A 72089-nucleotide genomic window follows, 5' to 3' on the forward strand; every position below is an offset into this window, starting at 1 on the left:
TGTTTGTTTGATTATTTTTTTCTTCAAAATAATTTCAAATGTTAATATCAAATTTCTCTTCAGTAATATAACACAAGACGTTAATATACAATGTACATGTTTTGAAGAATGTAAATGAATAGAATAAACATAAGCTAATATACAAAATTCCTATTACCTGCTATGTACCAAACTGTGATCATAGCAGCTCTCTTAAAAAACGGGGCCCTGGCCAACTTAGTCTTGAAAACGAGTTTAATTGTGAGTGGCTTTCCTCGTACAGGCTGGCTGTAGCACAAACAGATAAACCAGGAAACATTGTGTCGTGATCTTCGCATTGTGTTTTATCATTCCTAAATGATTATATGTACAAAAAACTTCCAGACTGGTCCCGAGCATTTTCTGCGCTGGGAAGGTCATGCATCAGTTGTATCTGCTTTGTGATGTTTATGTGTTCATTGTTTGATTTGATTTTATTTGAATTATTGGTTCCTGCATGATGTTCATGTATGCATGCATTCTTGGTGTTTTACATACACATAAACCAGTGGCGAACCCAGAGGGGCCTACCGGGTGCGCCCCATCCTTTTTATTCTTTTATTAAAACAAAAGAAATAAAAAGAAAAAATGGGGGAGGGCACGAGAGCCCTCTTTAATTTTGTAAACGCGTATCCCTTATACAGAATTCCTGGATCCGCCACTGTAAACATAAATTGTCAACAAAGTTGTTTTTTCTTCATTGCTTTTACGATATACAGCAAAATCAAGGATATAATAAGTAGTACAGAAAAGTTACTGCTGGTTCATACTGTCTTTTTGATTGTCCGTCTCCCCCCCCCCCCCCCACCATGCCGTTTACTTCTGCGTTTTCATGAATGTGGCAAATCCAGAAGTGAGCAGCAAGCTTGGTTACATTTATGTGTGTGCGTGTTTTTTTTTTATATTCATGTTTGTGTGTGTGTGTGTGTGCGTGTGTGTGTGTTTGCGGGGGAATACAATACATAAGCTAAGCTTTTCAGCAGTCTCCTCTATTTCAAACAACCTTCATAGTTCCCAATTGTTCAATTCTGTACGACTTTATTTAAAGTTTGGTACCTTATCACATAACCATTCAAGTGCTCATGTAAATCTGAAATGAAATGAAATGAAATGAAATGAAATGAAATGAAATGAAATGAAATTGATTCTCAGCGATATATTGTGTCCATACCGATCCTGATATCGCATGACATTATGTAATGATTGATATTAATGTTATTGATATCAAACAAATTCTCGAGATATGTCGAAATGACAACATTTAGGCCCATATACCTAAGAGCATATTCCAATATATTCTGTAATTATTTGCCACCTCAATCAAGTTACAGATATGAAACGAAACGATTTCTCATACTGCTGTGCGGGATGCTCTTTATGATTTAGTACCTTTATAGGTATAAATAGGCATTAATTACCCTAATAAAGTGTAATTACCTTCTATCCATGTAAAGAGATGAACTTAAAAAGAAATACCGAATTCTAAGAAATTAAGTTATTGTTTTTTCCAGTAAAGTATAACTGCTGTAAGGCTATTTCGGTTTGCGCTACCCTGCCCTGAGCGCCATCATCTGATAACGTTGTGTTCGAAACACCAAAGATTTGCAAAGTAGATTAATTCCTCTGGCAGATTGTCTGGCCTATACTGATGCCTTGCAGGCACCTAAACAAATGTGAATACTATACGAAAAAAAAATAGAAATCAAATGGAGACCGTCATTGTGGCATTACGAGTTTTCTCTAAACATTTGCGTGGGTGATATACTCCAAACATCAGACTTCATAGAAGATATGTATTCATGTCAAAGAAATATTGAATTTCCCAGACGTTAGGTATTTCTTGAGTGATCGATTGATGACTGACTTTGCTATATACCCTTCATCGCAGCGGAGAATCATCATCATTAATCAAACAGTGTAGTTAAACCTGCATGAAATTCGTCAATTGAAAACAATATGTCAATTGAGATGTGAATTTTCTTCAATTTGTCTCCCTCTAGAAATGAAATTTGTGAGATCGCAACTGCTAATCTGTAATTTCAAAAACATGTAGAGGGAGGCAAACTGAAGAAAATTCACATCTCAACCTCCACCCCTCTAATTGATATTCTCTCGATTTCAATAAGTCTAATCATTACAATGTAGTAACATGTTTTACGAAAAGACGCTAGAATTTTTTTATTTCAAATTGAACTTAAGGTAACTCTTTATAGATGAATCCTTCTGTACTTTTCTTTTATTAAAGGGATAAGGTAAAATTGCATATACTATCAAAACAATAACAGTTTACATAGTCATGCTTATATATGAAGAGAATGCACAAAATGCATGTTGGCAGTTTGCTTCAGCTGGCGCACAAGTATCTATTTCATAATAACATTCGATTTAAAACTAAGCGTTGTCATTATAGGCAGAATCTCAACATGAATATATATATATATATATATATATATATATATATATATATATATATATAAGGCTGAGTTTCTTATCTTAATCAGTGGAATCCCAACTTGCTGGATACTCGTTGAATTCGGATAAAGGCAAGGTGCAAAGAGTAACTTGAGTGAATCATCGCATATCTTATGCGGCTGAGGTTTTGTACGTCTGTTGGGCTTCTTCATTTCCGAGCAAAAAACTGACGGAGGCATACAAGATACAGGATACCATACAGACGGTCAGAATACTACCACATGCCATATCAAACGCATGGGCTATGTGCCTCCACAGGAATCGATTCAGGTCTTGTCTCTGCGTCTCTTTTATCGAGACTAATGTCAAACCCCAGACAGCTTCGCTCTTGACTGACGTTGGTGGCACCCTTTCCAAATCTTTGTAGCACGTCATCTTCGTTGGTTCATGTGAATCTGTGTTTGCAGTGGGGGCATCATATGGGGCTGTTTCGCTTTTGTCATCATTGGGACCATAGAACTTTCTGTGAAACAAAGAGAAAGTAGTTCATTATACGGCACAAGCACTTCAGTCTGGCAAATTAAGAGTCACAAAGGACTAGTTTCTAAATTAACAAGTGTGTGAATCCATTGCAGTAGCGATCAAATGGCTCGCCTGTCGGAGAGATGACTCTTTGCAGAATATTAACAATATTTAATTTGTCTGCCTTTCGGCATGACAAGAAGAATAGATAATTATTGTTCTTTCTTTCACCCTCTCTTTCTCCATTCATTCATCTGGAGTTTGTGGTCGTCTGATTTTACAATTTACTATGAATAGCATCACGTCAAGCCTTCTTCCGTGTTCTGACCTGAGATGGCAACGCGCAAGGTCAAGAAAAGGTCAAGGAGTTAACCATCTTCTGTGACTGGTGAAAAGGATGTCAGGGAAAAGTCTCTTTTGTCCTTCCGTTGCTTCTCATCTTAAAAATGAGTTTTAAGAATGAGTTTTGTTCGACGTATGAGAGGAGAACTGTGTGCATGGAAGTCACAAGTCGTACATTTTGGACCTAATCGTGGTACGTATAATAACTTATTGATGTTCACATGCACAAGAATAGTGCAGGTGATGAAAGCAATAATCAAAAGTTGTATGTTGACAATGTGCTATATCCTTCACTAACGTCTATCAGAATCAAAGCATTTTGCGTTCGACATTCAAAGTCGGCTTTGGGTGTAGATTTCTGATTCGATATAGATTCGTTTAACCCCTTCTTTGCCAATGAGTCAAATGTGCACAAATTTCATACATACACCTATGGACAGGTAATAAACGGGAAACGCAAAGGGTTCAGAAACTTATGCTGACTTTGATTAAGGCCCTGCCACACCTTTCCAGGTAAGCTACGCGGGCTTGTTTGCGAGTATGGATTTTCCAGCACGCAGGAGAAATTTCTGCGGGCGAACAAGGCTGTTGGTTAGTTCCGTGCTTGCGTCTTACTACTAGCGGCATGCTATTTACCTGCTACTTGCGTGTATTCCGTGTAACCTGCATGAGAGCTTTGAAACCGATCCATTTTCAGCTACGAGCGACATACGGGGACTGCGAAGTGCCTGCGTTACAGCTGCAAAGTACCTGCGTGGGAGTTGCCTGCGAGATGCTGCCGCTAAGGGCCTCCTACTGGTGTTCTGCGTGTACCTCTGCGGGTAAAACCCCCGCGACTCACCCGGAACGAGTTTTTAACATGCTCAAGACCTTGTCACAACGTTTCTGGGGAAGTCTTGTGGGTTGACTTGCTGAGAAAATTTTTGCTACCCGGACCTCCCAGCAGTTGGTCCGCACCTGACAGTACCTAGAGCGTATCTCACCCGTAGTTGCCAGGAGGTGCGCACGCAAGTCCGTTTTACCCGTAGCCAAGTTTGGAGTGTGACCAAAACTTTTTCCGGGTGAGTCGTGGGAATTGCCAGGAGAGGTCCACGCCCAACGCCAGTAGGAGACCCTTGCAGCGGGAGCACCTCGCAGGCAACTCCCACGCAGGTACTTCGCAGGTGTAATGCAGGCACTTCGCAGTCCCCGTATGCGGCCAAGATAATGACACTCTGTGGGACTTCTGCCATTCATTCAGAGGAATTCCTTCACTGAGTTGTCAGCCCCCATAGACACGCCTGGCACGCAGGTCACACAGAATATATGCAAGTAGAACTTATTAACAGTAGAACGCGTCCAACACGTAAGACACATGCAAAACTCGCCCAAATCCTTGTCCGCCCTCAGAAGTTGTCAGGTATTCTGGAACATCCCCACATGCAACAAGCCCGCGTAGCTTGCCCTGAAAGGTGTGACAGGGCCTAAACATGGCTGCGGGTAAAAAGGATTTGCGTGCGTACCTCCGGGCGACTACGGGTGAGATACGTGCTAGGTACTGTCATGTACGGGTCATCAGCGGGGACCTCCGGGTAGTAATAAATTAATTTTTCTTCGCACGTCGCACGCAAGGCTTGCCCGGAAAGGTGTGAAACGGCCTTAGGATGTTTGACATTCTGCCGTTATGTATCATTGCGTTTATTGTTTGTAGGAATGATATGGAGTGGAGGGGCTGATTCCTTGGCATATAGAAAATAAACTAATGTTATCAATTTCATTTGATTTTGTTTGATCCAATTAGATTTCTTTTTTTTATCATACAACCACTAATGAAGAACTGAATGCTAATGAGGAAGCGACCATGGGAATGAAGAGTTAATAATTATGTACCCTTTAAAGGACAGGGCAACGACGAAAAAAAAAACCTTGCCTAGGGACTTCATTATTTCACAACAATTGCGAATATCATTACCCTTGATGTGTTTTGCTGCCATAGTCCGCAACCAGCAATACTAGATGAAGTTATTTCATTTCATTTTCATTTCATTTTATTTCATTTCCAACAAAAGCATACAATAGAATGTGACATTTGCAGATACAAAATTCGCCGGTGTTGAGATATTACTCCTTGTTTATAGAGCATGAAGAGTTGAAACCACTTCTAGATCAGCTCATATTCTAAAGAGCGCATCTTGGGTATAACCATGGACCTAATACAACATGGACTATTCACGGCAGTCTTTCTTTGATGTAATGATCGTCACCGACACATGATTATGTGCATCTTAATGAGTACATTCAGGTGTCTTGACAATAACGATTGTGTAATCATGTATTGTCACTAACAAAAGAATCGTTTCCCTCATTTCAGTCTTGTTTCGCTGATGTGCCTTTTTTCAGACGGAAATGTCTTTGAATAAATACAGATGATGAGGAGCAGCAAACCTGAGATCATTACAAATTTTGTGTCAAAAGATGGGTAATTGCACATTTTCTCACACCCACAAGACCTTGCCTAATGGCAAGATATATCTGTTCTCTACCATTACCGTCCCTTTTTGCTCTGGAATAAGCTGGAGAAAAGTGAAATATTGAGATCACAAATGACAATCATTCTGCCAAAATGTTAGCTTTCTTTCAAAAACTGCCTGCTTCTCCTAAGCAAAATTGTTCGATGTATGATTTCCTAACATGCAGCACAACTGCACATTCACTTTACTTGATTTTTGTGCGTTATTTTTGTGCGTTATTTTTTGTGCGTTATTTTCTTCTGCGCATATAGTTTTAGATTTCTCGAATCTCCGTCTTGTTCTTCTCCCGGCTTGCTGGCGGTGGCTGGGTACGCGTTATTTTTTGATTATTTTCTATTTTTGTGCGTTTATTTTTGTGCGTTAATCTATGTGCGTTATTTTCTTCTGCGCATATAGTTTTAGATTTCTCGAATCTCCGTCTTGTTCTTCTCCCGGCTTGCTGGCGCTGGCTGGGTACGCGTTATTTTTGATTATTTTTGATTTTTGTGCGTTTATTTTTGTGCGTTAATTCATGTGCGTTATTTTCTTCTGCGCATATAGTTTTAGATTTCTCGAATCTCTGTCTTGTTCTTCTCCCGGCTTGCTGGCGGTGGCGATCATGGGATCAAAACAGTGAAGCATGCTAAAAATGTCTTTGTGGCGATTTTGTTATGTGCGGGTGCATGAATTAATTAACGATACGATGAATGTCCATGTGTATTAGGTCCATGGTATAACAATCGTGTGAGTTCTTCGTTTTCCTCAACTTGCCTCATTGTACTCGAGGCCTCCCGCGCCACGAAAACACGGAGCAGCTGAAAGGACCACTTTGGCGGGTGTGACACGGCCTCGTGATTGTACACGTGAAGAACCATTACTGTGAGCATCACACTGCACACACTCAGGGCAATTAGTACAGAGAAGCAGGTCACTGCGGGAAGGAACGTCATACAGAAGCAGCTATCAAGTCGGGTACTTTTAATCGACTTCACAACAAACGTAATGTTTGTAAGTATCAGTAGAGCACAAGGACAGCATGCTAAAAGTGATGTCTTTTGCCTTCGATGGTTATGTTATTCATGTACCTTCGAAGTATGAATCGAAGTATGGCTTGAGGAAAAGGGAGGGGCAATGCGGAAAAGGTGAAACGTCGATAAAGAAATATTACAAGACTAAGAATAGTTTTCTGCAATTTTGATTTGCCAGAACTTTGTAAGTAATAATAACTGTCGGACACACTTTTTTTTAAACAGAAAACCATTTTTGTTTTAGAAAATAGGTCTTCCTTGTAACCATCACCTACTGATTATATTCACTTACTCTCATCATCTTTCTTTTTTCATGTTTGTTCATGATCTACATTCCGGGTAAATGAATTTCATTACATTTCCGCTCTAGAAAGAACAAAAGGGGGTAACAAAGCTGTGTTGGTAGTGATTCGCATTATTGGCATTTTTACAATATCAGTGTGATACTAACCCAAGATGGATCGAGGCTCCCCTATGGGCGGCATGTTGTCGGCTACGAGCTGCTGGAAGAGAATTAGGGCCAGGAGATTGCTCATGGCAAAGGTCACCTTCTCCCCGGACTCCGGATGGAGCCAGAAGCCGACGAGCATGAGGGCGATGAGGAAGAGGGACGGCACCACGATGTTGATGGTGTAGAAGGACGACTCGCGCCGAAACGTCAGGGTGTAGACTACGTGGTCGTTGGGCGCCGGACAGCAGGGGTACTTTATGCTGATGTTATTGACTCGGGTATCCTGGAGATTCCAGATCCCATTCTGCACGTACCTCTCTTGGCTGGCATCTTCGTCGGCCATGGCGTAGAAGTGCATCTGTGGAATAGGATTTAGAGTAGTGAGGTTAATGATTTGCATTTGCTTAGTTTTGAAGAAGAGAAACGAAAACATGCAAAACAAAATGACCGTATAATATATCATATCCTGATTATCAATTGGGTGCTTCCATTACTAGAGCTATATACCCATTTATACATAGAATCTAATTAGTTTTTGGCACCAACTAACTCCACTCTAAACAAACTCCAGACGCAAGCGCCACTATTGACAAGATTTAAGTGCTTTGACAATGATTTATCTCATGTGAAAAGTAGATTAAAAGAATGGTATAAGAAGTCTCTGATTATAGAGCTCGTCGCCTTCATTAGGTAGATGACTCCACATGCTCTTCCTAAACCATCCAAAGCACGGTAAGCGAGAATCTGCCATCCAGCCAATTAAGGCATCATTTGATTCATGACACCACCACTGTTTCGCGAACAGGAAGTACCCGTGTTCAATAAAAGACACGCATATAAGGTCTCTCTACTTCAGGTCTGCATATGTTTTTCTCATTGAATTATGGTTGTCAGTCTACTCGGTTGGACAGCTGTATTAACGGAATGAAAGTGTGCATCAATTCGTAATTTCTCTATGATGAGTAGCATGTGTGAAGTTTCAGACAGAAAAACCTAACACATTATCTCACATAATGATTCATTAGAATGTAATTTATGGTATTGGCCGTGACATGACTCACAACCCTTTCTTTTCCTTTTGATTCTTCATCAATTTAAAATCGATTCTTGTTTATCTAAAGTGACCTGTATTATGTACTATGGAGATGGCATAATACATTTTGGATCATTAATTGACATGATTCAAATCTAAAATTGATTAGACCTTTTGATCATCCAGAGTCCACGGGTAAAACGTCAAATTGCAGCGCTGTACGTCGTAGGGAAAGAACTCCACGTCGATCTTGCAGGCCGAGGTCGTAATGGCAGGAAACAGCCAGTCCACCCGGCCAGTGTACCGTACCGTCACGTAATTCTCTGCGATGCTAATGAAGTTTTTGTCGATACTGGAAGGTAGTCCGGAAATTACATTTCCATTAACCCTCTGTTTGCCAAATTAATTACTTGTCTGTGGGTTTGTGCGTAAAATTTGTGCTCATTTGACTCATTGGCAAAGAATGGATTAAGTGAGGAAAGTAGAAACGTGAATGTGTTGAATATGCAATGTGTCTTAAGAATGCACACGATTTCAAATTAAAAAAAAAAGAAAGGTAAATAAAGTTAATGCAAGAAAAGCCGCACGGGAGTGATATAGGAATGGCTGAAGAAATCTACCTTTCTCCCTTTTTTTTATATAGAAATAGTTTTTCTTTTCAAAATTCCATGACACCAAAGCATATAGTTTCATCGTGTCTTTGCTAATATAACATAAGATATGAACAAAATGTCCCTGTAACGTACAATGAAGTTCACTTAATCGTTAGGGCCCTGGGCACACATAAACGGAGCCGGTCATCGACCATTCTACGACCTCTGAAATCGCTGGGTGGCAGTTGGTTATCACAGGTCGTAAAAAAGGTTGTTTCTTTCTTTCTTTCTTTCTTTCTTTCTTTCTTTCTTTCTTTCTTTCTTTTTTTTTTTTCTGGGGGGGGGGGGGGGGGGTCGCAAACGGTTGTCAGCGGTCTGAGACCGGTCGCCGCGACCGCTTTTGGTCGGCTAGAAGTTTTCAGTGGTGTATCGAAAAAATTTTGCCAACGAACTGGTCGGGGAATTTTTTTATCTTGTGTTTCTTTTGGTTTGTAGTTGTTGGTTTCTCTCTCTCTCTCTCTCTCTCTCTCTCTCTCTCTCTCTCTTTGGTCGTGAAAAGGTTGGCAACTAGTCGCCGAACCGTTGCCAATATCTTTCGGATTGGTCTTCAGTGATTTCTGGTATTTGACATGAAGATTATTGGACTGATAGGCCACCATTTGCCAAGTGGCCGCCGACCAGACCACATGTATAAAAGTTACTATCACGTTTTTCTAGAGCGTCTGCGTCCACGTGCCGCGTCCTCATGTCAGCTACTGTACTACTTATCAGGGCAGAACCATGTTGCTTGGTTTCTCATTGGCGGGTAGTAGATTCTGCTCACTTCTCAGCAATTTCACACGTTTGTAAATCTGTAGCAATTGTTGCCGAGCCCCAAACCAATCGGCAACCCTGGCCCCAAAACAATCGGCGGTCAGTTGTTAGTGGTCCTCATGAAGTAGCCGACCAGTTGCCCACCATTTGCAAACCTTTCCGCGAGCAATGGTTGTCACAATGAAAATGACAATTTTGAAATCCACACTGCTCTGTTTTGCCTATCTTTAATAAATTGATAAGATTAGTATGTCAAACACATGTTTATTGGATTACAACCAGGAGTAAACACCTGTATTGTGTATGAGTATAGTGCCATTGATGGTGAACATGCTCAAGTGCCATTGATGGTGAGACTAATTAACATGATAATGATTGTCGTTGTTGTTGTTCGCAAACCGTTCTCAGAGCACTCGCCAACCGATCGTCGAATAGTTTGTAAACGGTCAGCAACTGGGCAACCGGTCAAAAAACGGTCAAATCGATTCAATTCAATTCAATTCTTATTTTATATCATTTTCCGCCAAGCATAAGTACATTTCACTCTGTTTGGCAACAAAAATATTATGGGGTTTGGTAGCCGATTGGTTGTTGATAGTTGCCATAAACTTTTTTTTATTGCTTGAGGTCGACAACCAGTCTGCGCGTATGCGTGAAAAGGCCATAAAACATGTCATCTACTATTCTGTTTTATCACGATTGCACAGAAAAAGAAATGTATACACTATGAATATTTTGCGAATAGGTTATTATACAGGTGACTGATATGATACAATCTCCTTTTTCAGTATATGTAAAGTGTGATTAATAAGGCATTGCACTCTGGGGCCTTCATTAATTTTGGAGGATTACATCTTTTATAGGATGAATATTTTCTCTTTTACGTTACTGATATTATTATAATAAACCTTCTTAAACATTGCAAATACACCACATCAACAGGAAGTTTATGGATTAAAAAAGCACAAAAAACACCATGTCTATAAATGAGGATTTGTGGCGCCAGCGAGTACTGCAGCAGGGGTTGATGCCCCGCAATAACTTGTTCCCATGAAATGATAATAATGTGTGTTTTCAGGGATGCAGTTAATTTTTACGCATTATGCGTCAATTGGTATAATAATTGTTGCAATTTCTCTTTTTATGCCTTTTCTCAGCTTTCAACGTGTTAAACTGCATTATGCGCCTGAATTACTACCGAGTATGAGAACCACACAATTTTGTTGTTTGTTATCTTTTCGGTCGTTTGCAAAACCATTGTCGGGCTTTTAGGCGAATGCCACCCGCTGCCGTCATGGCAACGATTTGGAGTGGTAAGAGCGTAGTCATACTTTTGGTCGAGGGATAGATCAGGGCGCCAAATCTCATCTATTTTTAGCGTGATGTTCTGGAGTCCCGAGTACTCTACCGGGTCCCACTGCAAATGCTCGTCCATCCATACCTGCAATTAATGAAAGTGATTGGCATAATGTAAATGGTCTGTCTAAATGCACGACCGGACTCAGATAAACGAAAGGAAAAAAAGCTATGGCATGGTTCCACATAATTATGTTTCATGGATGGCTTATTGTCCTACTACAGGAAGGCTCTGTATTTGCTGCAAATGTCTAATTACGCTTCGCGCTCGATTGCAGTTGTATGAGTGAAATTTTAGGCTTGAAATCACTGCCTTCTAACATGAATGACGTTTGCCATCTATTCAGTCTGACTGAAATAATGATGTGTCATGCCGATTTTCAAAGCCCTGTCTATAATATGAGACATAAAAGAAAGTGATGGCGACAAAAAGAAAGAAAGAAAGAAAGCTTTATATTAAGTTATGTGGTTTACGTATATACAATAAGAAGGAATATAACTCACCATTCTCATATTTGAACGGATATTTATCTTTTGCTGGGTTTGGTCCTGTTCGGCAATGAAATGAAAGCCAAAGAAATATTTGAAACGTTAACACACAAATAGTAGAAAGAGAAATGTTGCGAACTACAAACCTGTTATTAAATCGATGACAAGAATGAGCACCAAAGCTGTTTTTAAAAGACATTCCCTGATTCATTTGCCTGGTCTCCTTTGCAGTATTTTAGACAAAACGTAAAAGATCAATTATCGCATTTAATTTCATTGCACTAATTTCTTCATGAAATTGTTAAACCCCTAGTTTGTCATAAACTCATAAAATAAACGTAATGACTGATATCAACAGTACTGATTAAAATATTTTACAGTTGTTGGTCGTTGTTTCGGTTATAAAATATAACTCAGATTTGTCGCTTGTCAGCAATTATCATTTAAACACATTTTAAACACTTACAAGTAATCAGTGATTGTTATTTGTGGTGTCTTTACCCTATTTCATCATAATTATTTTCATGGAATAGTTAGAACATTCAACAAAATAAGTATGAGATCTTTGTTAAAAAATTATAACGTCTTAATTCATAGTAACGAAAGTGATGATTCCTAGCCTCGTGATATGACCTGTATAGAGGAACTATTTTGCTTCTTGCATTTCATTCGTTTATTTGTTCTGCTCCGTATCAGAATGTGACATAGTATCATTAATTAATAGCATGAACAGTAGGACAGGGACTAATAATTGATAGTTTGCACAACGATAACAACATTTCATTGTGTTTGTACACAGCAAGAACCGATGAGAAAGAAGGTGGGACAAAGGAACGTATGAAAAGCTGTAATTGTGAGGACCATTCTCCTAAATAGGGTGAAGCATTAGGTCCCAATGATTTCAGCTATTTCCAAAGCGATAATCAGCGCACGTACTGGGCATATCTAATCGTTTCTTTCAACATGCATCTCGGTTGAGTTTTGGGTCTATTTTGTGGCTCACGTGATGAAGTTATGTCTTCGACGGCTGCTATTTTTATTCCTCAAATATTATTCAGATTAAAGAGACTTCATACAGAAAAGGAAAAGGATATTGTGTGTCCACTTGAAGGCAAAACCAATAGTGAAGAAGGTTCAATAATGATGCTGTCCAAGCTAGTAGGTGCACGTCACGAGACCAACACCCGCGAGTCATACAGCCCACGAGTTATACAGCCAGCGAGCCATGCAGCCCATGAGTTACACCAAACAAACAAGGCCCACGAGACCGTCACATTAAACCCCTTGTTGTATCTGTCGAACTCATGGGCTGTTTTCGCCTCGCGTCAATCTCATGGGCTTTATTTGCCCAGTTTCGAACTCGTGGCCTGTATGACTCATACATGGGTGTCGGTCTCGTGGGATGACCCCAAGCTAATTACTTCATATCTACCTTAGCAAGTTTTAGTAAGAAAACCTATTTAAAACTGCTAAATCCCATAGTAGCCAACCGCTGGAGTAAAAATGACCGTCATTTTGTCTCTGGCGGAGATTCTGCTACAGGATCGAAAGCTCAGGCCCCTTTAGACTCCAGTAAATATTCAGTCTTGTCAAACGGACCTTGTCATTCATATCGCCGTAATTTATTTTCTTTGTCTTCTTCCTAGTCTGCCCCTTTTCAATCTTTTCCTAAGAAAGGATAGGTGAGTGTCACATACTTACAGTAGATTATAATAATCATACATGATATTATACATGATATACTTACAAAGTCTATGAGTTCGTATACCAGCATTCTGAAGAGTACGGTAACTGTTTGGGTATGATTTGTCACTGGCAATACAGATAATTCTCCGTAGTTGTTTTTGAGACATTTGACCAGGTCTTTTTCCGTCTTTGCGTCGCTGCTTCCTACAAAATTCAATGGACACTTAGCAAAGTTATCATCAAATCATCGTAAACAAGTAGGGTTTAGATTTTTTGATTACATTGTTTTGTTATATCGTACATTGATCCGGTTAGTACTAATTCTAACTAGACGTTTTACTCCTTTTAACTTTGATTGTTTATTTGTATTTATGTAACATGATTTTACATTTATATATTTGGATTGTACAGGACCTTAACAGCACTCACATGCTGATCTTGTTATCCTGTCAAAATATGTTGAAATAAATAAATAAATAAACAGATAGATAAATAAAATCATAATTTTCTTCCTGTTACATTCAAACTATATCCATGTAGCTTGACGTTTGATATTTCATTTAACCTATATTCTCTTCTCCTCTTGTTGTATTAATCTCTCAGTTTGGTAAGCAATGCAGTTTTTAGCATAAAACAGCGTTATGGTCTTGCGTCTTTTAAGTGCTGCGAAGATTTGCAGCTAACGAAATGTAATGCTTCTTTAAATAGCACACAGTTAAAGAATTTAATTGTGCTAAATCTAACTCATTTCATTTAACATGCAGTGTTAAAATATTTTAACATCGGTTTTTTTAAATTGATTCCATTGATTCCGTTAAAAAGTATAAAAACTTACAGAATGAATTTGTATTACATCAATCACATCCATTTCGTCCACGACTAAGAGGCCGGCGTATATTAAGATCAATTCTCAGTCATCATTGCTCTTCCATATTGAAAAAAAAATAATGAAGAGTGTCTCACGCGGGATTGACAAATAGCAGCATCAAAAAATGTGAGACTTGTGTCAAAAGTCACTGCAGCACTCGTCGTACATCTTGTAATGAGTCTTGTGAGACTTAATGGTATACTTATTGATAGAAAGTACATTTTGTATGTTTGCTGGAAAACCTTTCTATTGTATCTCTTCTTTTTGCGTTATTTGGTTTCGATCTCTTGTACAAAGTGTCGAACCAAACAACATTTTGCTACGAAAATTCAGACCAAGAAATGCACAAGGGAATGCATAAATTAACTAATGATACATGCGTATATGAAAGGGTGCCATTGCTTTATACAGCCTAGAAAAGATATCAATGAATAAATGTACCGAGCAGTATTTAGATTTTTAAAAAAAGCTACAGCAAGGAAAAACAGCAGCACCTTGTTCTCTCTGTCATAACTCAGATGATCTATTTCAAGCTTTACGTCTGTTAGCATCGATAAGAGGCAAACGAAGTCTATAAATGACGATCAAGATTTTGACAGCAGAAATTTCAGAAGAGCACTCTGATGTAATATCTTAAGGAAATGACCTTTCGTCGACCTTTGGTCTGAAGACATGCGGTAGCTCGAAAAAGACCATTTTGGAAAGGTACAAGGCACAGTTTTAACTGTAAAGATTGCTGTTTTGTAGAGTGTCATATAACGAAATATTAGCAGGGATTGTTTTTATAGGGGTTTTTTTCCTCATGCATAAGGTTTAGCAGGTACCATTAAACTAGCATTTGCTGATTTCGCTCCTTATTGCATTATGTTAAAATTGTTGTATACCTGGAAAACGATTTTTTTTTTGTTCTGTTAATTTCATAATCCTCTGTAGTATGTGTTAAACGAATAACCATATTGCATGGCGAAAAAATCATGCATTTATAATCTGCATGGAATCAATAACTTAGAAATGAAAAGGATATAACGACTGGAGTGAAACGGCATTTCATATTATGTACATAACTAGATTATCAGCCTTGCAATATAAATGACTTATCTAAGGCCCACGGTGAAATAGCAAATAATGCATGCAGTTACACCCGTCCATCTCGCAAACATTTTGGAAAATCAGGAGGACGCTGTCTCCTCGATATTTGTTCTAGCATCGCAAATCATGCTCTTGTTTGTTTTTTCAAAAACCCAAGCGTGTCTTTCCATAGATCGAGAAGAGAATAACCAGGACTCGTTCACATAATACAACACATACACACACACACACACACACACACACACACACGCACGCACACGCACACGCACTCGCTCGCTCTCTACTCTCTTTCTCTCTCTTATACACATGCCTACACACTCAAAGACTTTCATATACATCGCATCCATTCAAGTTACTTGTAATTCTATTGGCAGTATATCCGCTTGTTGCTAATAGTAATAGTAATAATAATAATGATGATGATAATAATAATAATAATAATAGTAATAATGTTATAATGATAATCAAGCTTCTATAGCGCATAAAACAAATTAAAGTTCCATATGCATACGCTTTACAATAAATCTTACCATTTTACTTTATCACAAAATATATTTGTCAAATTACATTCAATATGATAAAATGTAATCATACAACACACAACATAGACTGTAAAGATTTCGATGTACATGATCATAGACAAAAACTTTTACTACACAAATAAATAAGTCTTTAAAGAGAATTTGAATGAAACCAATGATACTAATGCAACCTATCAGATATCACATAACTAATGAGGGAGCCGGTGACTCAGCCGTTTCATAGACATTATCCTCTGAATACAACGTATCAAAGAAATTTGAAGCCTCGAGACGTTTTTCTTTTTCTTTCAAAAAAAAACACACACACACACACAAGTAAACACTTAACCCCCTGGTTAGAGTTTCGAACTCAGAGTTCGGATAGAATGATCAATTTCATTCACAGGAAACGAAGGCTTGTTAACATCAGGAGTTTCTACTTATTACTCAAGCATTCTTTTTAGACTTCACAATATATTGGCCAAATCACAAGAAAGAAATAAATGAAAAATGAACATGGGTATTTTAGTACATGATAAGCGCCAGAGGTTTGATTACCTATACACAACAGCCTAATACATCAACTTAGGGCTCTTCACAAAATGCACTTGGGTTTAAGAAAAAGGTAGTTACTTTTAAAAAGTGATATATAATATGATAGTAAAGCTTCTTTTATGCCATCCAAGTTATGTAAATGTACACTCTAAAAAAATCCGGGTCAGAACTGACCCGGAACTGGGTCCGTTGGGGTCACACACCGTTCCGGGCTAGAAATGACAAGTAATGGGGTCAGATATGACACCATCCTGAGTCATGAATTGGGTCAGGGTGACCCCATTCTTCATGACCAAATTCCAAGTCATTTTTTACCCGGAACGGGGTGTGACCCCAACGGACCCAGTTCCGGGTCAGTTCTGACCCGGATTTTTTAAGAGTGTACACATACATGCCCATACGTACACACACACACACACAGACACACATACACACAAGTGTATGTAAATATGTAAACATGTATATGTATATGATTATTTATACAATGTACTTACCAATTTAAATAAGCATTTATAATGTATCTTTCATAGACGTAAGGTGAAGTAGAAAAAGACTTAATATTGCCTAACATAAATATAATTCTGAAGTAGATGTTACAGGAAATGAGACAAATTAGACAGATCGGGGGTAAACTGATGCACCATCATCCTCACAGAACTTACCCATCGCATGAGTCGTCATACTTCTCGAAGAGATAACTAGAAGACACATGGCCAGTTTCAGTGGACTCATTCTCGGATATACGTGAGAGCAGACGCCTGAATCCCTCGGCTGAAACCTGCTTGACGTCCTCATAAACCTGCTGCGAGCTGATGTGAGTCCACTTATAAATGTTTACATCCGAAATCCACACATCTCCACTCTTCGCTTCATGAATCATAATAGGTAGGCACTGAAAACCTTTGCCTTGAAAGCGCCCGTTTCTGTCGCCCCCTCTCACTGTATTTTTTCCCCTCTCTTTCTGTCTCTCACTTTCCCTGTGTTTTTCATTCTCTCTTTATCTCTCACTTGTACTAAGGCTCTGTGATGGGGCAATTGTGTAATCCATATTTCCTTTTGTAGACGAAAATTGAATTTACAATAAAACTATGGCAGCGTTTGAAAATATTACGCCCGTACGTTTCCTGGCAATTTTCTTAAGCGCCGTATTGTTTACTCGATGGCAAGGCACGTGCAGAATGCTTTATAATTCGATCATCTGAATATTGCCATGCACTGTGCTGAGTCAACTGGTTTCAATCATAATCATATTCTTCGCAATTTTCCGCCGTTGTCTCGTTTTCTACTGTATAACAATCACAAAGTACTAAAGGATTCATACTTCAGACTAGGGTTGATGCGTATTCTGCAGCGCCATGCATGCTCTGGGTAAACTTCTTCAACGACCTAGTTTATCTAAAATTCACGCCTATGAATTGGTTTAATGACAACAATCAATCAAACACACACACACACACACACACACACAGACACACACACAGCAGAACACATTCACACATTATGTCAAGTCAAGCACGCGTAGTATGGTTGGATTTTTGTGAGCACATTTTATTTTAATCATATATTTTTCTAAGGGGAAATGATCATTGAATAAATAAGGATGTGCTGCCAACGTAATGTCTGGTCTAGTAAAGGCCTCTGATATAATTACGAAGCATCCTCCCTTTTAATTGCGTAATCCTCCCTCGCCCCAAGGAAAAAAAAAGCAGTATCTGTAACATAATTACATTGCAGGTACTGCTTTTTGGGGGATTTCGTTTTTGTCATTGTTCAAGGACCTCATATTCTAACACTATATAGCATAGATATTTGCACTTATTCCTCTGACGCCATTGACCCACGACCACAAAACACAATGCTTGTTTGTTATATGATAGATATCTCCATTAGCTTTATGGGAACCCAACACTCATTAATCTAAAGAGGTTTTCAAAGCGCGCACTTCCCAATGAAAACAACAACTAGTTTGGTGGTCTGAAGGTTGCCAATAACAAATTTTGACATCGGGCAAACCTATGTATATGTAGGCACATTGCAGGATCATACCCTGATACTAGTAGTCCAAAATAATTCATTTGTTCTGAGTAGCAATGTAATTTATGTGAGGATCATAACCTTGACTGTGGCGGCAAATTAGCTCAGTAGAGCTCGAATGGTAAATATTGACTTTTTATTGCAAACATATGAATCAATGAGAAATTACTACGAATGGTCAATGAATATTTGCTTTCTAAATACAAGTAAGATTTTGAGGCAAGTCCGTGGTCTCAATGTACACATACATAAGATTATCACAATCGATATGTACATCTGAAACTGCATCCTGTAAAAATGCACATTGATTGAGTAGAATGAGTAAGGTAGTAATAAATATTAAAAGAAGACATGATAAACTCAACCAATGCACCATTTTGTTTTTCATGAGGTCAAGATGACAGATCACTTTTGTTTTCTTGTCTTTTTTTCAATACCATGGTAATGCTTTGTTACTGCGAAATGCCATCACGAGAGTACCAGTAGTCACTGTTTCGTTCATCGCGGACGTGGACGGCGTGGTGAGTGAAACAGTCGTGCGTCTTTAGTTGGCACTAATCGGTCATTTTAGACTAGAGCCTACTGCCGTTTCAAACGCTGCAGTGCACGGTCACATGGGCGTGTTCTCACTAATTAACGTGACATTGGGCTATAAGCAGACAGGGTGTTTAGGCTGGTAGATGCAGTCTCGGGACTAGTCATGCTATCATTCTTCTCCGGTTTCCGGTGCTCCATACTATTGCTTTTCTTTTTAGTATAAACTCTGGTAGTCTGTAATCATGCTTGCTTCGATCCTCTGGTATATACGTCCCTTCTTTATCGTGAACATCGTGAATGCGTGAATATACCACAAGTTTTCTTATGTTCATAAAGGACTGATGAATATAATTATGTCACTAAGGTTGTATATTGTATTTTCTCCTTCTCTTTTCACAGAGCACTACTGTTTGGACAAATTGTTCCGAGTGATACAAACAGAGTTCTACCAGAACATCAAAACAGTGATATGAAGATAATGTTGTAAAAGATAATGTAACGTAGGGTGATACTTCAATATACCTGGGATAAGGGTATTTCGGCCATAATGCATTCACACCTTAAGAAATGAATTTTATTTGTCAGTTTATATAAGTTACTGGTTATCAATATTTACATCTCTTATGCAGCCGTGGCTTTTCGAATGGAAATCGAATTTGAGGACGAAAAGGTAAAAAGGATAGAGTATAATATAAAGAAATACTATAGAATTGACTCAATATCAAAAGAAAACATAACCCACATTTCTTTTTATTTTTCCTCTTTATCTGTTGATATCGTAAGACTCTCATCGTACTATCTATAGCCATTGTGATTCAGTTTCATGACGAAGTTGTAGAAATTAACCCAGTTTGCATACGTAGGGGATCCAGACCCGGTAAATGTTTATTTGATCAATAAATGTCAGCCGTTTCATGATGTTTGAATACCACGATAGCACTTGATTGGACAAAATGCATTACTTTCAATAGATGTAGCATTCAAGGAATTCAGCATTTGTTTGAAACCGTCTTAGAAATACAGGATGAACAATCAAAGAGAGATTAGCAAGAGCTTTTGAGAAGTTTGACATATGCTCATCTTAATCAAATTGATATTAAAAGATGAAACTTGCCGACACAAGACAATAGGAATCAACCTTTCAAAGTGACAGCTACTTTTGATTAAATCGTTGCGCAGTATTATTTTATATCTCTTCGGATTTAATTCTTAATTGCATCTCTGAAAAACTCGAAATAGAAATGCATATAGATAAGAAAAAGTAAATTTCTTCACGTTGATTTAGTCGATGAACATGGAATCGTCTTTGCTTGTTCATGTGCCTTTGTACAACACAGAATCATAACTTATCTGAAGACCTTCTTTAATAAGAAAAGAGATATAGTATGTTTCTCTTATGTCACTGTGTAATTTGAAATGACAGTGAAATGCCCTGAATATTAAAATAACTTAAAACAAAATCATTATGAAAGACTAATACCAATGATACACATACAATGTAGGAGTTTACCATTTGAAACTATCACAGAGCAATTGTGTTCAAATATAGATGTACACTGTATCATTGTTTTGAACACTTTTGTTCTCTTTTAAGCTTGTACTGAAAATGAATGAAATCCCATGTTTTTCAATCGGCTATTATATGCGAAGAAGACATCACTGAATGCGTTTAAATATGTGTGACGGTAAGTGTATTTCAGTTTCTATGTACACCATGGGTCCGATAGCATAGTAGGCACCGAACAAAACAGTCCGCATCATTTACATTATCTTTTTCGAAGGAGAGTAAGCAGTCATTGGGAAGTGGTCGAGAGCGAAACCTGAATCAACCGAACGGGTTTGAAAAGCTCACAGTAGCGTATATCATACATCCCATCATGCAGAAAGTCAGTAGTGTGCCACAAAAGGAGTCGAATGCTATGGCGAACTGCTTCCAGAGAAAGCTGTTGGATGCCGTCTCGATGTCCTCGGTCTCACCCTCTGCAACCGTCGCTTCGGCAGCGAACTGCTGCTCCTTGGAGCACGGCAGTGACTCGCCGGGAATTTCGTGAGATATGGTAGACACTATGCCGTTTTCACCGATTTTCGCTTTGCCATAAAGCTTTCTGTAAGAAAAAAAAAACCCGTAAATAATGAAGCAGCAATAAGGAGTATCGAAAGTGTCTTAGCTGGCAGTTTGTAATAGGAACCCATTCTCGATCTCTTTGAGTCTTGTACTTCCGTTCATGGCATATCTTTTTATGTCTATTAGGTATATGTCTTTTAGGTATATTTGGCACACATATCAACATTCAGGGTCCCCAATATAAATTTAAAGTCGCATTAAAAACAAACACATTAAAACATTAGGATAATCACATACATACATACAATTTTATAAAGAATTTGAAATAAACATATATATTCCAAACATTGTGACACTTCCCTTTTTTGAAGGCGAAAAGGTATGTGAGCACAAGGGTCATTCATATGCTAATCCCCCTATAACTCTGCTTACAATATTAGCTCATGTGCACATTGGTACATATTTATCTTTTTTTTCTCTCTCAGTTGGTTAGGTACTTCACTCGTTACCAAGGCAGCATAATGCATACGCTCACCCGATATACAAACTAGGTGGCCAGAAAGGTCTGTGTATTGACACTTATAAAGGCAGGCATACATGCCATTGTTATGTATTGAATGCGTGAACAACTTTTTTCTATCAATATTGCCAAATACCAGGTTTGCTGTCAAGTGGAAGTGCAATAGAAAGCACCCTTTATACGGATTACATGAATACATGGAACGTAATACTATTAATTGTTATGACGTGCAAACTTATGCACTATGCCGCTTTGAAAACGAGTGAAGTCATTTGTACCAGTGTGCACCTGTGCTAATTGATTTGATTTGATTTGATTTGATTTGATTTGATTTGTTTTATTTTCTCCGTATGGCATCATTTACAATTCTTTTTTATCAATATTATCAAACATATGATACTCGTTATAGCTAGTTTATACAATTTCAACAATTTTCATTACATATACATCTGTGACATCATTACAGTACATGTGTTACGAATTACCATACAGAATGTTTACCAATAATAAGCTATAAGCTAGACCCTTTGGTAACCGATGATACAATACGTTAATGCAATAAGAGAAAAGGGGGGTCCAACATGATGCTCGTGGATAAGAGGGATAATAGGAGAGACAGAGAGAGTCAGACAGAGATGAAGATGATAGAAACCTTCTGATACCAGGCTTGCTAGATCAACTCACAATACATACATACATACATACATACATGTACATATATGATTTTAGATTACAGTCATGTATTCACGTACAAACAGACATGATACATAAGTGTCGCTATTGCCAAATAAGTTTACATTGAATGATGAATAAAAGAGAAATAAGAACAATTAAGAAGTATACACATATAATTGTGAAATGACTTACTGGGATTGCAGCAACTTTTTTTTTCGGGAGACGGGGAGTATTTGCAAATGATTCACTTTTGTGCCCATATTTTTTATTCGATTTCAATAGATGAAGTGTCAAAGTGTTTGAAATTGATCTTTTTTTTCAATATCTTTTAAAAGTTGTCCTAGCCATGAGCCACCTAAAGAGTGGTTAGTTAAATACTTTTTGTGAGGTATATATACGTATATATAATAATGATGATAACAATAACAATAGTAATAGTAATTAAATGATTTTTGTATATATGTGACCATGCACCACAAAACCAACAAAACGTTGCATGCACTGATTTTGTGTTAGGACAGAAAATAGGTGAAATGTGTCAACCCAGCCATTCTTGGGTTTTTCATATTTTCTGAAAGAGCAAGTCTTTTCCCACAATTTAATTAAGTTTGGGATCATAAAACGAGCAGTTTCCTTGAACATTTTTGGAGAATAATGTGATTAGGTGTGTGTTCTTTTCATTTCTTAAGAACCCTGCCCATACTCTTTACTTTCAACTCTAATAGCTTTAGAAAGGGTAATGCTACTACTTTGAAAATTGGCGTTAATTATTTGCAGAATGTGCTAATAAAGTATGCTTAATTTCCGTAATCTGATAATTCCTTGTTGTTGCTCTTGTGGCTTACGTCCAGTTTTTTCTTCCATTCATCGCACAGATAGCACGGCTCGGTAAAGACTAAGCGTTTGAATAAACCCTTTACTTCAGAGCCTCTTTTTTTTCATTTCACACTTTCGAGAGTATGTGCTTTCTTTCCAGTATTAGGATAGGTTAGGAGAGTCCATTTGAATTGAGTTATACATTATTCTAAAGCTTAGGGTCTACTCTTCTAGAATCTGCTCTTAACTTAGTATCCATATCAGGCGACTTTTTGTTGGTTTTGTGATGCACGGTCACATAGGTATGTCTGTATGTATATATGTGAGTACATACTAAGTACTATATATATATATATATATGTATATATATATATATATATATGTGTGTGTGTGTGTGTGTATATATATATATATACTTATATATATATATATACTTATATATATATACATAAAGAGAGAGAAAGAGAGATTCATATGAAGTACGAAGAGGCAGACAGAGTAGATTTATGATAAGCAAGGGAGCAATGTACCTAACGAGCCTCCTTGATCTTCTACCGTAAAACGGTTGGACGAGTCTCATCGCCCAGTTAGGAGGAGGGGATTCCCCGCTGTGATGGTACATGCGCAGAATCAACACCGTGAGGAATACGGAGCATCCACTTAGGGCGATCAGAAGGAAGAAGCACGTGACTAATCAAGGAAAAAGTTGGAAGTTTATAGAGCAAATTAGACACATCGTAAAACACGTAAAATTACATATGGATAGCCGCAAATCGACGCACACACACACTTACGAACCTCGAGGATTCACCATTAGGCCTCAGCTTTGTTGTTTTTGCAAGTATTACACACTAGAATATGTATTATGGTTACGCTACTTCAAATATATGAAACATAAGAAAATTAAAATCAAATTACATCAAAGAACACCCCAGAGAAGCTGGTGTTATCGTTTCGAAAGTATTATCTATTTTGTAACCATCAAACGTTTTGCCGGTGGTTTCGTTCATTTAATACGAATACGTGTTAAAACTTTCATCACACACTGAATTTTACAAGTACAGTGTAATTCATAAGTTTATTCTAAAGTACTCAACACAATCTGCAAGTCTGCAAGAATCTTCAGCTTATTGAAGGAGGGAGATTAAACTTAACCAGAAGAGGAAGAGGTAGAAGAAGAAGAAGAAGAAGAAGAAGAAGATCATGATGATGATGAATTCTGAATTTTGATATTCCCAAGGTCCTCCGTGCACTTGAACTTGCCTAAAATAGATCTGGGTTTTCCGATGGGCGGCATATTATCTGCTACCAGCTGCTGAAAGAGTATAAGCGCCAGCAGGTTGGTGACGGTAAAGGCGACCTTCTCGCCGGAGTCGGGATGCAGCCAGAATCCGGTCAACATGAGCACAGTAAGGAAGATGGCGGGCAGGACGATGTTCATTACGAAGAAATCTGACTCCCTTTGGAATGTCAGGGTGTACATAACGTGATCATTCGGGTACGGACAGCATAGGTACTGGACGCTGACGTTTTCTGGCTTGAAGTCAATGAGACTCCAGACGCGATTTTGGACGTAGCGCTTCTGCAATGCATCTTCATCATCTCTCGCGAAGAATCGCATCTGGGTGTGTACATAAAAAACAAAAGATTGATATAATGTATGCCCCTTATGCGAGATTTACATCAGAAAGTATCATTTTTCTTGAGAATATTTTTTTTTTCAACACGAGTAGCTGTCGAGTGGCAAAAGTCGACAGAAGCGTCAGGTGAAACTGGTTTGCAATCTCGTGAATCATTGAATACTGTCGGCGCCATATATTTTGATATCAATAACAGGCTAAATTTCTGAAGATAACCCGACGAGAAAATGGAAAGTGGAAAAATGTAAGTATATGCAATAAGGAAGTAGCAGCAGACCAGAGTGAAATAAAATTCATCTGCAGGTGACACTCTTACACAGAGTCACTCCTACAGAGAGACAGACAGACACACACACACACAAACACACACACGACAAAAACCATGATCACAACTGCAAGCGCAACGAGTTGTAACCAGTAAATATTATGTTAAAAGCAGCATCGGCTTCCGTTCAGTTTTATGCAATTGTAAACCAAGAGAAAGGGATGATGGAGATGAAGGGAATATGTTACCTTGGATTCATCCAGCGTCCAGGGGTAGACGGTGATGATGCACTTCTGCACATCGAATGGAAAATATTCGATGTTCATCTTGCAGGCTGTTGTAGTAATAGCAGGAAATAACCAGTCTACAACACCTGTATGCTGGACCACAGCATATGTGTGCTTTTCTGGAAGGCTAATGAACTCCCTCTCAACACTGCATAATTAGAATTTTAGAACACACAAACACAAGATACATACGCCATTATTTAGTACTGTGTTTTAATAAAAATCGTAGGCAAATACAAATATTTGATATATATTATACACTGCACTACCTCATACATGCATCCAAAGAAGTATATGTGAGAGCGATGCTAAGAGCACCTGCAAACTCTGATCGAGCTCCAATCTAAATCAGTTTGCTGTTTTCATATCTACCCAAGATAACTAGCTAAAATAATATTTAATATTATGGAGTAGAATAGCCCATGCACATCGGTTGTATGCCAAGTGCAAAACAAGTGAACATGCACTAAACATAGCCATTTCTCCCAGTCTAAAAGAAGGTGAATGTCATTTCCACGTAGGCCCCTAATCGTAAAAAGATGAATTGACACCTGATATCATTCAAATCGTGACACTTAAATATTGATTCCCTTTCACACCCATACACTACTTCGATGATGTAATATATTTCTCTGGTTTCAATTAGTCGACACCTACTCTTCGTCGATGACGAAATCTGGTCTCCAGATCTGGGACAGCTTCAGCGTGATATTGTACACACCACCGTATTCGTCTGGGTCCCACTGCAGATATTCGTCCGTCCATATCTTATCCAAACACACACACACACGTGCACACAATTGGAGATGGGAGAAGTTAAGTAAACACAATAATGCACGGATTCTATTCACATTAGTGAGTTTAAGATCTGCCACGCAAACGCTAAGACGACGCAGTTACCCGGCTTGAACAATGGAAACGGCTGTCCCGAGCATGTGCAGAACACCATATAGCGTCGTCATTAACGTTCGCGTTGCAGATCTAAAGCTCGTTATCGGTAGATATATGTAAAGGTGACATTTATAACTTTTTCTTCGGTGTTATGTCACCTTAAACTGGTGGACCTTGGCAGTCAGGTCTTTTGTGAACATTAGCGGGGAAGTTCTGAACATGATAGAACACCAGGGGCCCGTTGCATAAAACTTACCGTTGAATTTCAATGGTAACTACCGTCAAAATTAGGCGTCACAGCCAATCAGCATCAAGGATTATAACATTTACCGCTAATTTGAAGACTTACCGCTAGAAAGGAGCGGTAAGTCCAGCGGTAAGGGTTTTATGCAACAGGGGCCAGAACTGCTTAAGTTGTACAACTTGGATTGATGGATTATGGTAGAATATTTCTGTCATTAGAATTACATTATACACATCTTACAAGGGCCGCTGAACTGGGGGACTGAGATTACACCCCTCCCCCGCCCCATCCACACCCCCCCCCCTCTCTCTCTCTCTCTCTCTCTCTTTCTCTTTGGGCTTAAAAACGCTAACAAATATCGACAAAAAAAAAACTTGACAAATCACACAATGACATTGTTGGGGGATGGGGTATAACTTTCCTTCATTTGATAATGATATGCATAGAAACATATTGTGGTCTAAAGCTCCCTATCACCGGTATTTTTATCCATGAGCAAGATACTTTATCCCCAACGCTCTTTCTACCTGGATGCCAATGGGTATCCGTAAATAACTACACGTTGATTGCTCATAGTCAGTACTACATAATATCAGTATCAATCCCCTGATATCCCTTACTTTTGGACTTCTACTAATTTAAATAGGTCTGCACCCACTGTATAGCACCCCCTTGCTCCGCCCCTAATGTAATGACTCTCTGGCTTTTTAGTGATGTAATTAGCAGTGGAGTCAGGTGAAACAATTATTACAAAGCCTAAAGTTATGCACCTTACCGTGACTAATGCATAAACTCATAATAACAGAACAGGTCTTATAGAATAACACCTCAGCATGATGGCCACAATATTGCTGTTATGGAAAATGAGGATAGAGAATATGAAAAAAAAAAATAGGTGTGGGATTTCATTTATTATTTTTTTTTTCGATTGTGAGCCAGCGCACCTGGTTATGGCAAGCTGCATACACTTAGGTAGTATTGAGGGGTAAAGCTTAAGTATAGATGCAGGAAATCGAAAGGTTGAACGATTAAAGAAAACAACTTCTGATTCATGGTTTATTTCAATCAAACTATACCCGAATTTTGTGATGTAAAGACCTATTCATATCAGCAGAACTCATCACGGAAACAAGGCCAGAATAATACTGCGTGTTATGTTTTGTTATCATCATTATTACCAGACCTATACCATCAGTATCATTAATTATTGACCACCAGCGGTATCAGAGCAATTTTCTTATGAAAAAAAAAATATATATATAATGTAAATGGCCACTGTGTAACATGTCGATACTCAGGATATGAAAAAAAAAATTATCATAATGTGTGACATACCAATCTCATATTTGACCGGATGGTGGCCTTCTGCTGAGTTTGATCCTAGGGATGAAATCACAAAGAATTAGCTTGTTATAGTTTGGTAAAGATTATCATTCATGCAGATGCACTGGGAAACAATAATAAAACGCAGACGTGCACTCTTCTCTTGCGTGAATAATTGTGTGGTTTTTTTGTGTGCTTCCACTCAAAGACTCAGCTTACCTAATTATCTCACTAATGGGACGTCATACTGTTGTAATGTTCACCTGATTGCTGTTTGCACATTCCACTTCAGCAGGAATTAAGTTTTCAAAGAGCATGGACGGTGTAATCATTTATACCGTGGGCCCACTAAATACAATATTTGTGAATTGGTGGCATGAATTAAGTTCAATAAGGGCAAGGAAGGTGTAATTATTCATACCGTGGGCCCATTAAATACCGTATTTGTGAATTAGTCACATAATTGATTCGTTCTTCATGACGTGCGTTGTTTCCCCCACTACAATAAAAAATGAGGGATCATGGCGTAAGAGCAGGATATCACTTTTTAAATCTTTCTTTGTCTGTCCGTACATTCATCACTCAATAAAATGCATGAGTGGTGGCATGAATAATCCAATCAAGCACTTTGCAAGTCATAACGGTGGAACCCTTTCAAAACACGTCATGACATTATAGCTAAAACATACAATGCAATGACGACATAATAGGACGATGACGCGTGATATTTAAAGTATGATCATGGTTTCATATTGGCAAGGCTTTTTTTTTTTTTTTTGGGTACATCCAAAATGTGAAAGTGTAACAAATAGAACGTTGACGGCGTGACGGTGTGCATCTTAATGTACAATCACGTAATCTGCATAATATGATTATAGCAATGTGAATAAATATCGATTCCCGTCAAACTAATCAAATAGACGTGATGGCACGGAAGTCTGTTTGTGACGTATTCTTTTCATGGTATCGATTTCATGAGGAGTGAATCGTATTTGCGATATCGCCCGATGTCTGTGCAAATGTTTGGATAGAGTGGCTCTGTCCTGTGAAGCATCATGGAAATGTAGCGGGGTGACGAGCATGTGGTGTGAGGCGCCTCCAGACTCACGTGATATCTGACATGCGTCAAATGGGTTTTTGTTGGAACTGATAGTCAAAACATTCACTTTTCATAGATTTAAATGTGAATTTTACTTGATTTTAATTATCATCATCTGTATGCCATTGGGTTGTATTGTCATCAATTTTAACCAATATCATCGAACATTACACTTTATGGTTATTTTGTACAATTTCAACAATTTTCATTACGAATATACATCCATGATAAATGATTACATGCGCCTGATATCAATTTCTACATAGAATATTGTTCCCACCACAAGCAGAAAACATGGCTCTTTGGAAACGATGACTCATCGGTTAGGGTATGCCCTCTCCGACATCTAATTTTACCTTTATATTTTCTGTGCAGAGATGTAACATTTGGTATCGCACATCCAAATTTATCATGCGCTTTTCTTTATAACTCCACAGACATAATCTGACGTCATTAACTTTTCCATGATGCATCTAAGTTTTCCTAGTGGTTCTCAATCACTCATAGGCCTGTCTGCAGGGTTTCTGGTCCCGTTAAGTGGCAAATTTTATCAAAATATTGTAATTAGTGGCATCAAAGGACACTGAGAATTCTACGGGGATATACTAATGTATATCATAATCTACACTTTAAACTTTTGGGAATTACAGATAAGATGAGACAGTGACAATTTTTGCAGTATGTTTCTCTGTGACTGTACAAATCATTGCTCGGCAGACAGTTGTTTATTAACTTTACATTGAATTACATCAACAAAGGAACAGTACCTACGTCACCAGTTTCAAAACCAACACACGTGAAATTAACCTTTGCTTTTAAATAATCATGTCGTGGTGTCGGACACACGTCAATGTTATGTTTGTCAGTAAGGTAGTAATTGAAAAAAATACATTTAGAGATTAAAAAAAAACACTTGAGATTGTATTAACGGTTTATTTTCATGCTGAATGTGTGCTTTTGACAAAATGATGGGAAAAAAATGAGATCCGCCTGTAGCTCTGACGTATGAGTGATTCTAGCAGACATTATGGCAACCATTGTAATATTTACAGGCGTGTTTTGAAATTCTTTTTTTTCCCTATCTCTAAGACTTCAACAATAACGTCGCATGATAAATTCTCAATCCCATTAGTACGTCCTTGTTTTCATCTTTCTTCCATAATCCTGCAATTTAAGGTGTCTTATGCCTGGTGTCAATAGTAATTGACTGTCAATGGTTGACAAATCGAACCGAACATTGTACAAACTAGCATAATACCTGGCCTCCGCATTTGGCTGCGTCATTATATTACGTCTGTCGGTGGTTAATTTGCCTCACGGCCTTGTAGTTATTCAATTACTTGAAAATATCGAGTTTTACAGTTAATAGTGTCGAGTGTAGGTCATGTTTTCAGATACAGGTCAAAGTGTGAGGCCCATAACTATGATAAGAGAAAGGAAAAAGAGACAATAGCGCGATGGCACAAAATGTACTTTTGATTACGGGAAGGTACAAATTTCCTTTTCAGAACTAATCATATCTGTGCAGGTCGTCAACTCTGAAAATGCCTAGAAGTGCGAGTTTGTATATCCCCTGCGTGTATTCCAGATGAGTTTTCAGTGTATGATTTAGATTTGTGTTTGCACCTATGCTTCAACTTGCTTTCTTCTGGTAGCTTCGTCGAGACCTATATACAACACTGCATAAATTCTTTTAGGGTCTACTATTGTCCAAGTCCACTGCAGTCAGTTGCTGTAAGATGCAATCAAAACACATTGACATACTGTGGTACAATACTCTCTGCTTATTGTTGTGTACATAATACTGGCATAATTATGAAATGAACGATCACAGCCTATGTATTTGTGACTAAAACTACTAAAGTACAATATGAACCATCATTGTTTTTGTGCCTAAAACTATCAAAGTGCAATATGAACCAACACTGTATTTGTTTGTTGTTGCTGTTTTGATACATCTTTGTTTGGTATTTTGTATAATGTGTCGAAATAAAGGAATCAAAGAATGGTGAATACAAGTAAAGATGATGATCAATATAATGTCAAATGTTGTCAAATGTAGTCAAATGTTCTCCATTCAGAAACCTCCATCCTTTCGCTCTACAAACTCACCAAGTTGATGAGTTCATAGAGAAGCATTCTGAAGTAAACGTAGACAGGCTGTCGATGGTCCAAAACGGGGCGCACGGATGTGTCTCCGTACTCTGACAAAAGATTCCCGACTAATAACTTCTCTGACGTCACGTTTGCCTTTCCCGTGCATGTCACGTTGTTTTGACTGTCTGCTGCTTAGAGAAAAAGAGAATACAACAAACGTACTCTCTAAAAAAAAATCGAGTGAAAATATCCACTCTTAAAGGAGTGAATACAAAAAAAGAGTGAATTTAGAGTGAAATTGGAGTGAATTTTGAGTGAAAATGTTCATTTTCACTCATTTTGGAGTGACCTCAAGGATCACTGGAAGATTTTGGAGTGATCCCTGAGGTCACTCAAAAATGAGTGAAAATGAACATTTTCACTCAGAATTCACTCCAATTTTACTCTAAATTCACTCTTTTTTGCATACACTCCTTTAAGAGTGAATATTTTCACTCGATCTTTTTTAGAGAGATTATATTGTGTATATCGTGCATAATTGTAATGCAGCTTCTTCCATTGCAAGGTTGCATCTGTGTGTGCATGATTGTGTGTGATTGTGAGTGATCCTTGCTTGAAAAAGTCTTCAGGAAGTAGCGTGCAATTTTCGCTTCAACCAAACGTGACGCTTGTCTGATTTTAAGAGAATTTTCAGTCGTTCTGTCACATACCTTACCCTTATAAGAAAAAGCATACCGCACCTTTATACCTAGGCGACGTGAAACTTTCGTTTACCATAGGCAATATTAATTTACTCTTTAAGTATCAGTAACAGGAACTACGGAACACATTTCTTACTTTCAAGACTTATCAATAATGTTATCATTGAATGAAAACGGGCCGAAATAATGCCTTTATTCAAACATGATAATGCAAGTAAACCCGCTTATCAGACATATTTCTACACTGCCGATATCTTCGATAATTCTCGAGAAGTTTCTTTTTTAAACAAGCATTATAGTGTTCACTTAGATGTTAATGACTTGGTAATGAAAGGCCAACATTGTTTATGACCGGAAGTTTCCTCTGACACGGCTGTTTTTTTTTTTGTTTGTTTGTTTGTTTTTTGTTGTTTTTTTTGGGGGGGGGGGGGCTTTTTATTATTACAAAATGCACGCAACCACAGTATACACTGGTCAAGTTGTTGTTGCTGTCACTCTTGATCGTAAAGCATTATATTCAAATTATGATAACAAATATTGACAGAGACCTACAATCCGCGCTCTGCTGGTATATTGCCATTTCAAACTGTTGAATATTCATATGAAATAAGAAATCCCGAGAGCACTGGATAATGATGAACCGAATAATAATAAATAATGATGTCTTATACACCCAGGCTATACTCTTCAGTGTTGCCACTGCTCTACCAGAGGGCCCTGCCATTTTTACCATCCTAGCGTTGCCAGGTGCCCATTTATACACCTCGGTCGAGACGGACATTGTGGGTAAAATATCTTGTACAAGGATGTCAGCACTGGGCAAGATTCGAACTCGGATCCTCCAATTAGGAGTCGAGAGTCTTATCCACAATGCCACAGCGCCCCCAAAACGTAATCATTATATTGGTAATCAATGACATGGGATATTAAGTTGTTCGTACAAATTATAGGATATCGGCGTACTCCTTGGATTCACAAAAGCACTCTAAAAAACTGGAATTAAGTAGTATTGTTTATTGATCTCCCAAATTTGTCAAATTATCAAGCGCGATTGGGTGTGACTGAAATAGTAGAAAAAGGGGTGCATTATTGCCTTATTCACAAGGTTTGATAAGCATAATGGTTTACATTCAAATATAGAAATGCAATGTAATAGGCCAAAATATACTATTCAATGAAATAACAAATTGCGAAAAATTCGATTAATAATTAATACATATTATACAATTAATTACATTATATTACTTATTCTTTTTCAATAATACCTAACAACTCATGCAAAAAACATATTCTGTCTTGTCGTAAAAGTAGAATAGAGCAAAACGTATAATCAATGACTAAAAGGGAAAAACCAAATGGGAAATAACTGGTGCTGAATAGTTTTGCAAGAATATGGCATGTTATATTCTTTTACTTCTTTCCATCGCCTATTGCGTGACAGCAACAAGAGCATTGATTGCAGTGGTCCCAAGGGTATTTTATCATTTACTAGAAAGACTGACTTCCATTAAGGCAGTCTATGCCTATAACACATCGTCTGGTGCCTCACGGGAGCAAATTTATCCGGACGTAATGATGATGAAAAACCACTTAGCAATTAATCAGCAGTTGACTAAACGCTTCCTACATTCTAAACGCTGATCGCACTTCGGCATGGTGCAACAAGGGAGTTGGGGAGGGGGGCTGTCATAGAACTTATATTTGCAAATATATCATTTAGAATTGTGCATTGAAAACATTTTTTCTTACATGTACAGATCTTACATGACTTAATGATTCAAATTACGCCATGTTATTTGTTCACATTGTACATACGACGCACATATTCGTAAAACTCTTTTGAGCATGCGCAATAAATGTAAGGTTTAAAGTATTTACATATTTTATGAACAATAATCTATATACAGTTGAACCTCTCGTATCCGGACAAGTCGGGACCGGGGCTCGTCCGGATATGGGATTTGGCCGGATACGGGAGACTCAATGCTTTATACATGTAGAGTCTACATATACATACACATGTACTGATGTAGCCCATTGTAGTACCACATGTAGTAATGTGTATACTGCAACCTTTTCATTGTTACACACAGTAACAGACCCCAAAATAGAGGTTCGTGTTTGCAAGAATGAAATCATTTTCTTTTATAAATTCTTGGGATGATTTACCTAAATAATTATTAAGAAATGTATCCGTTGGGAATCCCCCTTTCCTCCCGTAATTATTAAAAAAAGATTAAAAAAATCACGGCGAGATTGCGTCCGGATAATAGAGAGATCCGGATAAAGGGAGGCCGGATAATAGAGGTTCAACTGTAATCACATAAACACGCACAGACACGCATCATGCACACTCCGTTTGCATATCGTTTTGATGAATTAAATTTTTTTCTAATATATTAATGTATACCTTTATGTATAATATTGATTTAAATAATTTTGATTGAGAAGAGCTGGTTCCAGTGATTATCATTTATTCCAAAAAGACAGAAATATCTTTCAGTTAGCTGACAAAATTAAACGGTTTTTTTATATTCTTTTGACCACATACCGTTTGATGCGCAAATCAAGCACTCGGCAAATTGCAGAAAGCATATTGATCTAACACTTTGTTCAAATAAGTCCAAAAAATATGGAAATAACGGGCCAAGATGATAGCGCCTTGAAGCATAGTGATTTACTATGCTTTCATGTGAGAGTAAACTTGTCACTTCTCATATTCAAATCGTCGATATGACTAACACTATAAAAACTACAACATTCAATAATTTTGCACCATTTATCAAAACGGATGATATCACAAAGTCGGAAGACTGGTTGGTATATGACATCCTTGCAATATACTTTGACATACTCACCTCTTCCGCATCCGAAGAAACAATGAACAAGCAAACTGATGAACATCACAAAGTGCATCTTGAATGGCGCTATACTTTTTTTTTTCGTTTTCAACTGACGTGTGATGGCAACAAAAACCTGGTCCAAGTTTGAGCACATATAGAGCCAAAATGGGTTCAGAATTAATGACTGCAGGCCAACCGACGTGTATATGAAGTTCTATGTCCTGCAGCAGGCACCACTCTCAGTCGATGAAGAGGGGCAACAGCTCCAGTTAATTTCATGCTCACACTGGTACGAGCAGGTGAATGGTCATTTAACCCCCTCAGTAATTGCCCTGATCTCTTCGCCGTCTTCGTTTCATCAATCTATTCTCCTTGACTGACACAATGGTCGACAAAAATGTACGCCAAATTTAACCCAGGTTAAAAAAAAAGTGAATGTTTATATAAGCTATCTTTAGGCGTATGTAGAGGAAGCCAGCTATAGCTGTATGGACCTGCATTGGCGTTGACAGTATGCGAAATAAAGCTGTACAGATAACGCTCTCCTATTCATCACTAGTAATTTTATGCTCATTATCAGTTTCCCGTAGAGGTGTTATTGATTAATGGGATGTTATTGGGCACTTGATTTACCGTCATCTCTGAGCTGGAGTGAACAGTGAATAGAGAATGAGGCAGATATTTACTTCGATTTCATATAGAATAATATTGAAATATAATACTTGCGTGCTTTAGGTGTGAAATGTCAGTAGGCCTACACTGTGCGACTTGATTTTCTTTTCATCTTTATTTCAACGTTTCTAAATGGTATCTGGAAGCATTCCCGGATACAGCAACTGAAAAAAAGAGAAATAGACAGACATATAGATTTGCACTCACGTATATAAACATGCTTTGTTACCATGTGATCTCCGCGTCGCATTGTCTGTTTAACGATTGGGTAACTACCTGTGACTGCAGAGCAATATATGTACATCAGCCTTTATTGAACAATGAATTCCGGAGAGTATAATGAGATTCATGACACGGTTTATCACATTCACATGATAATCAAACAGAAAACAAAGTCTGAACATGTTCCGGTCAGAGGGTGCTTGACAACTAAACCCACCAATGACGCGAGAGGCTCGTGCTGTTGTCATGGAAACCAGTCACACACTGCAGTCAGGCTTATATTTGATATATTATATTCGGCGCTCGATCGATGCTATCACGACTTGATGATGTGATTTCTGTAAAAGCATTATCATCACGGGCAAATGTGTTATTTACTTTCTTGGTGTCACTATAGTGAGTAATATGCAACCTTGATTTGTTTGATTTCTCTTCCGGGGTAATTTCATATTGACGCTGTGTGAAAAGCTCGAAATGAAGCTGCATTTCAACAATACATTGAAGTGTCACCGAGATGGCAGAAACCATAAGACCAAAAGAATTCACGTGTCCAGTATCCACCTATTTAGTGACATGCCATTCAGGATTGAAAAAAAAAAAAGATAATTGTTCCTGTTAAAACGACAACTGCAAGGCTAATGCTTTCAATTCTACAGATTTCAGTGTAATTAATCTTGGTGAGGAAAAAGAGGGTACAAATTGTTAAACATGTTATCCTCAACTCTTTCTGATCATTGCAACTTTTCTTTCATGTTTCGTGCTAAATTGTGTAATGAATTGCTGATTGATAAACAAACAGGAAGTCTTAACATTACCACTTTGGAGAGCACTTTAGGATACTACCAATTAGGAGTCTTGCTTTATGTGTTATCAAGCGGATCGAAGAAAAAGAAAAGATAAAAAAGAGATCAAAAAGTTTCAAAATAACCCACCCATCACTAAGTGCCACTCATATTATTGCACTTATTAGACTTTTCTGTTCGACGTTTGCTGATCATTTACATTTTGTAATTTGATACCCAATGCTTTACTGTAACATTATGATTGACTTCGATACTTTGATATGAAAGCAAACACAATACTGTTATAACTGCATCCGCCCCGAATTGCGAATTGCGAATGGAGCTAAGAAACCCATTCCTGCAAAAAGGGCAAAGAGCAAACACATTTAGCGGCTGACCTCCGCAGTCTACTTTATGATGCGAAGCGCACCCAAGGCACGATCCATTAATCCATTAGATATGATGTCTACATGCATGGAGGAAATGGGTATCCATGAATAATGCTACCTGTTGGTCTCCGATTACCATCGTTCGCCTTAACATTGTATGCAAACCTATGTGGATCAGTACTTTCCGCAGTCTACTCCGGGTGGGCAGTATAATGGTGTATCGCAACTATACACGAAGAGAAGGTGAAAACAATAAGGAAAAGTATTGGCGCGTTTTGTAGTGGGTTTTGTTACTAATGCTGTTTAAAATGCGAAACCATTCCTTTGGATCTTTCTTTTGAGCCCATTTCCACTTTGTCACGAGAGGTTGGCATTCTAATTCATTTGATGTGTTTTTGATATTGATGCTCTATAGCGATTAAGGTTACATTAAGGTAAAATATTTACTATGACTACTGAATATCGTGCCAACCAAATAATGGCATTCTTTCGTGGTTCGATATATTTCCAAGTGTCTATCTTAAACTTCTTCTTTCCTAAACGTGTGTGTGTGAGTTAATCGGGAGAGAGACTTCCTCAATGATTCAAAGTTGTTACAAATATTCTATCGGGCATCTGAGAATTGCTAACTTGAAGGAATTTCAGGACAATACATACGCCTAGGGATATATCCAACCGCCTGGGAGTTGAATTGACCTATAGTTCACCACCATACAAAGCATCTCCTAGCAACTGTATCATGGTTAAACTGTGATGTCTTCATGAACTGGCAAATTAATATTAGTGTTACGTAATATAATATGGGACAGATGGGACAAGGTTGCATACACAGATCAATACGAACCTATAGAGGCATTCAGTCAGACCTTATCAGTCTTGCACACAAGACACTAACACCATCCCAAGTCACATTGATACTAGCTTTAGGTAATTTAGGACACGTGGCAAGAATTAAGGTTGCATGCAAAAATCAATATAAGCCCAACACGGGCATCCACTCAGACCATGCCAGTCTTGCACTAAAGACACTTAGACATTAACATCATACGTAAAGCAGTCAATGCTTAATGACTGTCAGCAGTTAGAGATTTGATTGTGGAAATTAGAGTGTAACCATTATCTATTCAAGAACACCAGATGAATAATCTGACATACGTTTATCTTTTAAACACTGACAAAATTGATGTTCTAATACGCTCTAGGGGAATTGGATAAGCTAAGTGCTCATGTTGAAGTCTCATTTCTATGGAGATATTAAGCTGTACGACGATGATGATGATGATGATGATGATGATTACTATATACATATATACATACATAAATACTTTAAATGTAATTACTCGTCTCCTTTGAAATGTGTAATGGCCAAAAACATTGTTACAATGGTTGACCTTTCTTTAGGACAAGTTGATGACTTTTTTTTACGATATCCTACATGGCTTTTTCCAACTATTATAATAGATACAAAATATATAAAAAGGAACGCTTTGCTTCAGGTGACGGAAGCTAATCTACGGGGAATCTAATTACCGCGTTGTATGACATCATAATACACATAGTCAACACAGCAAGTCGCGAACACCGAATATTGGGAGTGTTTCGCAGCTGACTGTCAGATATGGGCGACACCCTGAATAAACGTCTCAAGTCGGGTCTTGGGGGCCAGGAAAGGTGATGCTGGCAGCAACGGGCGAGAGAGCCTGGGAAAAAGGGAGCAGTCATTCTACCAACCCAGAGACCTTCACAGATATATTGCTATGTACAGCGTATTGTCATTTCATTTTCATCACTTCAGTTTTCATGTATAACTACTACATGGTTCCACAATTATTTTATACTCTTCTCAGTTTACTCTTTTTGCTTATGAAACCTTATTTTCTGTTACCAATGAAAGTAAAATGTCTATGCTCTTCTCGAAAAATGGAAAAAATTGAATTGAATTGAATTGAATAGGATATACATACATATATATATATGTATATATATATATGTTTTATATATATATATATATATATATATATATATATATATATATAATATATATATATATATATATATATAATGGTGAGGGAGGCTGTCACTCACGCATAAATTATCTTGTTTTTATGCAAAAAGATGCTGTTCCAGATAATGATAAGATATCACCCATTTCCACTCCCACTTCACATCTATGTTGCAATTGATCATGGCAGTTTTTATTCTTGTAGTTTTAACCGACGATAGTATGTTTTAGTTTTATTTTGTCCCCTCTCTGTAAATTTCAGTCAGTGAGATTTCATTAATATCAAATGTGGACAACACAGAAATGTTTTGATGTTGACCAAAAGATGTTCGTAGAGATGTTCCAAGGTTAGTTCTTTCTTTGTGGCTATCATAAACTTTATTACATGAACTGACGCAGCTTTGTTTTTCTTCTCATAATATTGGTCTTATAAATAGAAACTTATTTACGCAAAAATAGATGTCAAGTCAGAACAGTCAAATTTGAATGGATAAAGAATAGAATGTCTAGCCACCCCCCCCCCCCCTTTCCTGCTGATGAAAGAATGACATAATAAGGAATATGCAGAGAATTATGAGAATGGGATACAGGAAACAGCGTTTTGCATATATCTATTTTCACGTTCATAAATGCGCCTTCTTGAGCATTGCGCGTCCTGATATTGACATACGGCATCTCCGCACTTGCCAAATTTTCTGTGTAGATATGGTCACCCTCTAGATGATATGAATACAAGAATTAAAAAGTAATAGCAGTGACACAGAAACTCGTTTATTGACAGGTAGACAAACATACATGAACACACTGATGCACACACAAAGTAAAAGAGCAGGTGATTTTTAACTCAACTGAAAACAGTTTTGACATACTTAGCATAATTATTTTATTGTTTACGACTAATTATCTGTGAAGATAACTATAAAGATACTGTGCAAATATGGCATTATCATTCTTTTTTTATTTACACGCTTTCTGATATTAGTATCCATTACCAAACATTATTTCATTTGTTTTCATTAATATGTATAACAATCTTATTCTACATATCTTACAAAGGGAGCATGATTCCGCCCGTCTTCATTTGAGCCATACTTATGAACACATTGAAATATCCACAAATGTACAGTTATCTGTGTCTTTTTTTTTTTAGTCGCAAACTGATATTCTATTAAAGTATTTATGTCCTTTGTACCTTTTTTTTAAATAACACAAAGCCATTTTCTATTCACCAGCGTGTTCACAAAAGTCTACACAATACACTGACGGGTACATTTGACAATTTGGGCATAATATGAAAAACGAAAACATTATCAGACGACATCAAAATTTCAAAATGCAATCACAAAACAATTTGCTTCATTTATCAGCCTACTCACATGTTTGTTTTTCTCTCTCTGATCCATTGAAAAATAAGACATAATCTACTGCATCAATCTATTAACAGACTAAGAATAGAAAAGCATAGATAATAATAGGGTTAAAAAGCAAAAAAAAAAAGGAACAAGATCAACCAAGCTCTACCCACCATTAAAAGAAAAATACCAAAACACACACACACACACACACACACACACACACACACACACACACACAACACCAAGGTTATATTCATCGATTTCGGGAGACATTTGGGTAATATTTTACACTCACAGACAGCGAATGAATGCAACATTTATCCATACGCTCAAATTATTGTCTGCCGCATGATGAGATACTATGGTCCAGTTTGAAATTCTCTTTGCAAAACACAGGCGTATAATTATATTAAAGTTGGACATGATTGTTTCAAATTTTGATATGCATCACATACTAACGCTAAACAATAGTTAGTTAATGGCGATAGTATCTAAACAAGAAAGGAAACGGCTGTGTTATCATCACGGTAGCTCGCTCTCTTGGATTTTTAGGCGTCTTTGTAAAGAAAAAGACATTCGTTTGAATTGGGAAAATCGTATGATAAGGCCATGTCATCTCTACGACAGGTAGTTTAGCACATAACTTTTGTATTAACTAACAATGGGCAACACATTATCAAGTATTGTGCAGTCTACGTTTATTTTCATGTTTCAAACACGTTATTGTCTTGAACTCTCTTTGATTGATTAAGCAGTGCTCAACAGTATCGACAATCATTCATGAAATATATGTCACGATGATGGAAAAGATTCACATACTACACCGGCACAAGCCACATGATAACTCGAAGTGAAAGATGTCATAATAAAAAGCAAAAGCTAAGAATCTTTTATTCTCTCTTTTCTTTTCTCATTCACTCTTGTGGTTTACGAACAAAGCTTGTGGTAGTTTCATGAAAATTCTGCTCGTTAGTGCCTCATTTTATATGCATGCGTTATGAAAATAGGTGAAAAAAACTAGTAAAAATTTATATAACGCTAATGACCAAAATATATTTCAGTGCTTGTAGTTAAGGAGATGATTTGAAAGATTATGATAATTATGAGTGCGATGTATTTATCGAAACTCAATTAATAGCGTGCCTTGTTAATTTCCTTCTATAACCTCCTCAAAGGTCAGACTTGTCAGAAGTGTCGACCCGATTCAAAAGCGTTGTCAGTGCATTCAAAACGCCGGTTGATCCAACACCAAACAACAGCATATTGTCACTGGGGTTTGAGACCACGAAGAATGCCTGACAAATAGCGCCCTCAGCATTCTGTTATAGATAAAGACAGAAATGAAAGACGGTATACTGGTAGACATCGTTAGTGAGCGACAATGAACACAAACATCAGCAAAATGATGGTGTTGAGGCGTCGTATGGAGCATGGACGGCGGAACCACTTTTTTTGCACCATACAATGGAACACATAAGGTGTCACCACTTTGCTCCCCCCCCCCCCAATTTTTTTAACCCCGTTAGTGCGTATCAAAGTGGCACTAGAAAGAAATAGAGAACTTGAAGTGTGAGTGTGGTAAGGCTCTGTTTTGTTGCGTTGAAAACCTTTTTTTGTTCTCTGGTATTTTTTATTATCATTATTTTTAATTATTATCTTTTTTTGCTTGTTAGCTGTAGAAACCCGGAAGTGACACCCTACAGAAGTACAGAAGTTGTGCTGAAGGTTAAAGGCCTTGTATTTTTCTTCTTCTCTTTTTTTTTTTTTTTTTTTTTTTGCTTGTTAGCTGATGAAACCCGGAAGTGGCACCAGAAGTCTGAAGTGCCCCCCCCCCTTTTTTTTTATAAAAACATGACGCCGGCCATGTGGAGATCATAAAATATGCGTTGCGAGGAGAAAATGCATACATATACTTTTATGTCAGTCATTAGACGGGAAGGGAACAAGAACAAGGTTCAGTATATCGAATTCCTCTATTGACAGCTAAGCCGATTGCTTATGACACGACTGGGGGGACAAATTCTCATTCTGTTCCCAGTGTCAGCAAATGTTGTAACTGGATGACAGTTTCAGCTTTACTTTAAATAGAATTGTTTGCATAAGAATGAACGCTAACGCATTTGGTATAACTTATGCCAATAAAATTGTTCACGTTTGAATCACTCACCTTCTTGATCGCAATATTACCAGCAGTGACTGAGGAGTCACAAACTTTGACAGCCTTCAGGTAGCTTTGGGCCTTGCGGAGATCGCGCGTGAGCAAACGTTCTTCCCCTGGACTGAGATGACCGCCGCAACGGTCAGCGTAAGCTATGATTGGCTCAATACTCGGGTCGTCCGAAAGCATTGTAGACGAAATGATGCAGTTGTTCCGAAGCCGTTCCTCCACTCGGTTGATGACCCTTTTTCTACCAACGACCGTGAATTGTGTCATATTCATTGTAAGTGACTCTGTTAAACGGACATGATAATCAGAAGGGGGCTATGTTGGTCATTCATGTTCTGAACGTTTAAATACGATATGAATGATAATAATCAAAATTATAGTAACGTATATGGAAATACAGTTTAGTGTAATTAGTATAGTATAGTATAGTATAGTATAGTACAATATAGTACTTATTCAGGGCAGGCATATCTATTGGATATTTTTGTGGTATCTGACTAGGATAGATTGTGTACACCTGTCTAATTGTTTTAGTAAAGCAAAGTAAAGATCCATGCGAGACACTTGCAGTCAAGAAACTTGTTGCAACAGATTGACAAATTGCCCTACATTGACGTAAATAAGCACTGAATTGATCACTGATCAATTCAGTGCTTATTCACGTCGATGTAGGGCAACAAGTCCCTCAGTTGCAATAAATACACCTCTACGGAAGAATTTCATGAATTTGAATCAGAAACTGTCTATTATCTTTTTCATCAGATGAATTACCGATCTTGCTCTTTCGGCGTCTCTGAAGAACAGCGGACAGTGTGTACAAGTAAGGGTTCAGAGCCGAGTTTAGTGGCAGGATGAACACCGCTGTCCAGGCGTAGATATCAGCAGGGATCTCAACCACGTTGGAGCTGGCTAGGATACCCATGATGATGATAGGCATCCAACAGGCGAAGTCCGTACCGACCACGAGAGCCATCTTTGTCGTCATCACTATCTGTTCCTTCATCATCTGAGTGTTTACGGCGCTGTGAATAGAAAAAAGAACGAAAGAAAAAGAAATAGGGGTTTTATGAGTGACGGTCTCTTATTGATATTACGTTCCACGTTTATGTTGGCGTTCACTGATGACAGTTTTTATTCTCGACAGCACTCGTGAGTTCTGTTAAAAGTTCAAATGTGTTGTTTTATTCTATTCTTATGTAGTTCAATCAGTTTAAGTTACTGATTATAGTTTGTTTCATGTAACCTGTTTCATGTACGGCATGTTGATGAATTATCTTTTGTGAGAATTCAACATCCATTTTGAATGCTATGATTTTTGGACTAAGATCTTCATTTAGTAAGGGCATGTGCCTGTTTGTCCATTCTTTTCTCCTTTTTTTAAGGTAGAAAACATGTTTTAAATTGCTTAGTTGAATAAACTAAACAAAGTGGATGGATGTAGGAAGTAAATGTAGAAAATGCAGGATATGTAATAAGGAAATTTTCAGAGTTTATAACTACAAAGAAAATTGGAAAATTTGAGCGCTGTACCCCATATCTTTAACCCTCCTGTGCGACCTCCGGACGCTGATGTAGATGGCGAAATAACAGAAGAATGTTAACATGAAGCAGATAAAGTTGGTGCCTATGAAGACTGCGATCGAGTATTCCCATCCTGCCGCACGGTTGCTTGTCAGCGGCAGGGCAAGACAAACGCTAGATTTGCCGTAGAACCCGTCGAAGTACGGGACTGGTAAGGCTGGAACGAGACTCAGTAGGAGCGAAAAAGACCAGGCGGAGATGGTGAGGATGCGGGCGGACGTCGCTTTGAGGTGCAGTCTCGTCTCGAAGGGAAAGACGACCGAGAGGAATCTATCGACACTAATCAACATGACAAGAAGTACGGACGCTTCGCTAGAGAGTACCGACAGCAACCCCGCCGCTTTACAGATGATGCTATTGGTCCACTCCTCGGCGTGTTGCGCGTATCTGCCTCGATAGAACGAATCAGCCGCAGCGATAGTAATCATGTACATTCCCATGAATAAGTCGGAGAGGGCCAAGTTCGTAATAAACATCACCTGAATTGAGTTCTGATCTGGTCGATGACTTTCTTTAATGCGCGAGACGATGGATAGAGCATTTCCTATCAATGCACTGAGACCAAGGAGCCACATGAAGGAACGCAAGGAGATGTCCTCCAGAAGATCCTGACACGATGAAAATTGGTCAGTATTGGCGAAACACTTCGCGTCGTCCGGTAACAAGCAACAGAATCCATACGTGCTCGTGTACCTATAACAATACATAAGGCAATGATTAAAGGATGGAGAAAGAATTTACAAAGATATGATATATCAATAAATAAGTCAAAGGTTTTTTGCTCTTAAGGATGGGTACCAACTGAAAATTCAATTTCTCTGTGTACATGCAGCATCATTGAATCTAAACCATAACAAAGCAGACTGAGCACGTGAAATAATGTGGTCCATGACGCGATTTCACTCGATTACATTTGAAGTAACGCTTATCAAAGGTAAAACAGAATACAGTTACTGACAGTATCCACATGATTTAAGAAGTCAATCTTGAAAAAAAAAGAGAAATGAAATTATAAGCAGTTCTTACTGATAGCATACTCTTATTATTTGGCTCCTCTGAATACACTGACATATCAAATATATTGCTTGGCCATTAAATGAATATTGTCATTAAACGTAATTACCTGCACAAGTTTGTAATTTTAAAGAAGCAGTCCCGAATATTCGAAGATGATATCATATACCGGTACCTGTTGATAAGATACGGGTTATATACGCAATACAATGCTACTGAAGTCTCCATGTCTTTACTTAATACCACATGACTCATAAAGTGCCAGTGGGATACTTACAGCGAGGTGATGGCGTGAAGACCTGTAAACGCTTCGGAAACCCCTGCCTCAGCTGACTTGGTGTTCGTTTCCCTTATATCCCTGGATATCATATTCATAAAGATAATATTTTGACTTAACCATCCAGGGTGCTTGTAAGGTGATAACACTACTCCTTAAAATAATGAGGTTAATAGTAGTAGTAGTAGTAGTAGTAGTAGTAGTAGTAGTAAGCAGTATAGTAGTAATGGTAATAATGATATCAAAAATAGTGCGGTCTTCTTTATCCAGGGTAGTGTCTTCACTGTGACTCAATTGCCACTGCTCTACCAGAGTGCCTTGCCATTGTTATTACCATAGCATTGCCAGATACCTATTGTACAGCTGGGTCGAGAGGGGGGTCGTGGTGGGTAAAATAGCTTGTCCTATAGGACGTAAGCACTGAACGGGATTCGAACTTCTGTCCCCGGACTGAAAGTCAAGAGTCTTATCCACTATGCCACAGTGCCCCCCACAAATCCTCCAGAGGGCCCTGTCATTATCATTATCTCTACCCACTAGGGGAAGAGGGACATTGTGGATCCAAGAATAAACGCATAGGGCAGGATTCGAATCACAGATCGTCTACTCACAAATCCACATCCTTCTCCAATATACCTCGGCGCTCCCACTAATACAGCAGCGAGTCGCAACTTCAAAATTCACTACAGTGAACAACCCATCTGATTTCATCCAATGCATCCATTAAGATTTCTGCAAGATTAAGAATCCTTTTTGATGCAGTCACTATCAAAAACGATGACTACTAAGAAGTTATTTTGTATTTTTATTTTCATTTTATATTCGACTGTTGTTTCGCATTATACCTTATGCATATCGGCTATGTGTACATGCAAAATGTGAATGTACATACTGTAGTAATAAGTGCGTGTTCGTGTTTGTGTTTGTGTTTGTGTGTGTGTGTGTGTGTGTGTGTGGATGTGTCCGTATATATTAGTGTATGGTTTGGGCAGATTGGAGGGTCCACAGGTATGTTTTTATTTCCGTAGCATGAGACACAAATGCATACAAAATTAAAAAAAAAAAATCTGTAATCATAATACGGCGTTTAGCCCATCCTGCACCAAGAAAGGAATAATGATACTTTTACCTTTAGTTACTGTTGGTCTTCCATGTTCCTGTTTTTTTATCATTCACCAAACACAATTTCAATGAAAAAAGCAAGTAGAATAACTTAGAGATAGATGAGAAAAAAAAAAGAAAGTTAATGGAGTACATTACAGAGCGATGCCACTTAATCCAACATGTATTACAGAGTGTAAAGTAGAATGCGGATGCTTTATATTATCACTTACAATGTGTGTATATTCTGGAGGGCGAGAAACACCGACGCATCTAGTGAAAGTAGAGTATTCCCTGACAAGTTCCTACATTGTTGAAGAAAATGGTAAAGTTGTCAAGAAAATCACACCTCAACGACACTTTTCCTGATATTGCATATTGTTTCTGACGAGTCTTGAGCCGTCTACAATCAGATTGAAATTCTTAAAGGTAATCGAATATCATGACATCAGTAAAAAGTGTTAATTGCCTTGTGAGGATGTATGTGACTCCTGTTTGTATTTCTTTTAACCTTTACCGTTTATTACACATCCCATACAGAGGTTATTTCGTGTTTGTTCGGGTATTTTTTTTAGATGTGGCACCATTATGCAAGTGAGCGGTAACGTCATCAGCACTTCATTTATTACTTGACTCGGGTGATTATTGACATGATTAAGAAAAAAACTCAAGGGGTTTCAAGAGGCTGGGTACTCAATTCATAGGAGATGCTCAGCACAGAATTATATTTCTGTGTCCCTATTGAGACAGATAAGAACAGGAAATTGAAACCTCTTGGGAGCAGGAAGCTTCACTTGAAAAAAAAAAGTGAATTGGACAAACACATATATGATTTCTTTTGTTGGTCGTGGTAGATAACGGAAATGCTTACACTCACAGTGTTCTAAGATTGCGTAGATTCTTGAACACTTCGGCAGAGATTATTTCCAGGTTTGTGTGTGATAGATCCCTGGAAAGATATGATGATATCGGCAGTAAGTGTTAACATTACTATTAGAATTTAAAAAGTGAAAATTACAATGATTCCAGCGAGAACGATAAATTAATGATAAGCAAAGACGAATCAACAAATTCAAACAAGAACGATTATTTTCCTTATAGTGTGTAGTAAGTAGAAACCATTCGTAATCTGAATAACTACACTTGTACACAATCTATCGAAACTGATATTGAAATTGAAATTGTATTCACAAACGAAAGGGGGTTTATGGATATACATTGGGTTCTGAACATAATGGACTGAAACAGAAGCTGCGGCGTTATGCTTCGAATAAAAAAAGAAGTTATCATTAATAGTCTTGCGCTAATCAAAATACTACCCAACACTTTACACACTGTAAAAACATCGGTGTTAGATTTAACACCACGGGTGTTAAATCTAAAACCGATCAAACTTCAATAGAGGACCACACCCACAGGTGTAGAAAATGCACTGTGATGGTGTTGAAAAGTGTTCACCTGACACTTCGTGGTGTTAATTTGACACTGTACCTGGTGTTATTTTGACACTGTACTGGTGTTAATTAAAAAATGACACCACATGGTGTTGATTTGATATTTGTTGGAATCGATCCAAATGTTAAAAAAAACTTTGTTTAGCTTTAGTGACCACACGATCCTCCTGCAAATGCACCCAATTTCTCGCAAGAATCAAAATACAAAACTGGAGATACAACCACGAAAGGAACAATGGTGCATGGTGGAACCAAAAGGACCAATAATCAAAACGCATCAATGTGAAATTTGCTGGGAAAACACGGTCGTTGTAAATCGAGATCTGGATGTGACTGAAGTGCTCATCAGCTTAGTCCCATATGCTTCACTACGTTATGTTGCAGCAAAGCATCGTCAAGAACACCCAGGGGTGAGTTTCCCGTTGGCGAGGTGAGGTTGGCTTATTGTATGAGACTACCCGTACCATCTCATCTTTGATATCATCATTGATATTATCCCACTGTGAAATACCATGGCGAAATCAAAACGCAAACATTCTTTGAAAACTAACACTTTCTATGGAAAACCCGGAACTGAAGACTTCCGTTGTAAGCTCCCGAAACATATTACCAATGATAGCATATACACTGTGTTACATCATCTCCTGAAACATGACATTGGGGATGCAGCTCTGGAAGAGGAGCAGATAGAGTATCTAACTGGAGAACTGAAAATGATATATGCAAATCTAAACGTGGAAATAGCTAGACATTACAGCAGTATTGCCATCCAAAATGGCCGCCACCATTTCAGCAGGGTCACTTCCAATGGAATTCTTTTCGACAATACGCTATTAGATACATCTATTCAGGGCGACCCGTCAACCTCCCCAAATCGGATCAGCAATACTGCCACACCTGCTAGCCCTATTGTCATGTCTGACAGTCCCAACGCCCATGACAATGACCATAGCCCCGTGGATTCTTCAATGTGTCTCCAGAATTTATCACTCCAAGTCAAACACCTCTCGAAAGAAGTGAATGATCTTCGGGTGCTCGTCAATGCACTAACTCCACAAAACAATGAAAGTGACCGGCATGTAACCGAGAGAATCAATGGCCTTACTACTTCAACGGGGGAGCATCAAACATCTGCCCAATATCCTAGTGCTGACGAACAACTGAGAGCTTACCGTGACAAACACAAAGTACAACATGCCTCGCTAATCACACCCCAATCTGTGACTTCAGAAGGAGCCTCTCTTCTAATCATTGGTGACTCAATGACAAAAAAGATAGTACCTTCGAGATTATCAAAGCGACGACGAGTTGCTAGCAAATCCCTCCCTGGTGCGCGGATAGAGGATGCATTTGAGGCAACATGTGCAGCGGCCAATCAACATCAGCCTGATGAAATACTCCTCCATCTGGGGACGAATAATCTACCCCATGACGATGACAACGAGGTGATTGTCAAATTAGCATCTCTGGCTGACCAGATAGTCGAGGAAACTAGTGCTTCTGCCATCACACTCTCATCGATCATACATCGCGCAAATGAAACAACGAAGGAATTCAGCAAAGTGGAAGATGTAAACAGAGGTCTCAAACTTCTAGCCAATAAGCACGGCTGGTCATTCATCGACAACAGCAACATCGACCCTCGCTCACACCTGTCGGTAGATGGCGTACATCTAAATGGCTTCGGCATTCGTGCTCTCACTATAAACTACATAGCACACATTCGCGGAAACACAACGCGTATCACCGATGAGTCATCGCCGAGTTTTTGGCAGCACCATCATCAGAAATTCCGTCGGAGACCGAAAGGGAGGGTATTCCCTCGCGATTGGATGGACAGTCTGGAGACCGCCAAAAGGCTGCTGAACCCCAACCACTGAACTCCGATGGACAAGTATATGAACACCTAGTAGATGGTCACATTCCAAATACAGATTTATGTGGGCTGAAAATACGTCACCCCAATGTCAACTCGCTCCCCAGTATAAGTCGTGAGATTAAAGCAAATTATTTGATTAGTACTCAACTGGAAAATTTTACCGGATTGAAAGTAGCACATATTAATGTCTGTAGCCTCCTGCCTAAAATAGATGAAATTCGGTATATTTTGATTACATTTAATTTTGATATTTTGTGCATTTCTGAAACGTGGCTCCATGAACAAATTGGAGATCATGAGATTCTGATAGAGGGTTATGATATTATAAGAAAGGATCGTGTGTGTAAAAGAGGAGGAGGTGTTTGTTTATATGTGAGAAGTTCTTTAACTACAACCGATAAAAGTGATTTTATTGAGGAATATGATATTGAGTCAGTATTAATTGAACTGAAATGTAAGAAAATGAATTTATTGGTAAGTTGTATATACCGTCCCCCTAATGCTGGAAATGAGTTTTTTGAGATATGTACCAGTATGTTTGAGAAATTATTAATGGATAACAAGGAATTTATTATTCTGGGTGATTTTAATGTTGATTATAGTGGTGGAAATAACTCACCAATTCATGCATTAGAATGTCTTTTCTCTTTACATCAGCTTGTCCACAAGCCAACACGCGTTACCGCCTCCTCTTCTACGTGTATTGACCTTATACTTACTACAATACCCGAGAGCCATATTATAACTGATGTTGCACAGATCTCGCTAAGTGATCATTACATGATTTTCACGTGTGTTAAGTGGTCGGCTAGAAACTCAGGCCATAAATTGGCCCGTTTCAGAGATTACAGTGAATTTAACTGTGATGATTTTGTCAATGATATATGTAACTGTGATGTTTTGACAAATCATCAAGGTTTCTCATCTCAAATTATTTGTGATGATATTTGGCAAAATTGGATAAATGCATTTCTGAAAATATGTGATAAACATGCACCAATTAAACATATTCGAATAAAGAATAGATATAATCCATGGATAACATCAGAAATTATAGGTATGATGTATAAGAGAGATTACCTTAAACGCAAGGCTACATGTGCTACTTCTTTGAATGAATATCGGAAACAAAGAAACATTGTCACTGATGCAATTCGTAAATCAAAGAAAGTGTATTTAGCATCAGTTTCTGAAAAGTATAAAAACAACCCTAAGAAACTTTGGAAGGAATTACATAGAGCCACGGGTAATTCGAAGTATCTTAATAGTGTTCATAATGAAATAAGTCCTGATAAATTGAATGATTTTTTTGTAAATGTTGGGCAGAAAATTTTTAATTCTTTTGATAATGCATCATTATGTTGGAAAAACCCGAAATGTCTTTACGAATTTAGATTCTCTGATATACAAGAGGATGATGTACTAAAGATTTTACGTGAACTGCCCAAAGACAGTAATTTAGATATTTTAGATATAGATAGTAAACTTTTGAATATTGCCGCATTATATATATCTAAAACTTTGACTGGTATTTTCAATGGTTCGTTAAAGACTGGACTTGTATTTGAAGATTGGAAATTCTCCCGTGTCACCCCTATCTACAAAGGGAATGGAGATAAAGAAGTTTTGTCAAATTACAGACCAATTTCGGTTGTCTCTCACGTTGCAAAAATTCTTGAAAAATTTGTCCAAAAGCAGTTCATTTCTTATTTACTTCATCATGAATTGATTACTGTTGAACAGTCAGCATTCTTACAATATCATTCAACTGTTACGTGCTTGCACAGAGTAATTGATGACTGGCTTGAAGCTCTAAATGCCCGTGAAGTAGTGGCAGTGTGTTTCCTAGATATATCCAAATGTTTTGATGCAATTTCACATGAATTATTACTTTTGAAATTGCAATATCATGGAGTTTATGGCACTGAATTATGCTGGTTTGAGAGTTACCTGAAAGGAAGGAAACAAGCAGTATGTTTGAATGGAAAGCTATCGAAGCCAAACAAAGTAACAATAGGAATCCCTCAAGGTGGAGTTCTTGGACCCATACTCTTTTTGCTCTTTATCAATGATATCACTCAGAGTGTTAATTCAGGTATCTGTAATATATACGCTGATGACGTTGCAATCTACAGCTATGGGCAAAATGTGAATGATGTTGAAATAAAGCTTCAAGCCTGCATTGATGAAATATATAGCTGGTATAGAAATAACAAATTGAAAATTAATGCTGATAAAACAAATGTAATGGTTGTATCCTCACGTTTTAAACCTAATTTGAAGGATTTGAATGTGAATCTTAATGGAATCAGACTTAAACAAGTCGATTGTGTAAAATATTTGGGTGTTAACATAGACAGTCATTTGACTTGGGATAATCATGTAAAACAGCTGTGTAAAAGCTTAGCATATAAAGTGTTTTCTTTACGACGACTTAGTAGCACCCTTGACACTCGGTTACTTAACATCCTATACAAGTCTACCATTCAACCATGTTTTGACTATGCTTGTTCTGTGTGGGGAAACTGCTCCGCAAAAAATCGCGAATCTATACGACGCATTCAAAAAAGAGCTGCCCGTGTAGTTTCCAAACAATTTGGATATGGTGATATAAGCGTGACTGAATTGTTTAACCAATTGAAATGGCAGAGCCTAGAAACCCGACGTGACTATTTTCTTTGTATGCTCATGTATCAATGCATTCACGGTACAGCACCAGTCAGGCTTTGCAATGAAGTAGAAATGTATTTTGATAGACATGGCCTAAACACAAGAAATGCAAATTCGTTAAATGTAGGCCTAGTATTACCGAAGCCAAACAATGAAATGTTTAAACAATCTTTCAGATACTCGGGCTCCATTGCCTGGAATTCTCTTCCCACTGAATTGCAAAATGCACCAACTCTTTTGACTTTTAAAAGGTTTTACAAACGTACCTTTTTTAAGACATATATTGTGAAATAGCAGTTCTTAGTTATTCAATGCCTTGAAATCTATGTATACAGCCGTCACTACATTTTTATTTTGCCTAATGTCGTGTATTTGTATATCCAATGCAGATTGTAAACTTTTTTTCCTTTATTTGAATTTTGTGAGCTTTTCCTGCACGGGGATTCCTCGGATATTTCATTAAGTATGATTTTATATTTTCAATGATTGATTGATTAATTGTTATAATGATTATTTTGAACTGCCGGGCTGTCACTTTTTACCAGTCACCTACCACACATTTTCATCTCTGTATTTCAGTAGGCCTATACATAGAAATGGAGGTTGTTGTATCGCATTTTTTTTATTGACACGTTTATGTACATGTATAATGCCATCGCCAGTGTCGTATTAATGTACTGTATATTACGTTGTGTTTCTAGAATGTGTATTGTATGTGTGCATTGTTTGTGTGAGTATTTGCCTGTGATATGTCATCTTGTGTTGTATCACTGCATGTGGTGCGAGTGTGTGCTCGAGTGAGTTTTGTGTGTGGTGTGTCTGTTGATGGTGTGCGTGTGTAATTGTGTGTGTGTGTATGTGTGTGTGTGCGCGTGTGTAAGTGAGTGTGCCGTGTGTGAACTGTAGGCTTGACCGAGTGTCTGGTGTTGTATAAATGGGGTTGCTGAAAACTGCGTGTTTCAGTCTTGTGTGTATTGATTCTGTTTGGTGTGAATAGTGGGCAGAATATACTCCAAAACTTAGCATTTTTCATATTTTTTTTAACGAATTGTGCATTTGTATCCCAGTCCGGCAGTCCTTTTTGTTCTAAATCTGTTGAAAATGATTTTTTTTCTTCGCTTTTTGATGGTCTCTCTTTTATAGTATATACATGTATCCCCTGTGCAGGAAAATGCATTGTTTTTACACAGGACTTCGATGTAAAACAGCTTTTAGCTGATCGTTTTTATCCTGTATAAATATGTTTCAATAAATAAATAAATAAATAAATAATATCAATGGTTTAACACCCGTCCAGCTTCAATAAGAGACCACACCAGCTGGTGTTACTGTGGTGTAAATTTATTTTCACATTTTTTCAAAAACCTAGTATTTTAATGTAAAATTCTTGATCGTCTTGTTTAAATTAAAAATCAACAAGAAGTGCAGTTACTAAGAAACTCTTCAAAAAACAGTTTAAAATTTGGAAATGACACCCGGAGGTGTTAATTTAACACCATAAATGAGCACCGAAAATTTAACACCAGCTCGGTGTTTACTATTTAACACCGGACTTTTTGCAGTGCATCTAAAAGTAATAATAGCACACACACACACACACATTATGGGATTATAGTTTGGGTATCCCACTGACACACACCCTAACCCTAACCATAAGTCCTTTGAGAACACGAGACGGAACAATTGTCGCAGGAGCAAATGTCTTGTCACAGAAGCCATTAAATCATGCGACCATTATCATTGTTTTGTTAGTGAATTTCATAATCATCTTGTAAAGGCCCGATCTGTAATAATGAAACTTCCACCATCCAGTTTGTTTGATTGAGAACGAAGTGGAATTGACATGTTGTCTGCAGAGTCACTCACACTGGATATGGGGAAACTCGTAGCACAGTTTGTATACTTACAGATAAACCAGATTGTAGTACGGAGAAGGGCGCAGATTAATAACATTGTAATTTCCCCTTTTTCCGACGAACGTATCATTCGGAGACGAACTCACTGTAAGTACAGTTGTACTGGTAGCAATGCCAATGAATCTGTAAAGATTGTTATGCAAAAAGATCAGAGATGACAGGAAGACAATACTACAGAAATGACACATTTCATGGTAATCAACGAGCCCGCTGCAACTTGGAACAAAGCGCCAAGTGGGTACCGAAGTCGCGAGCCCAGGTTTGTTAACTTCCTCCCCATTTGCTATTTGTCACACTGAATGGTTCTCGAAAGGAACAGCATTCATGACAATGTTCTATAACCATGATATCATGTGATAGATGGTCCTTTATCAGGCGATCATGTTTATTCAAGCGCTGATTCGCTTGACCACCCCATGTAATAATATTACACCATGTATTGCTTTTGGAATGTTGAGCGTGAGAACACCTATTTACTGCAAATCATGACTGCTACATTTCTAGGACGTCACTGCGACGAGACATTAATGTTCAGCACGAAATAGGGTCTCTTTTTACACATGCACCTTTCAGAATTGCTGGAGATAAATGTTTTTACTTAACAAGTCCAACACTGGAAAAAACAACAAACTTTTTCATTAAGTTCTGTTTAAGTTAGCGTGAAATGTCTCAGTGCTACGGAGTGTATTAAGATACTCTATAACTTCTTGTTTTCCTCACTAAAATTTCCACTTACATCTGTTTTACGTCAGAAGGAAACTCAATGTATCCCGTAGAAGACGCAAAGTGACATTCTACACTCTGTCCATTGCATTTGCATTCAGGCGGGCAAATCATACCTGGAAAACACAAACAACCAAAGACAAAATAATATGTAGCGACTAATAAGAAATGATTCCCTTCTCATAATTCTTCTCATGCTTTGTTTGTAGTCTTTTATCTAGTGTAATATAATTAGAATAAGAATTCTGACATTCAATTCATTTTTTACCATCCTTCATAAGCCGGAGTTCCACAATGACGATGCTGGTCATCATAGTTATTCAAAGTACTCAAACACACACTGTCTTTGTAATGACAAAGGAGATATTAAATCGTGGACTCTTCTCGATATTTATTGATCTTTGACATATATTGGAAGATGTATCAGGGCAATTGCACTCCTCCCCCTGCTAAATCCTGGTTAGAGATAAGGTTAGAGTAAAGATTAAGGTTAGGTTTAGGTTTAGGGTTAGAGTTTGGGTTAGGATTAGAATTAGGCTCAGGATTTAGGATTAGGGTTAAGGCAAGGGGAAGGTCTGGGGTAATTGTCCAGGGGTAATTGCCCTAGAACCATACTGGAAGAGTATAGTCAATGAAAGGTAGCAGTAAGGTCGATGTATATAGCTCACCGCAAAAGAGCTCATCGTCGCCATGTGGACAGTGGCTGACACCATCACAGACCTCAGACGGTGGGAGACATCTCAAGCTTTGTCTGCAGTGGAAGGCGCCTCGATGGCATCTATGATTGGTTGCTAGGAGGGCGTCGGATATTATTAGTTAATACGCGTACAAGGATTCAGGTGCAGTGCCATTCCAAATTTAATTGACTTGACAAGAGAAAACCTGAATCAAGATAATGCCAGATGTCTCAAAAGAGCAGGTCAAAAGAACCATATGCCAGGCACCCTGTAGTTTCGGATATTTTCACCCAAAATAGTAGGTAATTCTTGCAGCCAGATGTGAAAATCACATACCATGGTTGCGTCATCCCTTCACAACACACCCAAATATTTGTTAGCATAAATGATGAAAATCATATTTCTGGTAATTTACCAGCTACAACCACTTTCCCATTTAAGCATACGTTACTATGTTGTCTCATCAATACATTTATTAGATTCCAGTATAATACAACACTTTTATTGATTTCATTTCAAAATATTTGACAGCAGGTGATTGATTGGGAGTCTTGTGAGGTGATGTTATCTTCACCTTATATTTGCATATGTGGTTACTACCAGTATCATTGTTTTAATATAAAATGTGAACATTTAAATTCAAATAACGGTACTGTCTTTTTTTCTCGATTTTCTTCAACATTAGATTTACAATGGCATAACCATATAAGTTCTAAGGGCATTGTCCCATTGCTTAATCCGCATCATACTTTAGTATACAGTGTTGTTCGTTGTCACCGTGAGCTCGAACGCGTGACATTAGACTTACCAGAACAACCCGTTTCGTCCTCGCCATTTGGACAGTCCCATGTCATATCACATCGGAATCTCATAGGGATACAGTAGGAGGAGGGACACTTGTAATGATAGGCTGGACACTCGAAGTTCTCTGCGTGTTTGAAGTCAAATTAAATGAAACGAATGAAGATAGCTGAGCATTTTCGATGTCAGCTGTCATACTCATTAAAGCGCATTGCAGATGCACAGTGTATCATCACAAAGGATATTTGCTACCTGCAATATAGCCATTTCGAGAATCATAACAGTGTTTCATTACTTTGCTCTCACCCAAATCTCGTATTCAGTGACGTCATTGTGCAAAACATTATGTTTCCAGGAATAAGCTTCAAAAGTGATGAATTTGCCAGTCAAAACAATGTGTAGTAAGCATCATTTTTTTTTCGTACTTGCTTACCAAAATAATTTCACCGATGAAGGTCAATTTCGGTCACTCACTTAAAGCACGTCCATACACGGATATACATTATTATGCCGGTGAATTTCAGGAACTTTTGTCAAATTTGAGTACTGGTCAACGCACCGAAATTAGATAAGTTCGTATCATCATATGATAATAATGACCAAGTTAGATCTTCGAAGCAACAACCTTAAGTTGAGCTTCTCGAATTATTGCCTCATCACAAAATATCCTCAAAGATAATGTTATATGCAGTTAAGAAGTGTACCATTCTTTCATTGGCTAGGCGACACCTCCACTGGTTTCAGGTATCGGAACAGCGTGTATGAGGTGAGGGTATTTCTCTCTCTCTCTCTCTCTCTCTCTCTCTCTTTGGAGGGGGGGGGGTGAGGTTGTGGGGAATCTCAAAGCAAGCCTGTCTTGTGTAGTAAAATTTGAAGAAAAAAAGCGAGGATTTATTGATACATGAATGTACAAATTAAGGCGGCAAACTACGTTTAACTTACCACAAATGTCTCCTCTAAGATGAGAAACATCTCGGCAACCTTGCACAAAACCGAGGTAATCGATGTCGTAGACACACACCAAGTTTTCATCGATGCACAGTTTGTTCAAACATTGAAACTGCTTCAGACCACATTCATCTGACGAAGAAAGTTTATGGCACATTTTCGAAAAAAAAAATAAAAACAAGCAATCTCTGTCAGTTGTACCAAAAAAGAAGGTTGTTTTCTGATGTTTATTTATTCATATGTAACATTTATTCTATACAGCAGGGTTGCAGTAATAACAAACACATTCTACATGAAAATACAAAATACATAGCAGTTATAATTAGGTAACATTATTAACTAGAAATATGATGCAACCTCCCTCCCAACTTTTTTCGAGAGAGAAGTATTCGGGTCGCTTTGATGATAATTTCGAAACATACTTAATATGCGCTTCCATGATTATGTGTATGAATGATAAACGTTGTGTACCTTGTTTTGTTTTTCTTTGTCGATGAGGAAATTGAAGAAATCAACAAGATTACTTTGCCAAAACGACTTATTTTTCCCTCTCGATCTTTGCATTTATAAATCGCCATACACATAATCACTAATGATAATTTCTATAAACCTATCACATTATTATTATCTACCCCACGTCACCAGAGAAATAATTTGTATCGAGGTTAGTATAACATGATATAAGAATGTTCGTAATAATATTTCTAAACATTACCACATCATTAGGATCTACCCCTCGCCACGTCATTACAGTGTCACGTTTTACCTCCAGGACAGTTTGTTTCGTCTTCTCTTTGATTTCCAATGCAGTCCACCAGTCCATCACAACGGGCTGAACCGGGAAGCCACGTCCCACTGAAACACTGAGTGAATCCCTTGGATCTGTATTCTGCATAGAGATAAATTACAAAGGCGCTAGACGTGTGACTGTTGTGGGAATGTGCCCTCTCTGACCAAGCATTCTGAATATTGTGCTTCCATGAAATAACGATTACACATTGTGAACATCGATCTCTTCAAACCTCACAATCGAGTAAGTTGTTGCGAACTTGTTCACGTTCACTATTAAAGTTGTTTTATATAATTTGGAAACTATTTTCCAATCCCATTTGTAGATAACCCGAAGTTCAGTGCAGAGTTTTGAGTGATGTTTAACTTTTTGTCACTGGATAAAAAAGATCAAAAAGAGTGCAGCTTGATTTAACTTGTGATCAATTTCATTCCACAATTTAAACTCTGTAGAACCCGCGGAAAGTAAATACACTATCAATCTAAGGGTTAATCATACACCTAGTTAGCATCACATTGCATTGTAGATTTTTGTAATGTAAATTCATCAAAATTATAATATTCATCCTCGTCTTTGAGATGTCTTACCTTCAGTGCAATCAGATTCGTCTGCGGCTGACACTGGACAGTCATTTATCAAATCACACACCTTCGACCTTTCCAGACATAAACCTGAGTCAGCACAGGCAAAGTGACTCTCTGGACATTCGCTTTCGAACTCTGCATCATAGGAATGAATGTAATTCAAAAGATGACTAACATTAAATTTCATAAAGCTCGCCTTGATGAATGATGGGCAAGCGCAAAGCGCAAATCGTTTGTTTATTATGTATAAGTGTCTTAATAACAGATTTGTTTTTCTGAACGATTGGTAATTAAGCATGGAATATAGAGTTTTTCAAAACTAGTTGCGAAATATCTTACGGTGTGATTTAAAAGTCAAAAGTATGTACACATTAATATGTTTGTGTGTGTATGTAAGATGTTGTGACCTATTTTTCTTTATAAAAGGAATAAATTTTAACATGGATTGTATGATGTGTTTTATGGTTGTGTGTGTGATATTTATATCTTACCACAGTCTAGTTCGTCGGATCCATCCGAACAATCGCTCTTAAAGTCGCAGTAGAACGAAATCGGTATGCACTCCAAGTTGTTTGTTGTGCATGAAAATTGATCACGTCTGCATTCATCATCTATGCATGCAAAATGTGAAAATAAAAACAAACTAACAACTGTTGTTAGAGGTGAGCTCCTTAACATGATCAAATGCATCAAGATATGTTGTGACGTAGGCATTCCAACAATCAATATCAATCCTAGGACCCGGTCACACATAACTGTAGACTGGTTGCCGACCTCAGGCAAAAACCAGTCGTCTACAAAAACCCTAAATCCCCCGATCAGCGACTGGTATCGATTGATCACCAACCGTTTTCAACCAATATTGCTATCGGTTGCCGAGTGTTTCAATATGAAACAAAAATTTAATCTAGGAAGAAGCAATGGACATGAGATTAACTACATCGAATGGCATGTGAAAAGAAAATGCGATATTGCTGGGATCGTTTTGCTTTATCGGGACACGGGGAAAGACTATGGACTTCACAAAGCACTCTACTGTAGCGTTCGAATACGAGTAAGAAAAACGCTTTACACAACACTTTAATATTTTGCAAAATATGACAATAATTCTTTAATATTTGGTCTGCTAATAGTTGCCTATCATAAGTCTTGTTGTCAAGGGCACCGGAGTAGAGGATATTACTTTACAACCTTTTATACAAATACGTCGATTGACCGCAGCGACGGTAAAGCAGCTTCATAGTACAGTCACAGTAACAGTGTACCCTCTGGTACACTTTTTACGTTGGTCTGTTGCCCTGCATAATCGGAATCGAATTAAAGTTTCCTTACCATTGAATTCACAACTATCTTCGTCTGTTCCGTCAAAGCAATCTCGCACTCCGTCACAAACGAAGATCTTCTGGATGCATTCACCGCTGTCACGACACTGAAAAGTGTTACCTGTACAGTTCCGCGATAGGCTTGGGTCGGTGTAGAGCAAGTCGTAATTTTGCTCTTCAAAAGGGGATAGATGTTAAGCGTGTTAAAATCTATCATGATATATTTAAATGTGTGTGGTTGCCTTTCATGCTCCTCAATGTCTACCATAACGCATGTGCTTTTCGGACAGATGAAAACCTCACCTAAAACTTCCTGTTGGTAACATGATTCAGATACGATAGTTTCTCTAAAAGTCACTTACAAGAAAAATGTAATTATCTTTGAACAAAAATTTGACTCTCTAAAAAGTCATTTTATGAGTTCGTAATATGTTAACCCAGGAATCAGGAAATCAAGTGATTTGGTTGATAAGAAGAAATTTTTATATTGTTAAGATATTATAAGTTTGAACTTTAACCACCATTTGTCCCAATTCAATAGAAAAAGAATGTTTTAAAAGTCGAAGAATTCTTGTGGTTTTCTGTTCGAGTTGCGACGGTGTTTCAAATCGAACTGTTTCGTTTAATGTCTGATATTTTCTATACGAATGACATCTATCCAGTGGTTATTAAGTTTATGCAAGAAGAGAATACAAACACAACTATAAAGCGTATACAAAATATGAATATACTAAACTCGGAAAATTGATGACAAGCGAGTTTACCATGCTTATATGATTGTGGGTCACAAAGGTGTAATTTTCCAACAAACCTTTAACTGTTCACTTAAAGATACACAGACTTTACCATTCTTCTCTTTCCGTTTGTATTTTTATTATTCTTAATCAAGTGTACGTGATAAGCTTGGACAAACCAATTATAGCCAACTGATATTTCGTCATGCTTGTAAATTTGTAGGCAGAGTTTCAAAAACTCCCTCGCAATATGATGCATAATTATATCATTACGTTACAGCTGCGTCTTTCACAATATCTATCACTGACCACAGCAGATTGTTTTCAACTGCAGGAAAAATGAGTAGATAAATAGATTGGCAAGAAATGTGAGTAATCTGCTACACGCACCAATGTGTTACAACAGTATCGGAATTACCAGAGGCTATTTCTTATAATGTGGCGAAAATTACACACCAGAGTGAAATTCTTCTATTTCTTAATGCACAATGTATGTGTAATAATTTGAGCTAAACACCACACCAGGTGAACCCGTGCTGCTAGTACTACATAGTGTACACGAAAGTGATTAGGCTGTTCACCCATGGCGCTGATCTTGCAAATGACACCTTCGGCGGAGAGCTGTGCGCACGGTATGTCATGCCAGAGGGCGGTAGAGCTAATTTTGGAGAGCTGAATCATGGTGCAGCGTTCTATCTGACCACCATCTGGCTGCCTGGAGCCTTCCGCTGTGCTGTTATTAACAAATATGGGAAAATCATCTAAGGAGACGTGGATATAAAGGGAATAAGTACAATTGTATATGCTAAAGTGTGGTTTGACTTTCACATGTACGTGTATTTTGCGTATTACGTTTGTCAGAGTATTACTGAAGTGTGAGTAGAAATGTTTCCGCTCATGTCAAATTGATTTTTTTTTTAATGCGAACAGGTATGAGCAAACATTAGGACAAGTGTTCTTCATAAACAGAAACCAATTCAAAAATAAATAATCTGAATAATAAATGCGGATTGAGTGAAAGCAGTAATATTATTAGAAAACAATCAGTGAAAGTTTGAGGAAAATCGGACAATCGATTCAAAGGATATGATTTTCTAAAGTTAATGAGCCATCATCGCTGGATAAGAAGACTATAATAAAGTTCATGATGTTATTAAGGACAACAATATAAAGAAATTCTAAGAAAAAATCTAAGAAATTTCACTATTGATAAAAAGCATATGTTACATCAACTTCTTACTGACATATGTTAAGACTGATACTATCCCCTGCTTCTTGTAAGAAGTAAATTCTTGCTAGAAAAGTTGAAATAAGGGTTTGGATTTCTCTCGATATTGCAATGTCCTACAGGAAACTTATGCAATTCCAGTGCATGAAAAAGCATTGTGTATCTTCTCATTCAAATGTATTACCTTTTTGGAATATACCAATCAGTATAGGACATCGGAGATCCGTCCGTCCATCTAAAGACACTCGCGGAATCTCTTTGTCCGAGCCCTGAGATAATAATATAGAAATATAAGAAAATATTCATAGTAACTGTCTCTACCGCTGGAAGCAGAGGGGGAGGAGGGTACTTGCGTAAGATAATTCTTTAGGATTGCTAAAACTGAAACTAGAGTACAGTATATCAATAACAAGGGGTACGTGGTCGCATGGAATATTCCTTTGGCTCTTTATGGCAAAATTACTGTACCCCCAGAATACACACAGAATACAGTAAACATCAGCTATGTCGGAAGCAAAAAAAAAAAAGATAAATGAATAAAAAAGGGGTGTCTGTCAACGTAGTCCAGGTTCCAAACCATCCCACAATAACTTATTACTTTGTATGCAGGTATTTAAGAGTGTGTTCTTAATGTTCTTAAGATAAGATCTGATCAGCGCACTGTGTGCGCGGTTTGTTAAGAGAGATTGGGATGTGAATACATTTTTTTGCATTCAATATGATTGTCATCATAATTCACTATACACATTGTAGAAAGTTTGAATGGATGTGCATGGTGTTCACCTGACTTGATTCTAAAAGGTGTATAAGCATGTAGACTGTCTTTAAATAATTCTTACAATCATTTTGCATCATTATTATTATCATCATCATCACTGTCACTAACATCATCATCGTTGCATGAGAAGAACATCGATATGCACTGTGAAAGATTTTATGTCTTGATTATACCCGAGAATATCTGGAGTTGATTTGATGACACGTTACCAATATACACCGTTTCGCCGAGCTTCGCCCACTTCGAAATGAGTTTGCGGTGGATAAAGCTCGCCTCCTCTTCATCGCGTATGCTTAGCATTGTCGAATCCGGATGCAGGTGGGACTGGCAGTAGTCCACGGTGTCGGTCCAGGACTTGTTCGCGATTTTCGTATAGAAGTAGCAGTTTTCCCCTTCGGTGTCCCATCCATCAGGACATAGGTCATTCTGGAGGGGTGCATGGGCCTCTGCGAGATACAAACGACAAAGTATTTCAGAACCTTACTCTGATTCCACTATAAAACATTCTTATCGTATTGTTACTTTGCTTGATGAGAAGAAAAGGGTTAATATACAAATAATCTAATGTAAGAAGTGAAAGTCAAAGAGAAGTTTAATAAGCAATACTTTATTCAAGTCAAGGGAATTCTAGATCTAGTGATTTACAGCATGCGCTGTATATGACTCATATCTTTCACAAGTTGTAATTCTTTACACACCCTTTGTTTTGGGGAGCGCAGGCAGGAACTCAAAATGTCTAATTTGACATTGTACACGTCAACTGTTCACGGTGTGGCAAATGGAGGTAATCGGAATGCACTAGCGCACTTAACGGCTGTATTTAAGCAAGAATGAAAGTTGATATTATTGAATGATAATCTAGTACAATTATAAGTTTTTGAATCCAGAATTATTGCTTTCGTTGAGCAGAAGGTAATGCAATGCGATGGAACGTAAATTTAATCGCACAACTACAAACGCATAGTATTCTCACCGATATCGAAGTTACCAGCAACGTCGACAAAAACGTATTCTGCAAAATATAATGTTCCTCCCGCAGGATCAACGTTGAGAGTTATCTTCACTTTGTTGACATCACTTTGGACCGATGTGTCATTGCCGGTAAGCGTGCAAGTAAAGCAGAATGTTGCAATGATAAGTCCAGGGTTTGTTGCATCCATATGGGAGGTAAGGTCCGTCATCTCATACACGGTGAGAGTGGACTGACTGTCCTCCGGAATGACGAATGTATGAAAAACCATTTTGATGAACGACGTTTGGGGCGCTATGAGGAGCCAGGTCTCGAGGACACTAATCGGGGACGGGTCGGGGTAAAATCGTGAGGCCAAGATCCCAGGTGAACTCATGCAGCGGTGTGTAAAGACCGAAAGGTCGGTGCCCACGGCACATCCTTGTAGATCTGAACGAGAAACAATCAGACAGTGTGCTTGAAATCATTATCGCCTCCTAGAGTTGAGTACACAAAATTGAAAGCCGCGATCTTTTCTGAACCCTCGAGGGAGGATAAGAACAGCAGGGTTTAACACACATGGCTCGGCTGGATGTGGTATTATCAGCTTAACTTGGACTAATTCCACCATATCACTTTTATTTAGGTATTCACGAGATTATGGCATCTGCATACCCAAAGATTTGAAAGGAGGGCAGCTAGTAGAAGATGATGGCGTAAATATTCCTAGAGGAATGATAAACGCCAAATCAATTCAAATAACAACAACAAAATGGCGAGTGGGCGTACCCACCAGAATATGATGTTGCAAGTTATGTGCTCCTATACGTGGGAGAGGATTATAGACGGCAAACGCCAAACCTACCAGAGGACTTGACGCGAGCTCGGAAGCGTATCGCTGTCAACTCTCGTTCCGTTGTTACCAGCATCGTCAGTCTCGAAGAATTGCCAATGATTAGTGGTGGTACGCCGGACGAGACGCATCCAAACATTGTGTTTGCATGTGGAATTGAAATGATCCCTCGGTCTCGACAAGATCCATCGGATTCGATGGTTATCTATAGCGGCAGACATTGATCAAAGAATCTTATGCAATAACGGCAATAAGGCAATAAGGCTCGCCAATCTAAAAATTAAAGAAAGATGCATATCTCCGAACTTCAGACTTAAGAACAGAATCTCATATTTCGTTTTGGATTAAAGAACCTCATTTGAATTATCTTTCATTGTCAGGCTAACGAATATTCGGACTAACGAATCTCTGTCATAACGAAATGTAACAGCATGGTATTAAAACGTTACCGAATATTCCACAATCTCCATCTGCACGAACTTGTCAAGCGGCACGGTGACTATGGCTTCACACGAGCTGAAGGGTGCGAACAGGGCGGTGGCGGGTTCGGTCCGCAACCAGCCATCGTCTTGAACGAAGCTGATATTCCCACACCCAGTCTCACAGTGGAAGGTGGTGCAGTCTAAGAAAGAAGGGGCATTTACGTAATAGCCTTATAAAGCTGAATTCCTTTTCATAAAATGCATGCCATATTGGGATTGGTTTGAGTGTACCCTCGTTATTATTGAGCCTGAATGAAGCAGACCTGCATAAGGACTAATGACGCATTGGGAGTGATTATATCGTTGACTGGACTGCACAATAAATATTGTAATAAAGTATACGCATTGCTTACAGTGTATATAGGAAATATGATAGTGCACCACCATGCACGGTGGATTAACATAAGAAGCATGAAAATCATGACTGAGTGTTGATCATTCCAACCAATCACGATTCATGTCATGATCTCATTAATGACCACGCATTAACACACTGTTCACTTATTTGACAGGTGGGGTTGCCTATTACTCAAAAGTGTCTCCTGATTTTGCCGCCTGCCATTACAATCATCAACATCAAATGTTTCTAATGGTGCCAAAATTGGTAAAAAAATGTATACACAACAAACGAAGCCATGTGTAAGCAACCACGAAAATAGTAAACGTATACCACATTTCACGCTATCAATAATATTCGTTCCTGCTATCTACCGACAGTTTTTGTTGTTTTGTTTTGGTTTTCCATACCAGCACATCATGTCAAGCCACTTACTAAGAGCTTTGTAGACAAGACTGAAGCGAACGAGAGACGTCACGTTGGTGGCATACACATTCACGCTAATATGATTGGACATGTAGAAAGTGATGTTATCGAAATGCCCGCAGATTATGTGGTGTTGTCCCTTCGCTCTGTCAACATCTGACACTCCCACGTAGTCGACACAGCCGATGCTTGGATCCGTGCTCTTCCGAAGTGAAGCTAGCTTGAAATTCAATCTGGTGATTGGAAACAATTGAGTCATTGATTAAGACATATTAGACCTAATCATACTGTTTTTACAAACTGTTTTGACAAAGGAGTATCATCGTGTAATGTCAGTGGCGATAATGACTATGCCGGAAATGCACACAAAGTCTATTTGTTTCTGAGCAGTACAATTTCTTTAAAACAGTCAAGAAATAAATAATCAAATGAATCCTTTCTAAGCACATCGTGTGAATTTCGCAAAAGGCTTTCAAACCACTTTAGAAAGTATAGAAAGACTACGAAGGAATAATCATCATGCAACTCTGAAAACAACATATACCCTCTCACCTTGTCTTTCAACTTTGAACATCCAATCAACCAAAATGAAACCTCCACTCATTAGAAGTGAAATACTGGAAGTATAGAGTAAATCATTGCTGGGAGTTGTTCTGTTGTTCTGTTGTTGTTTTTATTATTGCTGTTGTTGTTGTAGTTGTTATTGTATTTGCTTGTTTGTTTGCTTGCTTGCTTGCTTGAGTATACGAGCGGTTTGCAATTCACATTCAATATTCGGTTAACTTTATACAAACCTTTCAAAGACCAAAAGCGCAGTTTTCAAAGCATCATCACATTACCTTATTTTCAGACCCTTTTCAACACGTATGTTTATTTTGTGCCTGAAACCCACATCGTCTGTGTGGGAAACTAAGCCGATGTGCCCGGCAAAAAGACGGGAATTGGTGACGTCTGTTGTCGTAGCCATTTGATCCAACTGCAGAAAGAGAAATTCTGGAGAAGAAAAGAGCATTTACCAAATTACGGTGTTGAGTTCTCGAGTATCTAACCTATGCAAGCCTCCTTCGATTTTAAGATTTTATTTCTAAAGCGACCCACGTCCGACAAGCTTTGCTTTTTAGTGGATCACTATTTGCCATAATCGAATTTATTTTCCGCTCGCCCATGAAGTACTTATACAGTATTCCTCCTAATTATTATGTTGTTTTCTAATTTATCTTGTATACCACATGACTCTTTTGCAAACGTTTGAACAATATTCTTTCATGACATGTATACTTTGTACTATGTTTTTGATTTTCGTTGATTGGAAATAAACTATGATTGAATCGAATTGAAAAGCTTGCTGCTTCCCCCTTTTTTTATACAGACATACTTGGTGTACCTATTTTCATATCATTGCAGCACCCTCTCAGGCGTTCCTTTCGAACTTCCGCAAACCAAACAATATCCAACCTCGAACCAACAAAAAACAGCCGTTGTACAATCCTGTTTAAAGGGGGCATATATATAAACTTTTCTTTTCCAGCTCACCGAACATAATCATAGTCATAGTTCTGATAGCATGTATTGTAATCTAAGTTAGGGTAATCATGCCGCGCACAGCGACGCGTTTATGCGGATTTGGAAAATCCCCCGCTATAGAGCCCATACCGTTAACAGTAGGATCCGTCATACTGTGGTCGCCGCTGGCTTGTCATCTTATCACTCAAAACGCATGCAATGCAATATGCCTATGTTAAAGGCCCGGTCCCACTGCACTTACGGATGCTAAGAGGATGTAAAACGTAAAAAAAAAAAATCTTGCCATCCGTTGGAAAAACGCTACGCATCCGCTGTGTACTCATCGCATACGTGTTTCATAGGCTCTATCCATCGAGCATCCGTCCACTATGATTTCATCCGCGCAAGAAGTTTTAAGCTGCTTAAAACTTTTAGAACGGATGAACTTTCCGCCGTGTACGATGTAAATCCGCGACATACGAGCAGCAAACGTTGTATGTCCGTTATCATCCGTTAAACGTCCTCTGTATCCTCTCTGCATCCTCTGGGCATCCTCGCAACTCACATCCGTTGCAGCTCAAAACGGAAAGAGGGAGGAAAGATATGGTACATGGAACGTATATACATCTTTAATAGCACGGAAATAGAAAGGATGTAAGCGTATGCATCTCGTATATAAAGTATTCAGAACGGACAAAGCGTTTGTTTCCGTTAGGCCTACGTGATGCATCCGCTTCTTCCGCTCTGCATCCGCTCTTTCCCCTATGCATCCGTTTCGCAATATCTCCGGTAACCCCTTCGGAGCTGTCATCCACTTCCATCCGCTTTCATCCGCTGGGCTTCCGATGAACATCCGGTTAACATCCCCGCTACATACTACCCACGTCCGTTCTTTTTCCGTTCTGTTTTCGCCAATTTTCGCCAATTTTGTCAATTTCACGAGCGGATGAAAGCGGATGGAGCCAGCCCCGAAATTTTGCTCGTCCGCTGTGTCCTTTCTGTGTACGTTTAGTGTCCATCGGCCAGTGGGACCGGGCCTTTACATTCATTTCGTTTAAATATCAATTGCGGTGATACCAGCACAAACATGTACGAAATATCATTAGAATGACCAGACCTCGTGTATACTTTTTACATTAATGCACAATCCTACAGTCCATCCACTTTGCTCGGTGGCGTAAAAGCAAGACATAATAAATACAATTTATTTAGCTTGTTGTTTTTTGGAAAGTGTGCGGCGGTATGTGATAACCTACCTATAATGCAGATGTAAGAGAATTGCCACATGCAGTTATGTACGCTGGAGCTGTTGGTTGATGTCTGCAGTGCTTCACAGGCGTACATATTTGGAGGGCCATCTAACCACCAATACTCATCATTACTCTATAGCAGATGAAGAGATTGATAGACAACCAACATTTATCAAAAAGAATACAATGAATCCTTTCATAAAAAAGAAGGCATGAATGATAAGATAAACAAAGAAGACTCTAATTGAGAGTGTATAGTTCTCAGGTGCGAGTAAGCAAAATTGTTCAATAAAATATAGTGTGACGAGACAATGCACACACAGCACTCAACAAAATATTGATTTTTTTTTTGTCATCATCTGTAATATCATTTAAATCAAATTATTGATTATGTCATTTTGCTCAAATTATTTGAATTAAATGCGTTAAAGTTAGAAAGAAAAATAAACAAATCATAGATTAGGGAATTAGAACTACAATGAGTTCAGAGGTAATGTTATGGTGTAGTTCCCCGACCATTTTTATAACCATTCCATTACACTCAGTTGTTTAACTTTAATATTTCGTCATCCGAAATATATATAGTTTACGTTAAGTTTACGGGTTATGATTAAAGGAGGCAATTACAATAGATGATCGATGGATCTAAAGACCTAATCAAAGGATTACCGACCCTTATTCTGGCAACCATTAACCTTTCTAGATACATTGCACACGGCAGCACTTACTGCATACTCGTAGTCCATCGATAATATTTCCTTTTTTCCGGCAAGTCGTCCATTCATTTCTTTGGAGCAAGTTTCATATGCGGTATGCCACGAATCTTTGCCATGGAAAACGCACTTTAGCTCCGATCCACCTTCGCCAGTTTCATACAAAGTGGAACCAATGTTTGAGCAAACGTCTGTAATGAAACACAGATCATGCCTCCGTTAGCACTCTGCACTAAGAGCATTAAAAGTCGCGTATCTCTTTTGCAAACGTCACAAAAATGGAGAAATGCACAAAAATACAGGCACATCGATCCTACAGCAAAAAAAAAAGTAAAGTAAGCAAGAACGTATATGTTAATATAAATACCTCACATTAATCGCTCTATGATTCGTTACCATGGACCTCAATCTGATGCTACTGCTAGCTGAATAGACTTTCGCCTATTTTGAAAAAAAAAACCCGACAACTTACCTACACACTGTCGTTCATTGCTTAGAATATATCCGAAAGGACAGGTGCAATAGAACGACTCTGGCATGTTGACGCAAGTGTGTGAACACATGTGTACGCCCGGCTCGAGACATTCATTGACATCTGCAAGACGTAAGTTTTAATAATCATTTTGTTAAAAATGAATGAGAGATCAGGGAATATTTGTTATATTATTACATAAATACACATAAATACACATCATTATATTCTAGCCTCTTCGGCAATCAGTCAAATTCTGGAATTCTATCACCTATAACGCCAAAGCAGGCAATTAATTTCCAACCTCGCTGCAATAGTCAAGTGGTTCCATCATAACTAATCACGGATAACTGTTTATGACAACAATGTAAATATAAAATATGATAAAATATATTATGAATAGTGCTGTGCATGATCTTGAATGCACTATTCTCGAATATATAATGCACGACAAATGCATGGTTAGCATTAAGTGCTTTATTTCGTCAGGGCCGAACGTCGAGGTGGAGGGCCAATTATGCATTATGAGTGAATGTATTGACTGGAGTAGTGCATTTTATATCTGTAACAGTAAATAAGGTATAGAATTGATTTATAAAACGTTATTTAACACGAGATTTCCTGTACAAGAATCATGACAGTATAGTTCACGACCGTGTACTATAACAAAATCAATGAATGTCAAGTTGCACCAATTTGACCAATCGAAAATTTGTTACAAATACGATTTTCACTACATTAACGTATTAGAATGCTTACGAAAATGATGCGTTTTTACAAAATATTTATTCCACATCTATATTCAGTTTCATTTATGTCAACATCATCATGCACCACGTTATTTCAATCACACACGCGAAATGAAAAAAAAAATACAGATACCAGAACATCGCATTGATGTGCTGCTTATATGCAGTATTTTGCATGTATAAACAAACCCGCTTGGCACAAGATGCGAGATGGAGATTCGTGTGGACAAACGCCGACCTCTATGTCAAAACATTGGCTGGAGTCCAGATACCCGCACAAAGTTTGGTTCCCCTCGGGCGTGGATGTACCAGAACTGTATATAGGAACGTCTACCTCGTCACCATCCAGCCATTTCCATCTGGGAAAGAAGAGGCAAAATGGTTATTGCAGGAACAGTAATCATTCTCCTTATCACTACAGTAAGGAAATGACACGTTCGTGTATCCGGACATAATTATACGGATAACTTTCTTGAAAGAGGATAGGAACAGAGAAAATGCTATACCACCAACATATCTAATTCTAACCCTTTTATGTTCTTTAACTGCAAGTTCATACGCCTCTGATTCAGCAGGTAATTTGAAATTGGTCTGTCATCCATAGATCCATGCTTAAGTATTTAATCTAGCCATGAGCGATAACTTAAGAAGTTCCATGTACTTGGTATAATAACACGCATTAGTGTCCTTGTAAAGGTAAAGTGTTGTTTTTTCGTGGTTTTTTTTTTTTTGGGGGGGGGGGGGGATTGCATGACGTCGAAAGCCAAACGTCATAAATGATGCAGTTGTAGAGAAATATAATTTAGAATAGATGTCAAACAATGAAAGGTGACAGATTAGGATTAAGATAATCACTTGTTGGTTCCTTTTTTTGGGGGGGGGGATGGCGAAATCCAATAAAATATGGTTGGAGTTTAAGACAATGCCATACAATAGTCCATTTTAGTAGGTCAATGGTGAAGAACAGAGTCATAGATTGTTATCTTACTTAGATCCAAGACAGTGAGGTATTGACTGAATTTTAGTTAATGACGTCATCTCATACTTGATTTGCTTACCGATTATCGACATTTTGCAGTCCTATGATTATAGGATCTCGAAAGGCTGCTGAGATGAGAGCAAGCTGCCTGGCATAGGATATCTGTGAAAGGGTCTTCAGGAACGCCAAGTGATACCCAGGTTCCGTGTAGTCATCGCACATCTCACTGGCGCCTTTTTCCAGCTCGTAGCACTGCCCTTGGAAATACTCCCCAGCACTCCTGCAATATTCTGATGACAGGTCCCAGTAGAACAATAATTATCATCCAGAAGTGCATGAAATAAATCATCATCAATTATGTACAACCAAACACCAGGATGTTGTGCAACACTCAACAAATTACACGGTGCTAGATATCACTGTCAATAACTTGCTACCAATGTCTACCGCTTCAGCATTTTCATCTACATCTTTTAGCCGATGAAACGATTTTGATAGCGTGAGTTCATAAATTATATTTTTGTAAGATAAAGAAATATCCCACGTTTTTCATGACCATTGGACATAACCCGTTGTTGTTGTTGTTGTTGTTGCTATTGTTGTTGTTTTTGGTGTGAATTGTTTGGCTGACATCCAATCGTCATGCATTGCTAGCGGTGCAAGACTTTCAGAAATTAGTATCATGTTGTTGTTTTTACGGATTTTGGTTTTTGGCTGGTCATCAAAACCATACAAACAAAATAAAATTACACACACACACAAACACGCAAACACACTCACTCACACATGCACATCATCTTCAAAAATCTACGAGTATCAGTGTGATATTGCGATTAATGATTTTTAACAGGAATTTTATGACACTTTTTTTTAAATTTGTAAATCATTTTCTGCATTTACCAACACTTCTCTACCCGTCTACAGGGGTTCACACTTTCATCTTCTTAGAATAAAATTCATGATGCAATGTGGGATTCGTTTGTGTTTTTATGTGTGTTTATTTGTGAC

At 38.1% G+C, this 72089-nt stretch overlaps 3 protein-coding genes across 3 annotated transcripts; all 3 read right to left on the reverse strand.

The window, feature by feature from the left end:
* Positions 1-2601: 2601 nt before the first annotated feature.
* Positions 2602-16997, reverse strand: LOC139741194 (neuronal acetylcholine receptor subunit alpha-10-like). Its single transcript, XM_071651785.1, has 8 exons — positions 16928-16997; positions 13294-13436; positions 11562-11606; positions 11033-11142; positions 8467-8647; positions 7263-7620; positions 6555-6714; positions 2602-2953 (listed from the first exon to the last, which is right to left on the reverse strand). The coding sequence occupies exons 1-8, from the start codon at positions 16995-16997 to the stop codon at positions 2602-2604; spliced, it is 1419 nt and encodes a 472-aa protein (XP_071507886.1).
* A 3664-nt stretch (positions 16998-20661) lies between these two features.
* LOC139741195 (neuronal acetylcholine receptor subunit alpha-10-like) lies at positions 20662-32039 on the reverse strand. The gene is made up of 8 exons (XM_071651786.1): positions 32012-32039; positions 30774-30946; positions 27575-27619; positions 25762-25871; positions 25066-25252; positions 24176-24533; positions 23443-23602; positions 20662-20941 (listed from the first exon to the last, which is right to left on the reverse strand). Exons 1-8 carry the CDS (start codon positions 32037-32039, stop codon positions 20662-20664), a joined length of 1341 nt encoding a protein of 446 aa, XP_071507887.1.
* An 8854-nt stretch (positions 32040-40893) lies between these two features.
* LOC139741196 (G-protein coupled receptor GRL101-like) lies at positions 40894-44855 on the reverse strand. Its single transcript, XM_071651787.1, has 5 exons — positions 44764-44855; positions 43422-44165; positions 42663-42913; positions 41892-42175; positions 40894-41043 (listed from the first exon to the last, which is right to left on the reverse strand). The coding sequence occupies exons 1-5, from the start codon at positions 44853-44855 to the stop codon at positions 40894-40896; spliced, it is 1521 nt and encodes a 506-aa protein (XP_071507888.1).
* Between the last annotated feature and the right edge of the window lie 27234 nt (positions 44856-72089).

The sequence above is a fragment of the Diadema antillarum genome, unplaced genomic scaffold, assembly GCF_040938485.1.
Source record: "Diadema antillarum isolate AM-2024a unplaced genomic scaffold, OU_Dant_1.0 seq00000910_RagTag, whole genome shotgun sequence".
Classification (NCBI taxonomy): Eukaryota; Metazoa; Echinodermata; class Echinoidea; order Diadematoida; family Diadematidae; genus Diadema; species Diadema antillarum.

Bases quoted from the DNA above. Each gene is read 5' to 3' on its own strand.
- LOC139741196 (XM_071651787.1), bottom strand. From the start codon at position 44,855: ATGATATCCAGGGATATAAGGGAAACGAACACCAAGTCAGCTGAGGCA. The intron at 44,166-44,763 runs GTAAGTATCCCA...GTATTGTTATAG, and splicing joins CTTCACGCCATCACCTCGCT to GTACACGAGCACGTATGGAT. The intron at 42,914-43,421 runs GTACAGCGCTCA...TTCTATTCACAG, and splicing joins AGGAGGGTTAAAGATATGGG to CGCCGTAAACACTCAGATGA.
- LOC139741195 (XM_071651786.1), bottom strand. From the start codon at position 32,039: ATGGCAATATACCAGCAGAGCGCGGATT. The intron at 27,620-30,773 runs GTGAGTTTGTAG...TTTCATCCCTAG, and splicing joins TCTATGAACTCATCAACTTG to GATCAAACTCAGCAGAAGGC. The intron at 20,942-23,442 runs GTACATTGCTCC...TTTTTCTTACAG, and splicing joins AGATCAAGGAGGCTCGTTAG to AAAGCTTTATGGCAAAGCGA.
- LOC139741194 (XM_071651785.1), bottom strand. From the start codon at position 16,997: ATGAGTCCACTGAAACTGGCCATGTGTCTTCTAGTTATCTCTTCGAGA. The intron at 8,648-11,032 runs GTATGACTACGC...ACTACCTTCCAG, and splicing joins GATCTATCCCTCGACCAAAA to TATCGACAAAAACTTCATTA. The intron at 6,715-7,262 runs GTTAGTATCACA...TCCTTCCCGCAG, and splicing joins GGAGCCTCGATCCATCTTGG to TGACCTGCTTCTCTGTACTA.